The sequence below is a fragment of the Panthera tigris genome, chromosome D4, assembly GCF_018350195.1.
Source record: "Panthera tigris isolate Pti1 chromosome D4, P.tigris_Pti1_mat1.1, whole genome shotgun sequence".
Classification (NCBI taxonomy): domain Eukaryota; kingdom Metazoa; phylum Chordata; class Mammalia; order Carnivora; family Felidae; genus Panthera; species Panthera tigris.
The window spans coordinates 41,643,861-41,715,949 of NC_056672.1; the positions used below are offsets into that span (position 1 = coordinate 41,643,861).

General features: G+C 38.3%; 1 long non-coding RNA gene across 1 annotated transcript; it reads right to left on the reverse strand.

Moving 5' to 3' along the window:
• Positions 1-25,848: 25,848 nt before the first annotated feature.
• LOC122233295 lies at positions 25,849-40,791 on the reverse strand. Its single transcript, XR_006210858.1, has 3 exons — positions 40,741-40,791; positions 29,883-29,904; positions 25,849-25,923 (listed from the first exon to the last, which is right to left on the reverse strand). It is a non-coding gene; the product is annotated as an uncharacterized LOC122233295 (long non-coding RNA).
• Positions 40,792-72,089: the final 31,298 nt, after the last annotated feature.

Genomic DNA, 72,089 nt, shown 5'->3' on the forward strand with positions numbered 1-72,089 from the left:
CTGGAGAACTCAGACTAATACAGATTCACAGAACAATATTTCAAAATATTACCCAGCCATTATCATCGCAAAACTTTTTTCTCTCTGTTTATTTTTTAAAATTTTGCTTCATTTTCTTTTTTTTTTTTTCAGCTCAGTTTAGCTGACTAAAGCTCAGAGTAGTAATAAATAAAGGAAAGCCTATAAGGTGATTAGACTAAGTTGAAAGTTTTAGGTGACTCATGATACTGGTATCTGGATTTAGCCTGACAGGATCTTATCCTTGAAAAGTGCGGATGTCATGAGTTTGTAACAGGGTATAATAGGCTATGCCTGTTCAGGATTACCTCCACACCCAGCAAGCTGAGAATTGACTCTGCTAGGCATATCTTAATTTCTGATTTTCACATGACATCTTTTACTAGAAGATTTATTTTCATCAGAGACTTGAGATAAATTGTGTGACTTGTTTAAAATGAACATTTATTATTGGCAATATCAAAATTGCTCATGTTAGAAGCTTCAGGTTCATGAGATCCTATTTGTCAAAAAAAAAAATCTGTTATCATGTATTTTCTCTGGCTTCTGTGATTTATAGTGAGAACTGAAAATCAGAATCTTCTGTGTCCTAATCCTCTTTCTAATGCTTTGTCTTGTTGCGGTCTTTGGCATGTCATTTGATCTCTCCTTGACTCAGATCCTTGTTGGTAAAATGAAACCATTCATAATATTTGCCTCCTACAGAATTGTTGTGAAGATTAGTCAGTTAATGTTTGCAAAATTTCTTTAACCAGAGCAAGAGCTGTATCACTATGGACTATTAAAATGGATATTGCCTATATTTTCCTATTATAGAATGGCCAGTCTCTAACATGTCCTTCCAGTGAGCTCTGCAAATCAACATATTTAGTGTTTGTTCACCGTAAGTGACTACATTAAAATTTTTTAAAATCTATTTGAGAATTCAGGGAGTTCCAGTATATTATTAAGGTTATTCCCCCTTTTAAGAATTTTTTGCAATATATATACTCATCTACACACATATCCACACACATCTGTCCATGTATTAATAGGGTAGATGATTTTCTGATAATATTTGTAACATATAATGTGGCTTTGGGTATTTTAGCAATTTTAATTATCCATTTTCCATGTGTGGTACCAGATTTTTCCAGAATTTAATAAGGGATTGCGAATCTAAACTTTTTTTTGCCTTTTTTTTTTTCTTAACAAGGACACAGGGATCAAAAAAGAAAATATATGTTTATGTCTTTATTTAGGAAAAATAGCATGGCAACTATTCTGTTAAAACTGTAATCATTTAAGAGTAATAATATGGATGAAACACTCTAACACAAGTTTTGCACGTGGATTATGGAGTTCCATTTAAAGATGCTGCTAGATTTCAGTGGGCAGTGTACAAGAGTATCAGTTTTCTTATTCCATAGAGGTTTTCAAGTATGGAGAGGGAGATTGAAATGACAAATAGGCCCAATATTTTCTCTAATTCCATTATTTATTGCTTTTCTAGTCCACTCTATCAAAACATGCCATGTAGCATGCACCCATCTACTGATCACATCAAGTTAAATCAAGGAGGCAGCAGGGGTGTACCATGTTTTCCAAGTGATAAACGTCACTGTAATTGTCCAGTGTTCATTGGAAGGAAGATTTTCAATAAAATGGCAAATGATATGAGCAAGTTATCACAATATCTTAAATCTGGAAATAAGAAAGTCTGGATAGAAAAAATACTTAGCACCCACTTAACTGCTAAGGTCATGTTTCAAAGCAGATAGAAGGATCTGGAGTTTATAAATAAATACTAAAAAGACTAGAAGACATCAACTTCTGTAAACCACCTGGGTGAATGGGTGTGGAATGGGAAATAAGGAAAGGAAGAGTCAGTGGTTTGGAATATAGGTGTGGGGTGGGAGGGAGGTAGTGGTGACAATCTTTCCTAGATGCAGTAAAGTGAGAATTACTTATTTGAACATGGGAGTCTACAGGATTCCAACTTTTGTATGTTTCTAGGAAATGTTAAGACATAACTATATGAAATCTTTTCTTCATCCAGCTGTAAGCCCTGGAGATACTGGGAAAGGACGTGGAAAGAAAAATGAACAATATGTGGATTCTTTACTTTTTGGGAGATTTTGACATCCTCTGAATGCTCTGTGCCTTTCCTCTCTGATTTTCTATTTTCAGTTGGAAGAGACTTAAGCTATAGAGAACTATATGTGTTATTAGATGTTCCTTTTCCAGCTGCCTCTCCCACTTTCCCCACAAGTTAATTTCTCTTCCTTCCTTTTCTTTCTTTTCTTTCTCCTCCCTCCCTCCCTCCCCCTCTCTTTCCATTAGTTTGGACAGATACATGAAAATATCCTGGGATCTGCCAGGATAAAGGCAACTTAAATGTTATTTGCATCTCCCATCTTGAAAGAAACTTAGAGAACTAAAATAAAACTAGTTGTGGCGTGCCTGGGTGGTTCAGTCGGTTAAGCATCTGACCTGACTTCGGCTCAGGTCATGATTCTGCGTTTTGTGGGTTTGAGCCCTTCATTGGGCTGTGTGCTGATAGCTCGGGTCCTGGAGCCTGCTTTGGATCCTGTGTCTCCTTCTCTCTCTCTGCCCCTCCCCCAATCGTGCTCGGTCTCTCTCTCTGAAAAATAAATAAACATTTAAAAAATTTAAATAAATATATAAGTAATTGTTAGAGTAGTTTTTAAAGCTTGACCTTTGAAATTCTGATTGAACCCTGCTTGAAATAAGGACTTTATACTTGAAAACCCATCTCCAAATTTTTGAAACTCAAAACAGGTATGAGTATGATCCGATTCACCTCTTCTACAATATAATGAATTTTTAACTGAAAGAATATAATAAGGATGATGTTTCCGGATTGGACAGACTTTAAATAGGAATATATGTTTAGTGCATTGTTATACATACACTCATTTCAGATACATGCACATACAAGACTGGTAAATGCAATCTGTCGGAAGAACTCAGAGGAACAGGGTAGCCCTTCCCTTCAACGTGGTTTCTTTCAATTGTGATTTCCTATTTAGAGATTAGCCTCCTTTTCTTACCTGAAGTTTTGAAACCACAAAATAAACAGAAGACCACACTCCCTGAAAAGGATTACTTGACACTGATTGTTGTTGCTTTTCTGAAATGTCCATCTGTAGGGGGAAAAAATTATCTCCTCAGATCTCGATTCTGAAGAGAAGCCTCTGAGTTGGCTAGGAATTCTGTAAGCTCAGCATCCTCCAGGCCAGACTGAAACACGAGGCTTCAAATGTTTCTAGAGCTAGCTTGAGTCTTAACAGTCAAATAAGTCTCTCAGAAGTGGCATAATTAGAAGTACTTTGAGAGCTCATTCACATCTTTTATCACTTAGAGGTAACTGTGCCTTTACAGTCATCCTTTTTCTTCTCCCGAACATGTGTCTGACATTCATTAGGACGAGAAAGATTCAAATGTGTTCTTGAATGAATAGTGGTTCAGAACTCAGGAAAAGAGACAGGCTTTCACAGAAATATGCTGATTGTTTAGTTGTAAAATAACGAGGCAAGGGAACAGGGACATGGACTGTTCAGTCCAGCTCATAGCTTGTGGCTGCCAGCTCACCAAAAGAGATCACATAGTTTGGCCCAGCTAAGGACTAGACCACAGCCAGGAACTGTAGGGGTAGTGAGGAAGGCATGCTGCTGAAACATACCCAGCTGGATCTCTGCAGAGCCCAGCGGCAGGATCCGGTAGACTTTGCAGGACAAAGGGTGTCCATTACCTTCCAGCCAAACCACTCTGTGCTCCTCGGAGCCTGCCTGCTTCTGACCAAGGCTCTCAACACCCCTTCCTGCTGAGCTGCCTCTGTTCTCCCTGGAATCTCTTGGCTTAGCACCTCTTTGGCCCCTCCCAACTGGACCACTCCTGGGACGGCATGTGCTCTGCGTGGAATAATAAGGTTAACTGGACAAGGTTGACTAGCTCTGTGACGAGAGTGCCTTCAAACCACATGACAGAAATGAAATAGGAGTCATACTGGCCACACTGGAGGAGAGTCCGATTCATCTCAAGAGTTCCAGTCCTGGTCTGGTTCTCTGAGATGCCTTGAATCATCCTTTCTTTCTCTCCTCATAAAGTTAGAAATACAGACCAGCAACACTTAAATGTGGTAAAAGAGAAGGGGAGAATGAAGAGTGGGTGTAGTCCTTTTCTAGATGGTTTATCTGTAAATCTCTTCCTGGGCAACAGTTTTGGGAAAAGTGAAATTACTCAGCCCAAGGGAAGCCTGAGGAATTATAAAGAAGTCTTGGAAATCCCCTGGGAAAAAAGTATCAGGCAGAGTTTGATTTTTGTCTGTTGTCAAAATTTTTGGCTCGGTCAGTTGTAGCAACATAAGAAGTTCCAGGCAGAAAGCAGCAGCAGGTGATCAGGAAATGGATTTCTCTGTGTAGGGTAAAACCTCGTACTGAAGGGAGGAAAGGCAGAGCAGGCTGGACTTAGGAGGCACAGGATCTAAGGGAAGTCATGGCGGAGCCCCAGTGTGGGGCGATGATGCTGTGGTTGTTGGCAAGCCAGGGAATGAAACCTGGAGAGCGGTAGGCACACAAAGGCAGGTTGGGGAACCGGCTTCTAGGCAGGCAGCCTGGCTACTGGAAGGCAAAGTGAGGAAGTTGAGCAAGGCAGACTCTAGGGAGTTAAGATACTGTACGAAGAAAACAAAGCAGCAAGCCCAAGACCCTGCAAGCAGTGATGAGCCGGGCGATCTGCAAGAACTAAAAACCAGAACCAGGTGTCAGGTCCAGATGCCGGGAGTGCCTGGGGGCAAGACTTAAGGCAAACAATGTAAGCCTCAGACTTGGGAGTTTCCCCGACAATGAGGGCATCTTGATTCCGAGGTAACTTTCACCCCACCCAGGAAACCTCTTACAGTAGATAAGACTATTATTATTATTATTATTATTATTATTATTATTATTATTTTTAGTAACAACATGCCACACGAGTGAGTGTTGGGAAATGAGACATTATTCCCCATAACCTCTCACCTGGGCTGCTGCCCCAACTTCTTGTCTCCCTGTATTTGGTCTTCCTTTCTGACAACTCATTCCATATATAGCTGCCAAAACAATTCTCCTGAAACACATATCTAGTCATGTCTTCTGCGTAAATCCTTCCTCTGGCTACCTGTTGTTCCAACAAGATTCTCCACACTGTTTGATGAATACTAGTCTTATGAATATTGGTTCTGTGAGGTAATTAGCCAAAGAAGGGTGTATAGTTAAATAACATGTGAATTCTACAGACTGTAGTCCCTTCTATATGGAGAAATCTTTTGTAGAGATTTCCAATGAGGAGAAGCATTTTATTTTATTTTATTTTTTAATTTTTTTTTTCAACATTTTTAATTTATTTTTGGGATAGAGAGAGACAGAGCATGAACGGGGGAGGGGCAGAGAGAGAGGGACACACAGAATCGGAAACAGGCTCCAGGCTCCGAGCCATCAGCCCAGAGCCTGACGCGGGGCTCGAACTCACAGACCGCGAGATCATGACCTGGCTGAAGTCGGACGCTTAACCGACTGCGCCACCCAGGCGCCCCGAGGAGAAGCATTTTAAAGGCTCTGAGAAGTCCTGCAACAACTTGTTGAATGTTGATTGATCTAATACTTTCCATTTATTTATTTATTTATTTATTTATTTAGAGCATGCAGGTGGGGGATAGAGGCAGAGGGAGAGAGAGAATCGTAATCAGGCTCCATGCTCAGTGTAGAGCCCAATGCAGGGCTCAATCACATGACTCTGGGATCTTGACCCAAGCCAAAATCAACAGTCAGATGAACAACTGACTGAGCCCACCCAGGCACCGTTCCCTACCCCCCCAAATATTTTTAATCATGGAGTACCTTCTCTCTTTTTCTGCCATAAAATCTAGCAATATTGATTTGAAATGCTCCAAGACATACTGACCTATGGGGGGAAATCTTTCTTGCTTAGCCTGAAATTATTAAGGATCTTTTTGGTCTGGCTCCTCCCTGTGTGCTCTGGTTGTTCATCATCCATCAATTCTCCTTTTGGGTTTTATGCTCTGACAAAACAAAACAGACTGTTGTTCTTACATATCACTATGTTCTGGTCGTCTTTTCTTTTTAACAAAAATATTCTCTCTGCATTTTCCCTAACCCTCATCTGTAAATGTTACTTATTCAAAATCCTGCTCAGATATCAACTCCATAGAAAGGTGTCTCTTTACTTGAGAGCAAGGGTCAACAAACTTTTTCCATACAGGGCCAGATAGTAAATATCTTGAGCTTTGAGGCTCACACGATCTCTGTTACAACCCTTCAACTCTGCCATGGTAACATGAAAGTAGCCAAAGACCATCTGTGAATGAATTGGCATGGCTGTGTTCCAATCAATCTTCACTTGTAAACATAGGCAGCAAGCTGGATTTGGTCATGCGCTGTGAATTGCCAACCTCTGCTTTAGTGTCGTACTGTATGCAGTTCTTGTTGAGGCAGAAGTCTCTAGATGTGAAAAATCCAAGGCCTCCATGTGAGAAAAGTATATACATGTATTTAGTTTGAATAGACACAAGGGCAGAGATAAGGGCAAATTTAACTAATGAAGCATAAGACACCACTTAGAGTTGTTACTTTAGGCCCTTGTCATTGCAGTTAACCGCAAGAACTTTCTGTGAAGGTAACACAAAAGTAGAAACCCTTATACATAAAAAATAAAGCTCTCTTATAATGTTGGTTTAAGAATCAGCCTTTGGAAAATACTACCAAAGGCAAAAGTGTTTACTAAAACCTGTTTGAGGCACTATTATAAGGGAATACTTGATGTCTGAAATGCTAAGCACTCATCAACTGCTTTAAAAGGACCTCTACTTCCTGGACTGCTGTCTGAAAAAGTGAGTGAATACAATAGTAAAGGAGAAATATAATGGGCCTGACAAAGCTTATTGCCCTATCTGCAGGATTGGCTGCTGGGGAATATCAGTGTTTGGCAGCCCAGAAAACGGAGAGTCAGAAGGCTGGAAGGGAAGCAGAGAACTTGCCTGGAATGGGAGTGATTGGAAGGGCATCACCAGGGACTGTTCCTGAGAAAATGATAGGCAGGAGTCTCTGATGAAGGAGATGAAATTCATGGAGCCACTGATTTAAAAAATGATAGGAAAAAACAGGTCATGGTAAGGTTCAGGTAGAGGGGATTGTGAGTAATTTCACTGGACAATCTGAACCTTTTTGAATGGCAAGAGCTCCAGCTCCAAAAAATGCTCCTTCTGTCTTAAAGTCGTAGCTCCCTGTGTCCAGCTTGGTAACGATGAAAATTGTGAATGGCTGGCTGTCCATTAAATGTTCAGGCTCCCTGTCCATGAAATAGAATTATTATAGGGACATTTCCCAGTCCCACTTACTTGCTTGTAGGTGGAGGCATGGGACTGAGTTCAGGCGAATGGAATGTGGGTGGAAATGATTTACATCACTTCTGGGCCTGGCCCATAAAATCTCCCACTGGGTCCCCCACTCTTTCTTTACCCCATCGGCTGACTAGGTTTGGGCAATTTCAGACACCATGTGTTGAAGGCAGCAGAGCTTATGTTCAGCTTAAGTCTCTGATGGACTTGATGGAACAGAAAGTATCCCCTCGTCATTCAAACACACAAAACTATAGCATAGGTTTCTATTGAGTTTTCAGAGGTTAGCTACTGTGAGAGGCAGCATTTCCTTGATGAGTAGAAGCAGAAAATGTGTAATGCTTAATAATTAAAGGGGCTCCATTATGTAAGGCAATTCTAGGTAAGAATGTGGAATCCACTGAATCAGAAAACAGGGAAGACACTACAGTTTGCAAGGAAGCCATTATTTTCAACCTCAAGTAAATACTACTTCCTTTAACAAATCATATTTTTAGAAATAAATTTGTATGTGTGTCACCATCTATATTGTCCAGTTAACCAACTGAAAATTCTGCTTCTTTTAGAAGCTTTAAGGAACAAACACAAAAAACACCCAGGAGAGTAAAAGTAATAAAAATTAAAAATGAAACAAACATGGGCAATATAGAGCCCTCATTACTTAAAAATAAACTAAAAAGATGAAGTTAAGCCATTTTGAGAGGAAAAATACCAGAAATAAGCCAACTGAACAACATGAAGACGTAATTAACCAGATCAATTACATTGTTTAAGAAGACCGTTATCAGCAGTTTGATATGGCAAACTACTGAATTTGGTTACCTATTCCTTGCCAAGTCACAGTGGAACACATTTGAAAGTCATTTAAAATTCTTAATTTTTCATTTTTCTTTTCAGTTCTTTTTTTTAACAAAGAGGTCATTGAAACACTTTATTGGAATACAATTGACATAGAGCATTTTATTACTCCAAGGAGTACAACATGATTTGATATATGTGTATAGTATGAAATGATCATGACAGTTTGCTTAATATCCATCACCTCACATGGTTACATTTTTTTTCTTGTAATGAGAACTTTTAAGATCTACTTTCTTCATATATTGTCAACTATAGTCACCATGCTGTACATTACATCCTCAGGATTTGTTTTATAATAAAGAGTTTTTACCTTTTGACCACTTTCACCCATTTTCCTGTCTCTCATCACTGCCTCTGGCAACCACCAATCTATTTTCTGTATCAGTGTGATTTTTGAGGGCAGGTTTCTCTAGGTAGGATTATATTTGTATCTTTATAACCAAAAATTATATCTTTATGACCAATATTTGTTGATAGATATTCTAGGTGACATAAAGTCCAGTTAGATCATTACAGTCTAGTCAATTATATATAATCAATCAAGATTTATTAGGGTATACTGTAGAAACATAACTGTGGAAGTTTCCTAAGATATCAATTATTATTATCACACTAAACATTATTATAATAATGTTATCTTCTGTTTATCTTCTGTTCATCAATACATCTTTACAAGAATGAAAAGGCAAGATAGAGTGAGGGATAATTGCCAGACATATCATGACAAAGGATCATATTCAGAATGTATAAAGACTTCTAAAAATAAGTGAGAAAAAAGATGAACAAACTAAAAGAAAAATGGGCAGAACACTTGAACAGGTACTCAATAATGTGCTCAACTTTGTCAGTAATAAGAAAAATACAAATTAAAACCACAATAAGATATCATTACACATCCAGCAGAATGGCCAAAAACAAAAGAGTCAGAAAATACAAAATATTGACAAGGATGTGGAAAAACTGAAACTCTCATACACTGCTGGTGAAAGTATACAATTCTGGAAATTGTCTGAAGGATTCATTTAAAGTGAGCAAACATATGTCATATACCCAGAAATTACATCTCAAGATATATATAATATGACCAACATAAAAGTGTACATATTTGCACCAAAATACATGAATAAGAATCTTCACAGTATCATTGAATTGTGGTATAAGTCATATATTAGAATACCGTACAAAAAAATAAAATAACTACTTCTGTACACAACAACATAGGTGACCTTAAAATCATGTTGAGTGAAAGAAGCCCAAAGAGAAAATACTGTATGATTCTGTTTATGTAAAGTTCTTAAAGAAGCAAAACTATAGTGTTAGGGGTCAGGGTAGAGTGACCTCTGGAAAGGGAATAATAACTGGCAGGGGGCACAGGGAAGGACTTCTGGGGTGATGGTCATGCTTTATTTCTTAATCTAGGTGGTGTTGCCCAAGTGGATTTACTTTGCAAAAATTCATGGAGCTGCACACATAAGATTTGCACTTTTCCCCATGTTATACTTTAACACGAAGTTTGCTAGAAAAAAGGAAAGAGCGTAAACTCTGATGTCATATCGCCAGTTTCATGTGATAGCTTTGCTTCTCACTAGTCAAGATACTTGGAAAAGTTGCCTAAACCTTTCTGGGTCTCAGGTTACTCCTCTGACAAAGGAAGATTCCACAATTACCTTCTTCATAGACTGTTAGAAGGATAAATCTGACAACACGTACCCAGCTCATAGAACAGTACTTGGCACTATGTTTAGCATTCCCTAAATGTCGGCTGTTGTCATTCTTATCATTGATTCTCAGGAGAACAAATTGGTAAATATTATCTTAAAATGTCACTGGATCCAAGGTAAGAATAACACAGAAAACCATCTGATATTTTTATTTGGCTTTATTATTTTTTGACTCCTTGACCTTCAAACTAGGGAGTTTCTCAGAAAAACCAACATGGACAACTCCCAAAGCAAAAAAGAAAATTCATTTGAAAACCATGGTGTAGGCCCAACTAGTATAAATATTATTGCTACAAAGGACATCTGTAAGTAGGTAAAGTGCCTGAGAAGAAGAAGAAAAAAAAAGATCAGGTTACAATTATGTAAGGCATGAATTCTTATTTTAAAAGGGTTAGTAACACAGTTCTCACACCTCAAGATGGAAGGAATTAGTCAATTTATCCTTGTGTGCAATGGGGCACAGTTTTTTTTAATACTGTACATATTTTTTATTCATTAATAACATTTCAAAAATTTACCCTTCTGGTGTACTAGGTTTTCTACTGCATTGTATTATCCAATATTTACGATAGTTTCTACAATACTTTCCTGCTAACCCTTTATCTCATTTATACACAAATTCACCCAGTATTTGCTTTTACTTCTGAAATTAGGTCAGAAAATTCAAACTTCATCCACCAATATTAAGTTAGGAAATTCAAACCAGAACTTGGACCTTTATCAACATTAATACTTATTTTAGTACTTTTAATTAATGGCTCCAACCATAGAGCTCTTGAAATACTGATGTCCATATTCATAATTAGGAAATTTAGTATTGTGTTTTTCTACCACCATGAGAATCTTAGAGTCGAAAGAGCTGTAGGCTTCATGCAGTTCTGTCTTCCATCATTTGCAATGTGACAGCTGTGGCTGGCTTCAAGATAGCTTATTTTTATGTGTTATTTTCCTTTAGTGAATTCTTATTTTCTAAGCTGAAAACCTCAAGAGAGAGGCCAATGCCTGTCTTGTTAATTATTACACTACCAGTATTTTAGGACAGTGCCTGAGACATAGTAAGTATTGAAAAATATTGCTTATAGTGAATACAAGAAATACAAGTGTATGAGTGTAAGAATGGGAACCATTGGATGTAAATTCTCAGGTAATACATGATTCAAAAATAGTCAATTAAAAATATGAAACCAAATAATTAGAATTTTGAGTTATTGAAATTGATTTGTATGGTCTGGGGCTTTAACTGTAGGCAAAAATAAGCAAATTACTCCAAACAGGTCACAGATGTGGGATTTTCTTCATGCTCTGATCTCTTTAATGTGACCCAAATGAGAGACTGGATGTGAAACCATCCACCAAAGGCAGATGACTTCAGCTCACCATGGAGAAGAGCTGAGGGCATTGTTTTATCTTCTATCCCAAGTGTGGTGGTGTCAGTGTGGAGAGAGAGAGAGAAAAAAATGGCTTCACAAAGAACAATCCCCCATGGTGGGTCCTGAGAGCATGGGGCAGGAGTGGTCTCCTCTCTGGGGCTCCTTTGGAACTGTCTCTCACTATCCATAGCAGGAAAATGTAGGCATGTGTGTCAGGATTTTCTGAATAAGAACTATAATAAAAGAGTTTTGTCGTTAATTAGAATATCTTGACTATCCCAATTCTAGGCTGTTTTGTTTAATCAGATTCTCTTGTATTAGACTTTGAAAAATGATTTTGGAATAATGACATGGGTGCTTCTGATGCCCCAGGTATTCCCATCTTTTCCAATAACATAGCAAAAGTTACCTATGATAATCCAACTCCTCCATTTCTCTTTCCAAGTTCACTCCATTTTGGAGAGAGAATATGAAAAAGTTTGGGGCACCTGGGTAGCTTTGTCGGTTAAGCCTCTGACTTTGGCACAGGTTATGATCTCATGGTTTATGGGTTTGAGCCCTGCTTCGGGCGCTGTGCTGACAGCTCAGAGCCTGCAGCCTGTTTCAGACTCTGTGTCTCCCTCTCTTTCTGCCCCTTCCCTGCTCATGCTCTGTCTCTGTCTCAAAAATAAAACATTTAACAAATTAAAAAAAAAAAAAGAAATATGAAAAAGTTTAGTCCAAAGGGTTGGTGCCTCTTTAAATTTGTTGAATCTTCTTTATGGGACATAAGAACAAGAAAAACTGTGTAATCAGCAATTAATTTAAAAAATTACTTATAAATTTTCCAAAGTATAAACACAATACCTGCTAGTTTAAGTAAGCCAAATAATACAGAGGCATCTAAAGAAATGTTAATCATCACTCTTATTATCTCCCATTCACTCCCCCCCAACCCCCACTGGCCTGGATAAACACAGTTAACACTGGGACTACACCAAAATAAAATGCTTTTGCATAATGAAGGAAACCATCAACAAAACGAAAAGGCAACCTACTAATTGGGAGAAGATAGTTGCAAATGATGTATCTGATAAGGGGTTAATATCCAAAATATATGAAGAACTTATACAACTTAACACCAAAAAAAAAATCTGATTAAAAAATGGGTAGAGGAACTGAGTAGACGTTTTTCCAAGGAAGACATACAAATAGCCAACAGACACATGAAAAGATGCTCAACATTTCCACCAGGGAAGATGAGACACAACACTAAAGTACACTTGGGGTTTTTAAATATTGGTAATAAATGATTTTTGCTTTATTTATTTATTTATTTATTTATTTATTTATTTATTTATTTATTTAAAAAATTAAGGGGTGCTTGGGTGGCTTAATTGGTTAAGCAGCCGACTCTTGATTGAGCCCTGCATCAGGCTCTGCCCTGACAGCACAGAGTCTGCTCGGGATTCTCTCTCCCTGTCTCTCTGCCCCTCCTCCACTCGTGCACACACATTCTCTCTCTCAAAATAAATAAATAAACTCTTTAAGAAATTGAAAGATATTTATTGAAGTATAGTTGACACACAATGTTACATTTGTTTCAGGCGTACAACATGGTGATTCAGCAACTTTATGCATTATGCTATGCTCACCGTAAGTATAGCTACCATCTGAAATTATTTATTAAATGAAATACTGGTAACAAACAAGTTGGGTAGTGGGCACACAACTGTTTAAAATAGTAGTACTTTTAACAGCACGTATGTATTATAAATTTTCTTTTGCATGTATGGTATATTTCACTGTTAAATAATGATTTTTTATGTTGAGATGTGCATTTTTTAATTGAAGTATAGTTGACACATGTTACATTAATTTCAGTAACACACAGTGTTCAACAATGTTTCAGTTATGCTGTGCTCACGACAAGTGGTAGCTACTATCAGTCACCATACCATGCTAATACAATACTATTGACATATTCCCTGTGCTGTACTTTTCATCTGTGATTAATTCAACCCATAACTGGAAGGCTTCATCTCCCACTCCCTGGCACCCATTTTGCCCAAGCCCCTACTCCCTCCTCTCTGGCAACCATCAGTTTGTTCTCTGTATTTATGGGTCTATTTCTGCTTCTGCTTGCTTATTGTTTTATTTTTTTTAGATTCCACATATGAGTGGATACATCATTTGCAAATATCTTCTCTCAACTAGTAGGTTGCCATTTTGTTTTGTTGATGGTTTCCTTTGCTTTGCAAAAGCATTTTATTTTGGTGTAGTCCCAATAGTTTATTTTTGCTTTTGTTCTCTTTGCCTGAAGGGACGTATCCATAAATATGCTGCTATGGCCAATGCCAAAGAAATTACTCCCTATGTTCTCTTCTGGGATTTTTATGGTTTCAGGTCTCATACTTAGGTCTTTAATCCACATTGAGGTTTTTTGTGTGTGTGGTATAAAAAAGTGGTCTGGTTTCATTCTTTTGCACGTGGCTGTCCAGATTTCCCATCATAATTTATGGAAGAGACCACCTTTTTTCCATTGTATATTCTTGCCTCCTTTGTCAATGATTAACTGACCAAACAAGCATGGGTTTATTTCTGGGCTCTCTATTCTGTTCTATTGATCTATGTATCTGCTTCTGTGCCAATACTATATCGTTTTGATTATTACAGCTTTGTAGTATATCTTGGAATTTGGAATTGTGATTCCTCCAACTTTGTTCTTCTTTCTCAAGATTGTTTTGGATATCCAAAATCTGTCGTGGTTTCATACAAATTTTCGTATTATTTGTTATTGTTGTGCGAAAATGCTGTTATTGTGATAGGGACTGTAGATTGCTTTGGACAGTTTGGACATTTTACTGATATTAATTGTTCTAATCCTTGGGCATAGGATATCTTTCCCTTTGTGTCATCTTCAGTTTCTTTCATCAGTGTTATATGGTTTTTAGAGTACATGTCTTTTATCTCCTTCGTTATTTTCAGGTATTTTATTCATTTTGGTGCAATAGTAAATGGGTTTGTTTTTTTAATATCTCTTTTTGCTACTTTATTATTAGTGTATAGAAATGCAATTTGTTTCTGTATATTAATTTTGTATCTTGCATCTTTACTGAATTAATTTATTACTTCTAGTAGTTTCTTGGTGGAATCTTTAGGCTTTTCTGGGTATAGTATCATGTCATCTGCAAATAGTGACTGTTTAGCTTCTTCCTTACCAATATGGTTGCCTCTTATTCCTTTTTCATGTCTTGTTGCTGTGGCTAGGACTTCCAGTACTATGTTGAATAAAAGCAGCAAGAATGGACATCTTTATCTTTGTATCTTATACTTTAAATGAATATATTACCCATGAAAGATTTTGTGATATTATACAATTGTCAAACTATTGGTTAACTGAGGATTCATGGAATTCTTCTAAATGTTGACACATTTTACTATAGAATATTAAGAAATACATTTATTAATATTATTACCAATCTCATCTGCAGGCCTGAAACTAGGGTGAGGCAAGTGAGGCACCTAGTGTACAGATTTGAGGAGGAACTTACTCTCAGGGTCATGCAAATGCCAACTCTGTACTTGCCTGACCTGAAAGTGAATACCTGTTTAAGAGTAAGGTATCTCTGTACACCTCGGTGGCTCCATCAGTTAAGTGTCTGACTCTTGATTTCAGCTCAGGTCATGATCTTGCAGTTTGTGAGATTGAGCCCTGCATTGGGCTCTGCACTAACAGTGCTGAGCCTACTTGGGATTTTCTCCCTTTCTCTCTGCCTCTCTCTCTTTCTCTCTCTCTCTCAAAATAAATAAAAAATTAAGCTTTAAAAAAAGAGTGAGGTGTCTCACTGCAAGTGAGTGTCTCTTTATTTTTTTTTAAGTTTTTACTTAAATTCCAGGTAGTTCACATACAGTGTAATACTAGTCTCAGGTGTACAATACAGTGATTCAATACTTCCAAACATCAACCAGTGTTCATCACAAGTACACAAGTGAGTGTCTCTAAATTTTGTACCTTACAGGGGCACCTGGGTGGCTCAGTCAGTTAAGCTTTGGACTTCAGCTCAGGTCATGATGTCACGGTTCGTGAGTTCAAGCCCCGTGTCAGGCTCTGCACTGACAGCTCAGAGCCTGGAGCCTGCTTCGGATTCTGTGTCTTCCTCTCTCCCTGCCCCTCCCCTGCTTGTGCATTCTCTCTCTTTCTCTCTCTCTCTCTCTCTCTCAAATAATTTTTTTTTAAAGTTTTGTACCCTACACACCTCACTTGCCTCACCCTAGTCCTGTTCATCAGAAATACGTTTAAGCTGTCAGGTCACAGTGGTAGACATTTCCAAAATTATAAAATGTCTTAAAGGCTTGAATTTTATCATTGGTGACAAATACTGTCAGTTGTTTACCTTTAACTAACAGGTTCATTGTGTCATTGTTTGAGAAAATGTCTGCTAAATACCTTTCTGGATACCATAGTTTGTATGTCATATTGTCAAGTAAAAATTGTGCTTTATGAAAAAAGTAAAATAAAGTGGCTAGTTCAGCTTGCAACTGAAACAATTCCACAGATGTTTTTCCTTGAGACAGCCAGCATGCTTTGGTATGCTGAGGAAGTGCTTTCTGTGTATTTTCTATTTTGTCACATAGCCTATAAAAGGACACATACTAAAAGGCCAAATTTGGAGCACCTGGGTGGCTCAGTTGGTTGAGCATCTGACTGTTGATTTTGGCTCAGGTCATGATCTCTGGGTTGTGGGATCCAGCCCCAAGTCAGGCTCTGTGCTGAGTGTGGCAGCCTGCTTAAGGCTCCCGTTCTCTCTACCACTGCCCCTCTCTCCCACTTGTGCATTTTCTCTCTCTCTGTCTCTAAAATAAAAATTTTTTCAATTGAGTTTAATAACCTTAATAATTTTTTACTTCTGCATAAAGGGCTTTCTTTTTTAACTTTTTTAAAATCTTTTTAATGTTTAGTTTGAGAGAGAGAGAGCAAGCAGGGGAAAGGGAGAGAGAGAGGGAGACACAGAATCCGAAGCAGGCTCCAGGCTCTGAGCTGTTAGCACAGAGCCCAACGTGGGCTCAAACCGATGAACTGTGAGATCGTGACCTGAGCCGAATTCAGACTCTTAACTGACTGAGCCACCCACACACCCCATAATAAAGGTCATTCTTAAATAAAATTGCCTTTGTATTTAAAAACAATTTTTTTAATGTTTCTTTATTTTTGAGAGAGGAAGAGAGAGAGAGAGAGACCATGAGCAGGGGAGAGGCAGAGAGAGAGAGGCACAGAATCCAAAGTAGGCTCCAGGCTCTGAGCTGTCAGCACAGAGCCCAATGTGGGGCTTGAACCCACGAAATGCAAGATCATGACCTGAGCCGAAGTTGACACTTAACTGACTAGGCCACCCCAGGTTCCCCTCCTTTGTATTTTTAATCACAAGTGTAAGGTGGTGAAGAACACAATAACTACCTGTACAGTTTGGTGCCACTGCAAATGTCAACATAGCTGTTCTAGGCTAAAGTAAGAAATTACAGTTATTTGATACATAGTGTAATTCAACACAACTTGACTCTGCAACCTAGCATTCATATAAAATAAGATATTCAATGTTTAGTTTGTGTAGATACTGGACACATATAAACAAAATAGCCACATTTGTAGATGCATCCATTTGTAAGGCAAAAGTACAAGTTTCCAAAGAAGTAGCAACTCAATCTTCATATTTCTAGTTAAAGGTCTAATTCAAGGGGTGACTGTATTGTTAAGAAGTGGCAGTACCATGAATTCAGTTATTGACTTTCTATCCAGCAGGCATTCAGCAACTAGGCTATGCAAGGCTTTTTTGGCTCTCAGCTATTGTGTGCATTATGATGACTTAGCCTGTTAGACGCCTCAGAAGGAGTTTCATTTCTGGTTCAAAAAGCAGTGGCAAATAGTTTTCGGCTTTCAAAATGTTCAATTTCTTTAAATTCTTGAAGATTTGTCTCAAAATGAAGCTGCAGCATAATTTGCACCCAAATGTTATTGAAAAATGTTCTGTTTCCCCAAGACACAATAAAATAAACTATTATCATTTGTAAAGCTGAAAGAAAGGTAGCTTTCATCATGTTTTATTTTATTTTATTTTTTTACAGTTTCTCCTGATTTCTTTTTTTTTATAAGTTTATTTATTTTGAGGGAGAGAGAGAGAGCAGGAAAAGGGCAAAGAGAGAGAGGGAGAGAGAGAATCCCAAGCAGGCTCTGTGCTGTAAGGGCTAAGCCTGAAGTGGGGCTTGAACACACAAACTGTGAGATCATGACCTGAGTTGAAATCAAGAGTCTGTCCCTTAACCAAATGAGCCATCCAGGCGCCCCTCCCCATTTCTTTGAAGTAGATTCCTTCCTTTTCATGATTCAGGGAGCTCTCTCTGATATGTCAATATAGATAGTACAACTGTGGGTGGAATAAGCAAGTCCTTTAATTCCCCCCCCCCCTTTTTTTATTACGGTAAAATACATTTCATAAAATTCACTATTTTAACCATTTAAATGTACAGTTCAGTGACATTAGGTACATACACGTTGCTGTGCGATGACTACTACCATCCATCTTTAGAACTCTTTTCTTACAAAATGGAACCCCGTCTCTAACCCCTGGCAACCACCACCCTAGTTGCTATCTCAATGAACTTGACTACTCAAGTACCTCACATAAATGGTCTATCAAGTATTCATCCTTTTGTGACTGGTTTATTTCACTTAGCATAATGTCTTCAAGGCTCATCCAGGTTGTACCATGTGTCAGAATCTCCTTTCTTTTTAAAGCTGAATAATATTCTATTGTATGTATGTTTTGCCTCCATTCACCTGTTGATGGAAATTTGAGCTGCTTCTACCTTTTGGCTGTCATGCCCAGTCATTGGCTGGCAGCTGCATAGATCTGGAGTTGACAACTAGAGTCATTAGTCAGTTATGTTCCTCATAGATGGGGATCTGACCGTTTCATCATTTCCAAGCATTTTATTTACCCTTGGTTGGGTTGAAGATCTTATATTGTCTGTTTGCACTTCCTATTCTATAAATTTCCTAATCATTTTCTTCCCAAATTTCTATTAGATTGTCTTTTTCTTACAAATTCATAAGGGCTTTGTTTATGTATAAAATTATCTAACTCCCTGTTTTGTCATATATGTTACAAATATTTTCTCTCAGTTTACAATTTATCTTTAGATTTTGTATATGGTATACTTTTTCATATAAATACTTTTAATTTCAAAATAGACAAATCTATTTTTTTCTTTTATAGCTTCTTAGCCCTTTGTGTTCCTTACAAGGTTTCCCCAACTCTTGAGTCATATATCCTAACATCTTATAGTTTTGTTTGCATTTACGTGTGTGATTTATTTAGATTTTTTTGGTGTATAGGTACAATGAAGTAAGTTTAAACGTGCTTTCTTCTAGCTGGATAGTCAATTATACAAATATTATTTGTTAAAGTATCATTCTTCTTCTGTGGCATTGAAGTGCCATCTTTATGCTGCCTATGCTGAGACTCCTAGAAACATGTAATTTTGATATTTCTCGGCACAGAGGCAAAGCAATCAAACACATATCACTGAGAAAACAAGTGATACCAAGTCAATACTTGTATACGAGCAAGTGCCAATTCACAAAAGGTTACGATAGGATTACCAGAGACTTCATATGTACTGTATTATTTTTTATGGGGAAAAAAAATCTGCCTCGAGGCAGTGTCACAAACACTGATCATTTTCATGTTCAATTTAACGTCCAGCTTCTTTTTAAAAAAATTTTCTTTTAAGTTTATTTATTTTGAGAGAGACAGAGAGAGCACAGATAGGGGAGGGACAGTGAGAGAAATGGAGAGGGAGAATCCCAAGCAGGCTCTGGACTGCCAGCACAGAGCCCGACGCAGGGCCTGAACCCCCAAAACTGTGAGATCATGACCTGAGCGGAAACCAGGAGTCAGACACTTAACCAATTGCACCACCCAGGCACCCCACTTTCAGCTTCTTAAAAAGGAAGGAAAGAATTATAGTGAAAACATATGGAATGATATAAATTTTCAGCTAAGTAGAATTTTTAACTTATTTGCTATTTCGAAATAGAAATAGTCCAGTAATTGGTTTTGTGAAAAAAACAATTATATATATTTACATGTATATACACATATATATTTACACATATAAAGTTTCTTTCCTTCTAAAAATAATGACCTGGGTTCAAATTCTGTGTCCATTATTTACTAGTCAGGGAACTTTATGCAAATCACTTAACTTTTCTGAAACTGAAATTATAATAGTCAATTGTGATGAGAACCAATTGTAATGTCATCAGTAAAACCTCCCTGTGCTAAGTCTTGTTATCATAAATGTCAGGTGACATACTTAATCATGCTGTACTTTAGAAATTCTCACCATTAGGCCTTTTGGTCCAGAAATTGAGTTAACTGTGCTACTTCTTGCATCAATTTTCAGAAGCAAATAGGTGCTGACAGCCCTACCTACCCAATCCAAGGATGGGAAATTAGTCTCCAAAACATTTCCCAAATTCTTCAGCTACTGCTCAAGAAGCAGTTGTGTCACCAGGAGAGTGATCGTTCTTGGAAGCAACACTCACTTAATTGAACCTGTATGAAGGAGAAACCCTTTCAAGGAAATCCCTAGGGATGGATTATTTTCCTAACAAGTAGAGACCAAGGAGTGGTGGTTTCTCAATGACTGGGAGACATTTGGCAGAAGAGAAACTTGGAAGTTGTGGTTTGCAAGGGTGTGTGCAAATCTCAGCATGATAGGTCCTAGCCTAGGTATTTGAAGGTAGCATGACAGCAAGTATAATCGTTTTGTGGGTGAAAACACAAAGATATATATCTTAGCAACAAATAGGTGCTCTGGGAGGATAGTCAGGCTAAGCCCTAAAATGGCACAACCCTGAATGTTGATGTCATTCCTAAAAAACACTTTAGTACTCTCTAAAAATAAACACAAGCGCTTGAAGGACAGTTACATGAATGCAACTCTTCATTTGCTTCTGGAATGTTACTGAACTAATGCCACCCTTTAGGAGGAGTCTAAAGTATCTTTGAATGTCTGACGAAGAGATTTCCAAGTATTGGGAAGGGGAATTTAGCCCTTTGAGTGTGGCAATGACAATTGTTTCAAACTAATTATTTCCACGCTTTGTTCACTGTTAATACATTTTCGTACAAACTGCAATGGTAAATGGAGAATGGAATTCAAAATCAGACTCTTTTAAGGCTGTGTTTTACTGTGGTCTAACAAAAAAGGACATTTACATGTTATATTATGCCAGTGTCCTATATACTGCCTCACAGGGATCACTTTTCATGGCAATTCTTTTCATTTTTGGTGTTACTTTCAAAATTGGGGAGGGGAAAGATCATTTGTGTATGGAAACTTGACTTTGTTTACATAGTCTCCTCAATTTTAGGTAGAGTAAATGTATATTCCTTCCAATCATAACATTCTCTTCCCATCACTTAAATACTCTGCAGTTTTCTATAAGCGGCTTCATATGTACCCTTACTTTGTGATTTAGCAAATTTTGCACATAGCAATTAGACCTGGCAGGCCATATTTATATAATAAAGTGTTACTTAGCACTTACAATAATATCAGAGGGTAGGGAAGAGGAGTGTTAAACTAACCTCTGGAAAAAAATGGGGTTGGCAAAATATTTGAGAATTTTATTGTTAATATGTTTGGCTTTTCCAATATTTGTAATAGAGGTTCTGTTTGAGCTCCTATTTTTCCTACAATTTAAGAAAAGCACAAAGAACTCCAGGCATTCTCACCTCTGCTGGAATTTTATTGAGAGGCGTCACTGAAGTCAGAGAAGGGTCGCCGCCTCAAGTCCTGTACTGTTGCGATGGTGGTACAGAGATTATTTAATATGTTTCCTCCCTTCCTCCATATTTCCTTCCACTCACCACCTCTGTCTTTAACGTGGAAGATGTGTCGTCTAGGCATAGAAAGGAAGACAGTCTTAGGCGTGGGCAGTCCCTCCCCAGAACAGGAAGTAACAGTGCTGGGCTCATGAGGTTTTATGTTATAGCTCACATAAATAAGGGTCTTCAATCTCTTGTTCTAAGTCTTTTTTTCTGGTAAAATGTTATTGAGCTAAGGCCACCCTTCAGGAGGAGCCTAAGTATCTTTGAGTGTCTGAGGAAGAAAATATAAATCTTCTTCCAAAGAAAATTCTTCTTCCAAAGAAAATATAAACCTGAATCCTCCAAAGTCTTGAAAAATAATGTGTGTCTACTAAAGCATTTTTTAAAGATTCTGCAAAGGGAAGGAATTACATCTCACAGTACTGAGTAAAGTAAAATTTTCTAAAAGTACTTACCACACTGTTCTTTCCTTAAAGTTCCTTGTCTTAGTAGTAGCTTGTTAGTGCTTTTCTGTGTTTTTCTCAAAGCTCAAACTGGTGCATAATCTCTTTTTCTGTCTCTTTGCAGATGTTTCCTTCCTAGGCCAGCTTGATGTCCTTTCCTATGTACATTAATCTACTCCCTGCATCTAGTGGTTTCAATTCTGCAATTCTAGCCATTACTACAGTTGTGAAAACAGATACCCAAGTGCGATAGCAGGTCAAGCAACAAAGAATAAATACATCCTTCTCGGCTGCAGGGTGGAAACAAACGCTTCTATTTTAATAGTTTCATCTTTGGGGGCACCTGGGTTGCTCAGTGGGTTAGGCATCCGACTCTTGATCTCAGCCCAGGTCTTGATCTCAGGGTCGGGAGTTCAAGCCCTGCATTGGAGAGGGCCTCCAATGCCCAGTGTGGAGTCTACTTAAAAAAAAAAAAAAAAAAAAGTTTTTCATGTTTATCACATGTGTTGCTGGGTATATATAGAAAACCCACAGTAGATGCCTCCTGGAAGATAGCCTCTTATGTATTATAGGCTGAAGATGGATCAGGAAGCAACCAGCACGAGGAAAGCTAATATTTAAAGTTTGCCAACCATGATCAAACATTACGCAGAAGTATAGCAAGTTAGTAGTAACCCCTGATGTTATTTGGAAATACTTAAATCTATACCAGATTTTCAGATGTATAATGAAAGTATTACAATTAGAGGGAAACCAGAGAAAAATGTAGAGTTTAGGTTAAAATGAGGCAATAATTGGAATTTTGCACTTGGTTTCATTAGCTGCCAACAATCTGAATGGTGCACAATGAAATCCATAAAACATGTTGCCAAATCTCTGGTCAGTTGAAACTGCTGTGTTTCATTCTTCTCTGGTAAAAATGTCTTAATTTTGGCCATGTGATGTTATTTGTCTCATCTGGTTTCTTGGAGACTGATGGTCTCTCATTAACTGTACTAATAAATAGAGGAGGCAGCAGAGAGCTTTGGGGAAACGATACAGCAACAACACCCGCTGAGGTCACTGCGGTAGTGATGGCTGATGACTGGACGCCCCACTAAAGGTATAAGAATAGGGGACTGGGGAGCTAATGTAGGCTAAAAGCTAACCTACAGGCTGGCTAGGATTCTGAGGTGAGGCAGTGTCATGGTCTAGAAGGTGCGTTGGAATCATTTGGGATGATGTGGCCTTAGGGAAATAACCTATTCTCTCTGAACCAGTTTTCTCCTCCTTAAACATGGAATCTTAAGGCAAAAACTCCTCTGGCTGTGATCTTGCATTTTAGTATATTTTATGGGTTCTAACATGTCCTCTCCCGGGGTGTCTGGGTGGCTCAGTCGGCTAAGCATGTGACTTCGGCTCAGGTCATGATCTCACAGTTCACGAGTTTGAGCCCCACATCAGGCTCTGTGCTGACAACTCAGAGCCTAGAGCCTACTTCGGATTCTGTGTCCCTCTCTTTGTCCCTCCCCCGCTCGCACTCTGCCTCTCTCTCTCTCTTAAAAATAAATAAACATTAAAAAAAAATTTAAGGTGTCCTCTCCCCTGATTCACCACTCCTGCATTTTAACATTTCTGAAATGGGTTGTGCTTTCTAATGAATAGTGACTTACCATAACTGTTATCTCAATATACTTACTTTGCCTGTGCATAAAAAATGCCAGCATCAAAACTGCAAAAAGGGCATAGGAGGCTTGGAAGACAAATCTCAGATGTAGAAAATAGTAGAACTTTTTTCAACTATTAGGAATTAAATGATGACAGGGAGAATGAGGAGGTAATGAATTAGATGTATATAGCGGTATCTCCAGAGCTGAAGTCAAAAGTCAGCTAACTCTATGTAATTGCAGGGCCAAGACCAATGGTTTCATTCTTCAATACATTCTTTAAAGAAATGCTGTATCATCAGTGCTGTCGAAAGTATTATACTGAAAAACACAGACAGCAACAATTCCAAGTAGTTCAGCAGGCTCAGTCTCTGAATATGTAGCAGGTTTAGGAAAAATTGAACCATTTTATTTTACCTACATTTCCTATGTGCATAGAGACCGATATGTGGTTTAAAAAAAAAAGTGGTCTGAGACTGAAAAAGTTTTTTCAGTAAGCATAATATGAACGTTGTAAGTGGCAAGAAAGTACAGTGTTACTTTTAAATTGGAAATAACTTGTACTTTATTATTCATAAAATGCTTGTGTGCCTTAACAGCAAGTTGTCTTTGATTCAACCAGTTGCAATGTATCAATACACATCTACCAGTTAAAGCAAAAGCTCGTTAATGCCACCAGCACCAAAAGATGGTGTTAGTGGACACTTGCAGAATGACTCTTTTGGATTTATAACCAAAATCAGACTGAAAAATACAATTGTGGGAGCTGTACATAATTAGAAGAGCTTTGAGCTTTTCATAGGGTTCATGTAAATTCTGATATGTAACCCATCCTAGGGTTAATTATTGTGTTGAATTATAAGCAGTTTATTAAAAGATCCTAGTTTAGTCTAGTACTAAATAGTTTCTATAATCAGAGCTGTTATTAATAATAAAAGCTATGTATTATAAGCATACAAGCAGGACAAAGTGACTTGTGGCAAATAAATCAATTATATACTTTTAAGAATAAAAAAATTTAGTCATGGGATGGTAAATTGACTTGCCCTAACCACCAGTTTGCTATTTGAGGACCAGGACTAGAACTGAGTTCTCTTCCTTCCTTCCTTCTTTCCTTCCTTCCTTCCTTCCTTCCTTCCTTCCTTCCTTTTTTTTTAAGTATTTTTTTCATGTTTACTTATTTTTGAGAGAGAGAGAGAGAGAGAGCATGAGCAGGGGAGGGGCAGAGAGAGAGGGAGATATAGAATCTGAAGCAGGCTCCAGGCTATGAGCTATCAGCACAGACCCCGATGCAGGGCCCGAACTCACCAACTGCAAGATCATGACCTGAACTGAAGTCAGCCACTCAACCGACTGACCCACCCAGGTGCCCCTAGAACTGAATTTTCTTGATTTAATTTATTGTCATGCATATCCAGTCACTGAATGCCTACTACATGCAGTAATATATAGTGTAGTCATACCACATGTGTATTTACTTTGTCTGTATTAACTAAAGCTCTTGGAAGTGTGTGTGTGTGTGTGTGTGTGTGTGTGTGTGTGAGAGAGAGAGAGAGAGAGAGAGAGAGAGAGAGAGAGAGAGAGAGGCGGTGTGGGGGGGAAATAATGTAGAGAGAGCAGCCAGCTCTGCCTACCTTTCCATTCGGTCAGTACATTTCCAGAGAGTGATACAGGAGCTGTCTATGTTTCTTTTCTTAGTTATCTCTGTTCTGAAGTGCTTCTTATGATGTGAGCATCTCACCTCACTGAGAGTGACCACTGTTTTTAAAGAAATGCATGTTTCATACACCATAGCCCTTAAACACAAGTCAAAACTTCATTAGGTGTTTAACTTGAAGACAACAATCTGTCCTTTTTAAATTTTTTTTAATGTTTATTTATTTTTGAGAAAGGGTGCAAGCGGGAGAGGGGCAGAGAGAGAGGGAGACACAGAATCTGAAGCAGGCTCCAGGCTCTGAGCTACTAGCACAGAGCCTGACACAGGCCTCGAACTCACTAACTGTGAGATCATAACCTGAACCAAAGTTGGACACTTAACCAACTGAGCCACCCAGGGGCCCCAACAACAATCTGTTCTAATGCAAGAACAGCCAGCTGTGTTTGGTACTTACCAGGAGATAAAATTAAAGGCACTTATGTTTGCTTGCTAGTATGTTTGCAAAAATACTTCATATTGTGTTTCATGGGCCAAAATATTTAAGGAATTTTCAAGGGCAACTGTGACTGTATTCTCAAAATCTTGGAGCTTGTGATGCCTGAAGAAGAATACAGCAATGTGTTTGTGGGTGGGGAGATTGACAAGACAGACCAGGAGGAGAAAGGACGAAGAGGGAAAACCAGTTAGGAGACTCTTGCAATACAAGAAAATGATGACAGAATCTTCAACCAGTACAGTGGCAGCAAGGACATCTCCTCCAGTGGAGGAGAAACAGTGGAGGCAGAAATAAGGAAGGAATGACTGGCCGTCCTAGAGGAGAAATTAAAGAGCATCCTAGAGGAGAAGTTAAAGCTTACCTGAGTTTTCTAGACTTGTAGATTAGGATGATGATTGGGATGAGCATGACAGTTAATACAGGGAGCTCCATATTTTGATCTAGTGAAGAAGACACGACTTCAATTATCCGTATTCACTGGACAGAGTTTAAAATGAGATAGTTTTAAATTTTAATGTCCCAGATTACATTTGTCCCAGCCCCGCTGATTTATTGCCCAACCACAGATCCACCCTACCTTATGATTGTTTCCCCAGAAGGCAGAGCCTGAGGCAAAAGCTTGTGCACTACTTCTTGGTTAGGGACTACAATCCCAGGGAACAGAAATGAGGGAAAAGGTGAGTGAGGCAACAAAGGAGGAGCTGACAGAAGAGTATGTTAGGGACATTGCCTCGCCTTGGACTGATTACTTAATCTTCCAAGAATCCATAGAAATGACTAGTTGTCAGGAAAACTCAGGGGCCCTATTTCACACAAAGTTTTCACTGTGAAGTGATAACTCCCCTCCACTCCTAGGTGGCTCTTACATGGGTACTGTGGAGATCCTATTGCTTCTAAAGCCACAGTGTCACTAAGGAAGCCCTGTGCCAAGAGATGGTAAGTGGAATGTAGGACATGAGGTGAGGACTCCTGGGTTTTACCCCATGGACTCATGGCTGGTCACCACAGCAGTATCTGGGTGGGAACCAATCCTTAAAAGTTCTGAAGACAAGGAAGGCCAAGGGGACCTGAGGGGTGAATTTCCAACCTGAGTATGCCCCAGTAAATTCTGACAGTTCCCAAAAGGATGCTTCATATGTGCCCACAGACCAGTCTGCCCACTTATTCTACATGTTTGCTCCAGCTTCTCTCCCTCAACTGATGCCACTTCCCAAGAAAGTGGTGCTGCCTCTGTTGGTAGTGACCTTCAGGATACAGTGGTGTGTGAGTCAAGTCTGTAGTTCTCAGATGCTACCAAAGCCACTAGTTCTGGGGTGTCAGAATTGTTCTGGGTAAGTGTGGAGGTTGGGAATGAAGGAGGGGGCAAGAACCTAATCTTTAACCTCTTGCCACATTTTGTCACCAGCTCCTGAAAAACTTTGCTCTTCCTGGTCCCAGAAAGTCCCACAGGAAAGCTGCTGCTTCAGTTTCTCTCTTCCATTTTTCATCTTCAAACCGTCCCTGTCATGATGCCATACACCAAAACATTTCTCTCCTCAATTCCTCATTAATTAAAAGCAAACAAAACCCTCCTCTCAACAAATAACAAATCTATCTCCCCAAAACAAAACAAAGGCAAGAAGCAGCTCAGAGAAACTGTCATAAGCAAACATAAGAACTTATGTGGAATTCAGCACCCTGAATTCCAGTGCTCAGATAAGGAAACTTTTCAGAACTGTGGGTGTCTACTTACTTTTCATTTACGTAACCAGAGGGGCCTCTTCCAGTGGCCCCCTTAAAGAATAGTAATATGCCAAAAATTACTTGAAGTCTCTACTTTAGAGAAGAAACTGCACAGAGAAATTATTTTTTAAGTTAAGTATTACTCGACTTAATAGATGAGCATCTAAAACAACTGAGGCAAAGACTTGCAGCAGGAATTTGTCTGGGAATTTGATCCCAGGGAGCACGAGTTAAAAAGGAGTGAAAACAGGGAAGCAAGGAAAACCAATAAAGAACCCAATAGCAAACAGTTTACTACTACTAAGTTTACTGGTGCTTTTGTCCTGAGACCTTCTGAGCAGCTGTGAATGAGGTTCAGAACAATTTGCCTAAGGACTGAGAGGGAGAAGGGAGCATTGATACATTGCTTCTTGTCGCCATTTGTCAAAAATGGCCTCAGAAGCATGGGTTTACCTGCATGTTGGCATTGCAAATTTCCTGTAGGTGGCTCACGCCAGGAAGTAAGAGCTACCTGTTAGGGACCCACAGTGAGGTGCTCTGGGTTGTGTCTGTAAGAAGGTGATTGAGCTATAGCACTGGCTGGAGGGGGAATTGGGGTTGAGAGGATCTGAGTGCTACATCGGAGGATCTGACTGAGTAGCACTTCCCTCCCAGAACAGAAAAAAGAGAAGAGGCCCAAGAACACACATATACTCAGGAATCTGGAGGAGAGACAGAAGAGGCTGGGAAGAGACCAATGAAAGGGCATCAAAAAGGTAGGAGAAAAATAAGGTAATAATAACAGTTGCAGCCATAACAACAACAACCACAGCACTAGCAATGATAGTAATAGCAGCAAACACTCTATGAAGGTAGACTATGTGGCAGACACTATTCTATGCTCTTTTCATAAAACAAGTCATTTAATACTCCCAACCGTATGAAATGAGCACAGTTATCTGCCCCATCTTACACATGGGGATACCACATTACTGGAGTAACAGTTGGTTACTCCAGAGCCTGTGCTCTTAACCACTTCACTGTGCCAACCCGAGGAATAAAAGCATCCATGAGACAACAGCGGATGGAATTCCACAAAGGAGGGAATGAGCAAGGGTCACTTTTACTTACCAGGGAGGGAAGGATAAAGACTAAAGAAAGGCCATCTGATTTGTGACCAAGAGGTACCTGGTCACTTTTGAAGATGCAGTTTGAGCCAAGTGATGAGTCAGAACACAGAGTGCAAAGAGATGAGGACAGAATGGAGCCCATATCCACCTCTGGAGACATTTGTTAGTGAAAGGAGTCAGTGTATTATTTTAGCGTAATAACCACCCGTCCTCGAGAGCCTGGGTGGCTCAGTTGGTTAAGCATCTGACTCTTGATCTCAGCTCAGGTCTTGATCTCAGGGTCTTGAGTTTAAGCCCTGTGTTGGGCTTTACACAGGGCATGAAGCCTACTTAAAAAAATTAAACAAACATGGGACACCTTGGTGGCTCAGTCAATTGAGCGTCCTTCTCTTGATTTTGGCTCAGGTCATGATTTCATGGTTTATGAGTTCGAGCCCCGTGTTGGGCCCTTTGCTGACAGTGCAGAGCCTGCTTGGGATTTTCTCTCACCCTCTCTCTCTCTCTCTGTCCTTTCTGTGTGTGTGCTATCTCTCTCAAAATAAATAAATAAACTTTAAAAATCCCAACCAGCCAACCAAACAAAACCCCACCTGTCCTAATTTGCTAATAGAAGAGAGGGATCCAGTGTCGAGGGAAGGAGAAGAAGATCAGCAGGACTCTAAACATTATTAAGTTTTAATTGGCACAATTCTTTCAGGTATAGGAAATGTCCCTCAGGTGGTGTCCTTCGGCTAAATGCCAAGAGAGAAAGGTTAAGAAGCAACATAGGACCCATCAGAGACTGAGGAAGCCTTTGGAGAGAAGAATAATGAGCAGATTTTCATTCTGGTTTTTTGCCATTTCTGAGTTCCCACAAAATGGCAGAAAGGGACACACTCTGTTGCCAACCTTCTCTTTCCCTCCTCCTGCCTCATTAGCTGAGCCCAATCATTATACTACATTTTCTGTGCCTTGGATAGAAGAGCCAGCTCTTCAAACCATAACATTGGCAGCCGTTTTCTTCCTACAGTTTGTAAAAATTAAATCACAAATCAAAAGAGTGTGAGCCAAACATGCCACAGCCATTTGGATTTACATGAAAGGGAAACCATCAACACCTCCCTATCTTGGCTGATGAATGTATCTGATATTTCAGACTTCTTTCTTGGTTCTTTCATGACCACAAGACCAAAACTAATCAGTCCAATTAGACAAACTTCCAGATTATAGCTCTGAAGTCAACTCAACAAGTAACATATCCAACAATATAATTTGCCAACTTTAATTCGGAGGTTGAAGGAGGGTGGAGGGGGGAGGGTTCCTGATTTATCACAGCAGCTAAAGCAGTATCCCAGTCTGAATACAAAACAAACAATAAGAAATAAAGCTAGATTGGGGGAACTATAACTACAATCATCATGTTTTCCCAATATTAAAAAACAAAACAAAACAAAACAAAAAACTGGAGTTAAGATGTCATCTGATGAAAGCTCTCAGGATAGTTGTAAATATCTTCAAATGAATTAGTTAAATGTAAAGAAAAAATCAAATCCAAAGAGAACTGGAAGACTATATAGTTAAATATTTACCTGATTATGATGGTAGGATGGTCTTAGCATGCAAAAGACAAAAAATAAAAAGATTAAGAGATTTCTCCACATGAATACATAATTTTTCTGAACTCAACATAAGTCACCATAAGCAAAAAGCTTGACAAATGGAAAAATATATTTGTAACACATATAATATTCAAAAGGTTTATATCCTTAACTTTACTTTTAACAGATTTTTGAGATATAATTAACCTACCATATAGTTCACCCAGTTAAAGTGTATAATTCATGGGGTTTTTTTTTGTATGTTAACAGGATTTGTATATTTGTATTTTTTTGTATATTAACAGGATTTGTATATTAACAGTATAATCATCATTATAATTGATTTTAGATTATTTTTATCACCTCAAATAGGAACCTTTGCACCCATTAAAAATCACTCCGCATTTCCTCCCATCTCCTCAAGTGTAGAGGTTTCCACTTTCTTTACCTACATATTTGACTACTGAGGACATTTTATAGAAATGGAATCAGATAAAAATGTTTTTGTTCGTTTGTTTGTTTGATGTTGTTTTTTTGTGACTGGCTTTTTTCACATAGCATAATGTTTTCAAAGTTCAACCATGCTGTACCATCCATCAGTACTTGGCGTCTTTTTTTCAATTGCGATATACTTCTCATGCCATAAAATTTACCCTTTTGAAGTATTCAATTCAGTGGGGTTTTTTTGTATATTCACAGAGTTATGCAACCATCACTGTCTGTTTTCAGACATTTTCATTACCGCAAAAAGAATCACCACACCCATTAGCAGTCACTCCTCAACTCCCCTTCCCTCTTGCCCCTGGTAACCACAAGTCTAGTTTCTATCTCTGTGGATATGCCTATTCTGGATGCTTCATATCAATGGAATCATACAATATGTAGCCTTTTGCATCTGGCTTCTTTCATTTAAAATACTGTTTTCAAGCTTCATCCATGTTGCAGCATGAATCAGTACTTCATTTCTTTTTATGGCTGGATAACATTCTCTTATATGGATACACCACATTTTATTTATCCATTCTCCAGTTGATGGACACTTGGGTTTTTTCCACTGTTTAACTATTAAGAATAATATTGATATGAGCATTCATATGCAAGTTTTGTGGAGTTTTTTGTGGGTGTGTTTTGATATCTCTTGTGTGTATATATACCTAAGAGCAGAATTGCTGGATCATATCTTTAACCTTTGAGAAACTGTCAACCTATTCTCTAAAGTAGCTGCATCATTTTACATTCCCACCAGCAATGTATGAAGGTTCCAATTTCTCTACGCCCTCCCCACACTTGTTATGATCTTGTAGTTTATGGCCATCTTAGTGGATGGAAGTCATGTATCTTCGTGGTTTGGATTTGCATTTCCCTAATAGCATCTAATGATGTTGAGAATATTTTCATGTGCTTATTGGACATTTGTATGTTTTCTTTGAAGAAATGTCTGTTTAAATCCTTTGCCCATTTCTTTTTTTTTTTTTTTTTTTAATTTACATCCAAATTAGTTAGCATATAGTGCAACAATGGTTTCAGGAGTAGATTCCTTAGTGCCCCTTACCCATTTAGCCCATCTCCCCTCCCACAATCCCTCCAGTAACCCTCAGTTTGTTCTCCATATTTATGAGTCTCTTCTGTTTTGTCCCCCTCCTTGTTTTCATATTATTTTTGTTTCCCTTCCCTTATGTTCATCTGTTTTGTCTCTTAAAGCCCTCATATGAGTGAAGTCATATGATTTTTGTCTTTCTCTGATTGACTAAGTTCACTTAGCATAATACCCTCCAGTTCCATCCATGTAGTTGCAAATGGCAAGATTTCATTCTTTTTGATTGCCAAGTAATACTCCATTGTATTTATATATACCACCTCTTCTTTATCCATTCATCCACCGATGGACATTTGGGCTCTTTCCATACTTTGGCTATTGTTGATAGTGCTGCCATAAACACGGGGGTGCATGTGTCCCTTTGAAACAGCACACCTGTATCCCTTGGATAAATACCTAAGTCATAAGGTCATAAGGTAGTTCTATTTTTAGTTTTTTGAGGAATCTCAGTGTCCTTTGCCCATTTCTTAATTGGGTTATTTGTGTTTTTATTGTTAAGTTGTAATATTTCATTATGTATTCTGGACACAAGTCCCTTATTTGATAGCTAATTTATAAATATTTTTTCCCTTCTGTGAGTTATCCTTTCATTTTCTTGATGGTGTTCTTTAAAGCAGTAACGTTTTTGGGGTAGCTGGCTGGCTCAGTCAGTAGAACATGTGACTCTTGATCTTAGGGTTGTGAGTTCAAGTCCCACACTGGGTGTGAGGCTACTCTAAAAAGGTTTTAAGTTTGATAAAGTCTAATTTATCTATTATTTTGTTGTTTGCATTTTTAGGTGCTATACCTAGGAAATCATTGCCTAACCCAAGGTCATGAAGATTTACTCATGTGTTCTAAGAGTTTTATCATTTTTAGATCTTATGGTTAACACCTTGATCTATTTTGAGTTAATTTTTGTATATGGTATGAATTTTTGCATGCAGATATCCAGTCATAGCACCATTTGTTGAAGTGACTATTCTTTACTCATTGAATCATCTTAGCATTTTGTCAAAACACAACTGACTGTAAATGTAAGGATTTATTTCTGGACTCTTAATTCTCTTTTTAAAATATAATTTATTGCCAAATTGGCTAACATACAGTGTGTAAAGTGTGCTCTTGGTTTTTGGGGTAGATTGCCGTGGTTCATTGCTTACGTATAACACCCAGTGCTCATCCCAACAAGTGCCCTCCTCAATGCCCATCACCCATTTTCCCCTCTCTCCCGCCCCCCCATCCACCCTCAATTTGTTCTCTGAATTTAAGAGTTTCTTATGGTTTTCCTCCCTCCCTCTCTGTTTGTAACTATTTTTTCCCCTTCCCTTCCCCCATGGTCTTCTGTTAAGTTTCTCAAGATCCACACATGAGTGAAAACATATGATATCTGTCCTTCTCTGAGTGACTTATTTCACTCAGCATAATACCTTCCAGTTCCATCCATGTTGCTGTAAGTGGCATGATTTCATTCTTTCTCATTGCCAAGTAGTATTCCATTGTATATATAAACCACATCTTCTTTATCCATTCGTCAGTTGATAGGCATTTAGGCTCTTTCCATAATTTGGCTATTGTTGAAAGTGCTGCTATAAACATTGGGGTACAAGTGCCCCTATGAATCAGCACTCCTGTATTCCTTGGATAAATTCCTAGTAGTGCTATTCCTGCATTGTAGGATAGTTCTATTTTTAATTTTCTGAGGAACCTCCACACTGCTTTCCAGAGCGGCTGCACCAATTTGCATTCCCACCAACAGTGCAAGAGGGTTCCTGTTTCTCCACATCCTTGCCAGCATTTGTAGTTTCCTGAGTTGTTCATTTTAGCCACTCTGACAGGTGTGAAGTGGTATCTCAGTGTGGTTTTGATTTGTATTTCCCTGATGATGAGTGACATTGAGCATCTTTTCATGTGTCTGTTGGCCATCTGGATGTCTTCTTTAGAAAAGTGTCTATTCATGTCTTCTGCCCATTTCCTCACTGGATTATTTGTTTTTTGGATGTTGAGTTTGGTAAGTTCTTTATAGATTTTGGATACTAACCATTTATTCTAAGGAAATCTTCACAATGTGATGTGCACAATGATATATGTACACAGAGGTTCACAAAGCATTATTTGTAATAGAGAAAAATGGAAAGATCTCACATGCTTGATAATAGCAAACATAAATCCATATTCATACAATGGAATACTACACTACCATGGAAAACTAATTGCTAGAGATATGCAAGGTCATAGGAACAGGCTCAATACATATTATCTAGTAAAATAAACATATATAATAGGATATCAGTTTTGTGCAAAATTACTGTGTATGTGTGTATGTGTTGTGTGTGTGTACATGTGTGTGCGTATACACAGTGGTTTATTGCTGTATGAAGAAATGTGAATTCAGGTGATGTATTTCCTCCTTTACACTACTTTGCATTTTCTAATTTTTAAATTTATACACAAGTATTACTTTTATGAAAACAAAAAACAAAACAATTTGTTAGAAAAACTTATTGAGTCTGATGTTCTGTTCCATAGAACGTCTAGACCTAGGATGATTGAAGCAGTGTCAGAAACCAGATTCTTGCAAGTGTGAGAAAGGCTGGGCTTTGGGTTGTTAGTAGCTGACATTACTAGTAGCCAAGTACTAGTAGCAAAACTGAGAGTGTTCTGAACTCTGTTGCTAGCCTAGAACATACAGCAGAACTGTTTCTAAAAAACTGGGACCTACTGAGAGAACAATGCTGTTAGCATTAGAGGCTGAGAGGTCACACTATAGAGAAATGTGGAAGAACAATAATTTGGGCTACCAGATAGGCTTAAATTATGAGCAAGCCACATGAGTAGAATGCGAGCAAGTCTGTTGTTAGTGGGTAGGGAGGCGATGGGCACAGAAGGGTGCGGAAAGGTGTTACTGGTGGAGTATTTGAGTCAAATTTCGTGTACTCTTGATGAGACTCCCAGATTTGCCCCAGATGCAAAGCCTAACTCCAAATTCCACGTTTTCTGAAACTGCTTCCCACCCCTGGATTCCTACTGCCTTGTTTATGAACACTAAAGTCCTTATTTCTGGAGGTGACAGGTGTGAGCTTCTGTTTCCTGTAAGTAAGAGTCTTTCTGAAAGTTTCACTGGGTTACAAGGAGAAAGATGAAATCAAACACTCTAAGCTGTTTGGCTAGCGCATAGGGCAGAATGGGAGAGTGATGGAAAATGAAGCTGGAGGTAGACAGCCTCAGAGGGCCTTGAACCCTGGTGACTTAGTTTTAACCCGTGGTTTGAGCAGCTTTGTGCTCTAGTCTAAAATCTGTCATCAACTACTACATGACCCTGGACAATTTACCTTCTTTGATGTTTAGTTGTCTCATTTGTAAAATTAGGATATTGGTTTAGGTAACTCTTAAAATTATCTCCAGCTTTTCAAGTATTAATCTGCTGTCTACCTTATACTAAGTAGGCAGCTACTTACTTTGCTACCTCATCCAGTGATTACTGGTGTCAAGAGCCTGAGGCACTACTGACTGATAACAGAACGGATCCAGAATATATCTATCCACCTTACGTGACCTTTTCTAAACTTTTCCCAGGCTCCTGGAGAGCATGGTTTCAGTTCTAAATCAGGAAGACTAAGGGACTCAGGAGATTTTGAGATTTCAAATTAAGATGTCACACTCAGTTATATATTTCATGAGGACAGAGGCCATATCTCTCTTGTGTGTCACTTTGTTCATCCTTGGAACCTGGCCATTATGTGGGACTCAATAAATATTTGTTAAGTAAAAGAATAAACAAAAGTACATGTGACAGATGTTAACTATACTTATTGTGGTGATTACTTCACAATGTATACAAATATTGAATCATTAAGTTGTATACCCGAGACTAATGTAATATGTCAATTATAACTCAAAAAAAGCACAAATGAGGAAATACATGGGAAAACACTGTGGAAATTGTAAAACTCAGCACAACTTAAAGCTGTTACAGCTCATTCCAGTATCGAGGGTTATTTGCAAATTGTTATTTTTTGCCCAAATAATAAGCAAACTGATAGTTTTTCCAGAAGAGATACTGATGGATGAATAACAGTGATGAATTAGGATTTCAAAGTGGCTCAAGAAACCTGAACATTAATCTTCCTCCCTCCCAAATCTTACTGAGATGACTAAAGAAATATAAAAGTAAAATTGGAAAGCTCACATGCTACATATCCCCTAGACCTGAGCTAGGTTCATCTGATGGTTCTGAAGAAGACAGAAACAAAGATCATAGGAAAAGAAGATACAGGCAGGACACAAGGAATCTCCCAATTTGTGAAACTTTATTGTGGACGTTATTGTAGGAGAAACTATCAACTTTCCAAGATTTCTCACTGAATCTTAGAATCACCCCATCCATCCCATTGTCTTGGTTATTATGTACTCTTGGTTATTATGGACAAACCATTCAAACTGGCTTAAGCAACTATAGGGAATTGATTGTATTATCTGAAAAATACAGTGGCAGTGGTGCTCTTAGGCATAGCTGGATCTAGAGGCTAAAAAAATGCCATCAGGAATCAATCTCACTTTGTTTTGTTTTCCTCTGTTTTGACTTTATTCTCACGTGGGCCCTTTTCATGTGTAAACTCCTGGTAGCTTAGAAACTATCTAAGAGGGGGAAAATTTTTTTCCCCTAAGAATTTCAGCAAAAGTCATCGGATTTAATCTGATGGGACCAACTTGAGTCATGTACTCAACCTGGACGCATTGCTATGGCCAGATGGATGAGATGCCCTGAATAGCTCCACCTGAATAATCTGTTAATTCCTGTAGCGAGGGGACAGTCCTACCTTAACTTTATGAACAGAGAGTAAGGGAAGGACGGTTCCCCAAAAGAAAATCAAAATCAATTCTTAGCTGTTACCAGAAAAGAGAGTGAATACTTTGCTGACAAAAACAACTGTCTATAACTCCTCCAGGATTACTTTAGTACCTGTCTTCCTCCCTGCATTTGTACATTTCCAGCATCTGAGGCAGTTGGCTCAACTGGGCTTATTAGAGTTCTTCCTAATATCAATCCCATAGCTACCTCCTGCTAGATCCATTCTTTGCTACTCTCAGCAATTTCTTTGGTCCGTATGAGTAAAAAAATATAAATTAGGTGAATCCTAATTCATAATTCACCAACTCTTCCTGGAAATTAATACACTGACATTGGGTTTTGGTTGCTTTATGTCCACCCTCAGGATCTGATTACCACTCCTACTGAAGCCAACCCATCTCTTCTAGTCCTCAAAACGGAGGCTTTTGTTCTGAAATGGCCTGAGGCCCTGACCCTGCTCCTGATTAGTGGTGGTTGAGAGTGGGAGCCCAGCACAGGATGTAGTATGGGAGTGAGGTGATGGTTTTGCATCTTGGGAAAGCAGGGAGTCAGTGATCTGAGCTGCGGCAGAGGAGGAGCCTGGCTGTCCTGCCCAGTACCTGGAGGAAATATCCAGCCAACATCCCTAGCTGGTGAAGGGGAAACTGCAGAAGAGGGAGACAAGCAGCCTATATGGTCCTCTCCCCTGCCAGCTCATTTTTCTCAAACTATCGTCCTCAACCCAACCATGATCTCATCATGGACCTCAAATTGAAAAAGAAAAAAAAAAGTGATTTCTCTAAATTCTTATACACAATAGCACATGTTTCCATCAACTTTTACTTATATATACGAATAAGAACGACTTATTGACAAATTCTAATTAATTAATACCACAGGTTTTTTTTTTTTTTTTTTTTTTTTTTTTTGTTTTTTTTTTTTTTGGTGAGTTTGGGTTTTTTTCTTATTAGACTTTTTGGGTTTTCTTCTGAAGATTAACCCAAGAAGAGTATAGTGTGTGCTTACCAGACCGTCTGCCCCATGAAAAACAGTCTTCCAATATGATTCTAAAGTTTCTAGCACTCTCTATGCTACCTCACTCCTCAAGTAACTGGATTTTGCACTTCAGAACCATTCAAGGGATTGATGTGGGCTGATGGGAGACGGAAATGGCAGAATTGACTGGAAAGTCAGAAGCTAAGAAAAGGACAGCCTTAGAGGCTTAGGAGTCCAGCAAAGCTCAGGCTGGTTTTGCTCTCTGGTGAGATGGCTGCTTTGGTGCACCTGGTGAGTCTGAACAATGGGCTTGACTGCCTGGAAACACAATGAGATTTGGCGGGCTAGTTTTGGGCTGCAGGACTGGAGACACCTGCTTTGGTAAAAAATGGACTAAGGCTGCCTTAATGTAAAACTCAGTGGACAATGATAGACCAAAGACCTCAAGGCCATTCCGAAATTCCAGACTATATGATATATGAGTCCAGCCTGTATGAGTCCAGCCAACAAATGCCATTGCACCCTAGGAATAGAATGAGCCCTCCCCTCCTATAATGATACTGAGCCTCTCAACAACCTGGCAAGTAGGGATTTAGAGCCAGAATTTAAAAGTAGAACTTCCTGCATCTGAGTATCATGGATCAGATTCCTAACTTCACATTTGGCAGTCATCACTAAAATTAGCAAATTTTTAGTGCTTGTTGAAGGCTAGTTTAGCATTTTACTAATAAGTCTGGCAGAGGCACAATAATTTGGCTTCTACTCGTGAGGTATTAGGAGTTCCTACAAGCTTCAGAAAGGGTGCATAATATGTGTGTTATTAGTGTTCATTGGAGTTTTCCATGGCTTTCACCTGCCAGCATGCTAGCTTTTTCATTATTTCATTAATTTTTATTTTTATTGTTAGTTTTGCTGCATCCTTATTATGGTTTGCTGTGGTTCATTCAGATACGCCTATGGTGTGTGTGATGATATATATTTCTATCAATAGTTTTACCCTATAATTTCCCCACATATAAATAAATTTTTAGACATCTGTTGGTGGCTCAAATACCAAACATCCATTACTTATTGCTAACATAGATGTTTACATCATCATCTCTCCTTTGGCTTGAAGAGAGGTTTTTTGTGATTGTCAAGTTTTCTTGTTTTTTTTTTTCTGCTAAAATTTGGAATGGGTAAGGTCGGTAGAGTAAGGGTCCTCTACTCAGATAAATGCTCTTTGATTATGAAGTCTGGGGATTGATCAAAGGTCATAACCTCCTGCAGTTCCTGAGGACTGTGGCTTTTCCCCCACTTGTTCTTTCCCTTGAGTCTTATCCCTAGGGGTTCCAGGAAAAAGTGATGAAGTTCCAGTTTATAATTTTCTGTGTGGGAACTGTATATTTTGTGTCTGTTACTTAAAGATATGAAGATTTTTTAAAGTTTATTCATTCATTTTGAGAGAGACAGAGCAAGTGGGAGAAGGTCAGAGAAGGGGGAGAGAGAGATCCCCAAGCAGGCTCCACACTGTGAGCAGAGTCCCACGTGGGGCTCAAACTCATGAAACACGATATCATGACTTGAGCCAAAATGGAGAGTGTGACACTTAACCTACTGAGACACCCAGGCACCCCCAGAAACATTTTCTGATGTGTCAACAGCAAAAATACTGTAAACTAAATTACTTCTGATAATAATTTATATGAGACTTAATTTCTCCCTTGCAAGTAAGCTGTTTCCTAGCACTGATGCTGCATTTGATTTCTGGGGTAATGTTTTAAAATTAGGGGGAAAATTACTTTTTAATACTTAAAAATTCAGGAAATTAATGTAACAAATGTCATTCTATCCATTCACCCACAATGGGTAAATGTTAACATTTTTTATGATATTCCCTTCATTTATTTTTTTAAATTGAAATATTAGATACAACTAGAGCCTCTTTTTATCTGGTCCTATTCTCCTCTTTCCCGATAGGCAAGCATGCTCATGATTTTGATATGTATCTAAGTTCTAATGTATGTTTCTATACTTTTACTGCATAAGTATGCACCTCTAATGTGCTCTAGTATGTTTTTTCATTTACTTAACCAGCACCACAATGTACATATCACTCAGCAGCTTTGCTTTCTCATATAGTATTGTTTTTGAGATTTATTTACACATATCGATCTAGTTTATTTCATCTTGTTCATTTATTATATGACTCATTTAAGTCTTTATACAGGCATGCCACATTTTAATTGTCCATTCCCCTCCTGATAGACCAATTTAAAAATATGGTATTCTGTAAGTTATCAGCTTAGCTATCATTTCTTACAGAAAGCTTTATCTATTCCCTTCTTCCTCCCACCATTAAGTTCTATTAAATGCTCTTCCTCTTCCTCCCTTGACCACCCATATCATTGACTCCATCACATATTGTTGAAAAATGTCTCCCTTTGTTTCGGACTCTAGACTCCTTAAGGTCAGGGACCTGTAACCTGTTCATAGTGTTCATGGTGTAGCCCCTATACTGTGCATGGCACGTAGTTGACGCTTTCTGATAAGTGGATGAATGAATAATTCTCTTCTGTGCAATAACCTATGTCAATAACTTGCTGATGTAACTTAAAACCAAGGCCCCAAACCAAAAAACTTTGAGGGCACTGTGTTCTGCCTGCTAGACCCACTTGTTCCCTCCTGTTGAGTAATGGAAGTCTTTTACCATTTGAGGTAATAACAAATTAAGGCAATTGATATAACATTCTCAATTTTAAGTTTGTTAGATCTTTGCCACCTGGTACCACTGGCTTATGTTAAAATCTAATGTTAAATAGTGTCTGCTTTAGTTCTAAATTATACATTTTTTAAAATTAAATAAATCACAATTTTCTGGTGTTTCATAATAAGCTCCTGTACCTCCAGGTGTCCTGTCACTTGAATAAGCATGAGAACCACTGTGTTCATGACATTCAAATGTAGGCACTCAAGTAGACTACTATTGTCATGAATCATGCTTTTTTTTTTAATTTGAGAGAGAGAGAGAGAAAGTGTGTGTGTGTGTGTGTGTGTGTGTGCACCCGTGTGTGTGTGTGTGTGTGTGTGTGTGTGTGTGTGTGTGTGTGAGTGTGAGCAGGGGAGAGGGAGAGGGAGAGAGAGAGAGAGAGAGAGAGAGAGAGAGAGAGAGAGAGAGAATCCTAAGCAAGCTCCATGCTCAGTGCAGAACCCATGTGAAGCTCAATCCCACAACCTTGGGATCATGACCTGAGCTGAAATCAAGAGTCAGATGCTCAACTGACTGAACTACCCAGATGCCTATAAATAATGCTTTTTAAAAATATTTTGTTTCAGATAGGACATTTCTTAAAGTTGAAAAACTAGTCTCGCATATTATAAAGGGGCAATTCCTTCTCAGTCAGTAAATCCTTATGAAATTTGAAATAATTATTGTTGCACCTTGTGACTCCCTCAGCCCTGCTAACCTGCTAGTGAAGAGAGTTCCTTCAGAGGCTTAGTGGGAAGGAGGCAGCTACAGTCACCGTCCACCAGTTATCCCCCTGTTGCCATGGTGACTGGTGACATCAGGACTTTCTTAATGACTACCACCCTATCCCTCATTCCTCCCCAGATGCTTGGAAGACCCAAACTTTAAACTTCGTATACAAACAGGAATAGAAAAAAGTAAGCTCCCTGGGATTGTTCAATATCCTCGTGAAAGGCATTGGACTTTCCAATGTGGTTGAACAGGGATTCAGGCCAATCTTCTTTAATCTCATGGGACAAGGTAACCCCAACTGGCATATGGATTGTACATACATCAGCTTCTTTATACCTCAATAACCCTGACATGTAGGCATTATTATTATCTGTGCTTTACAGATAAAGAAACTGAATTAAGTGTGGAGAAATTATGTAAATATCCCCAAAACACAAAGCTAATTAGGGGTGGAGTTTGGATTCTTACCATTACATAATGTACCCTCTCTATAAACACATTTTAATTTATTAGGAAGATGTCATTTGCCTACAAAGTATCCGTATAGAAGTCTAAAGCAAACTGATAAGAGGGTATGAACCCATGGGGAAGAGTTGCAGGGAGAGTTGTCATTTTTCTTTTTATGGCTCATCTATTAATTCATTCAACCAACAGTTATTGAACATGTATTTTGTTGTAAATATTGGATAACAACAGTCACTACAACGAAAGACATTTCTACCACTGAGTTGTTCATAGTCCTGTACCCAAATAATTATGATTCAGTCTTATAGGTGTCCCAGTAAAGGGATATGCAAAGTATACGGGAGTCGGGAAAGTGGATGACATTTTTGGAGGGTTATACAAGTCTTCACAAAACAGATGGCATTTAAACTTAATCTATGAAATTTTGCAGAGTGGAGGAGTTGTGGTGGAAGAGCCTGGTTCAAAAATCTTCATATGATATCTGATGTTACATTTGGCAACTAGCTTAATATATCTGAGTCTTAGTTTATTAACCGCAGACACCAAAAATTATATTCCTCATAGAGTTGATGGAAAGATTACATAAAATAAAGCATTTGGAGTATACATATTATCATCATCATTACACGTGGTAGAGAAGGCTTCACAAGCAAAGAAGTTTCCTTCCCTGGGAGGAAACCAGTGAAAACCTTAGTGATGCTACAAGTCTGTAATCGGTTACTGCTTCTGTCATACTGGTCCTAGACCATATAAATAGGATATATTTATGTATGTGTTTTTACTTATGCAGTAAAACCTTGTTTTGCATGCATAATTCATTCCAGAAACATGCTTATAATCCAAGCACTTGTATATCAAAATGAATTTCTCCTTAAGAAATAATGTAAACTCAGATGATTCATTGCACAACCTAAAATTATTCATATAAAAATGATTACAATACTGTAATATAATACAAAATATAAAGAAAAATAAACAAATTAACCTGCACTTACCTTTGAAAACCTTCGTGGTGGTTTGGGGGAGACCAAAGGAGAATTATTGTGTAGGACAACTTTCACTATCTCTAACAGAATCACTGCTATCTATTGGCTTAATGGAATCTTTTTTTTTTTGCATGGGGACATTGTATACGCTCTCATGTATGTTGACTACAGTACAGTATTAATCAACTCTTGTCATATACTGCATTTAATGTAAATGGCAATAAGGCAGCTGAGAAAAGGGTCTATAGCTGCAGGCAGCCTGACCTAGAATGAAGCAAAACATTCCTAAGCTTACTCTTATATGGGAAGGCAAAGAACTGTCCACAGGTGCTTTGAAGTGACAAAAAATACACTAGAGCCGGTTGTGGACACCTTCCAACATTCTGAAAACTTACTGATTTCTGCCAAACACCATGGCCTGAGACTGAGCATCAGAGCATGGGAGACAATCACCCATACAATCCCGGAGAGAGAGAGAGAGAGAGAGAGAGAGAGAGAAGAACCATTAGCTCAGTTGTGATCATGTGATGTTCAGTGTCACATACTACTCATATTGCAAGACGTCGCTCATTTGTCAAGTTAAAATTTATTAGAAATGTTTGTTCATCTTGCAGAACACTCGCAGAACAAGTTACTCACAACCAAGGTTTTACTGTATATGCAAATGACTGATCTCCAGATTCCTGTCTCAAGTTCTCCCCGGATGCAAAGCTGAAGAGATGGACTCATGTCTCTAGTCTGGAGGAGGTCTATGCTGTTTGGGGGACTAGACAACTGGCAGTGACGTGACAGGAGGCAGCAAGGGGGGAAGGAGGTAGTGGTGTAAAGACCTTCCACGCCAGGCATGCCATCTCTGTTCATCCTCTCCCTCCCCATTGGAAAGCTTTATATAGACCTCCCAGTTTTGCTCCTTTGGGTCCTTCTCAAGCCAGACCAGTTTTCTAGTTTTTTTCCTTAACGTTCCCTCTAGCAGTTCCCCCAACAATAAAAACTATTACTAATGCAGTTTCTTCAGGTTGCCTAACTTTACTGAGTATGGATATGCCTATACTTGATTTAGCCAAACGTACACAAAATATTTCCCCAAGCCATCTGTGACTTGGAGCCCAGGGTCTCCTCTGTGCTTGCTGCCGCTCTGAGTGGCCTATTCACTCATGTAATAATGCTGATGGGATAGGCATAGTCATCACCCCACTTTTACTAACAGGAAAACCAGAGCAGAAGAATACAAAGTAATGCGTTCAAAGTCCCGCTACTGGCAGTGACAGAGCTGAGATTTGAACCCCAACAATTTACTAGGTACTCATAACCACCATATTATGCTGCACCTACAGAGAATATTCAGCTAATATCTTTATACACAGTGTTTTAAGGACAGGAAGTAAATTTTCTGCTTCTCAAAAATCAATCTTCTGGGCTATGTATGTTATGATATCAGTGGTTTTAGCTTTACTAACATTTTTTTTTTATCTGAATCTTTCAGTTGGTGCCTAGAGAGTGAAAGGGAAAGATCATAAATAGGTCAATATGTGATTGGCTTGTTTTGATTGCTCTGTTGCTCTCAGTTTTCTAAGATGACACCTTGGCTTCAGCAGTTTCCTGGCACAATTTAAGGTCATTTACTCACCTGAGTAATTTGAGAGAGAGAGAGAGAGAGAGATGAAAACAGAGAGGAGAAGATAAACATTAAGTGGAGTGAAAGTTGCAGGAGAAAAAAAAGTGACTGGGGCCAAGAAGCATGGGGTAGGTACAGGATTCATATGTCTTTTGACATCATTTATTTTTTCTAATTTAGCAACAATAAAAGAAAAAATGTCAAAAAAAGATTAAAAAGTGGGTATTAAGCAGATTAGAGGAGGTTGCCAATGACTACCACTTTATCAGTGTTCCTTGGAATCCCCCATGACTTACTTGATCATTTGACTAATGTCTTCTAATTTCTTTTCCGAATAGCCACCCTGAACACATTAACACTGTTATTGGTGAGCTCTAGCTGATTCAAACACTATATGTTATAGAGCAGGATGTTTTGTTAAGGTAACCAATAAGAAAAGAGATTTTTTTTAAAAACGTTTTAATTACCTGCAAAAAGAAGTGATTTTAGGTTTCAGGTATCATAGTTACTCAACATACACATTATCTTCTGAAATGGAGTTTTGTCTTGGGGAGCTGTTAAAATGAAATCTGTAAGGCTGGAATTATCCAATAGCAAGAGAATCCATTAAAGCAAAGAAAGGGAAAAGCAAATCATGTTCTCTCAATATCTAGCCCAGTTAGGTTGCCAGTTATTGATTTAGTCTGGGACATAGTAGCATTAAATCTTCCTCATTATACAAGTCCTGTATATCTTTTTAGCTTCTCTATCTATGCCTTAATCTCTGGGTCCGACATTAAGCACAACAGGCACAAACCATTTTAATGTGTTCTTGCATCCCTAGGAACACGTTTGTTCTTAAGGATCTCCACTAGCATTATGATTTTGTTTGGATTTGCAGGGAATCCTTCTGATAATTAAAACATCCCACCACCCGACATGGCCTCCTGACTTGAAATCCTTTCTAGATCACAACACTTGTGTCGGTGATTTCTTTAGTAAACTATCTTGCACTTCTGAGATCCTGCCTGTGAATTATGTGTAATAACTAGATCAGAGTGATCTAGGGACACGGGATTCTAAGGACAGGGAATATCACTCTTTCTTCAACTTGCTCATATAAACATAAAAGCATTTTTCTTAGGCAATGCTTGTAGAACTCAGTAGTTACCCAAAAATTGTCTTCTTGAACCGCAGTTATGTTTATTTCTACAGAGGGTAGCGTGAGTAAGTATTAAAGAGGATGGAAAGATACGGCAGTGGGTTAATTTGACTGGAAAAAGTTCAACCTGACCAGGTGTGAGGAGACCATCAAGTCTTATCTTTAGCACACTGATCCACTGGCTTTGGCCTTCATCTGTCACTTTTATTCATCATTTTCTTAACTCCCATTGACAACTCACAGATTACCAGACATGATTAGCTGTTAATTGTTTTGGCAAGATGCTTGATATTACCACTTTAACTGTTTGTAGCTTTGATCCAGGAACATTTTTTTATTTCTTCTTAACACATTTCATTGTCATTTTGTAGGCTTTCTTTGTATAGATCATCATAATATAGAATGTGGTAAGAGGAAAAAATATGTGAATAATTCAATTTATAAAAACAAACATGGGGGATTGATTTGAAAATATTCCAGAAAAATAGTTTAAATTGCTAGATTTATGATCATTAATATTCATAATAGTGTCCACTGGGACTATGAGGACTCCAATTTAGAACATTTATGACCAAGAACAAAATATTTGAAATTAAAATTATCTTGGGAAATCTAATAAGTTGGTTAATTATTGTTCATAAATAGAATGACGATTCTACACAAATTTACCAATGATATATTCATGGTGGAATTAAATGAAAACTCTTCATTGGGGTTACATCCCTAATCCTTTGGAGGATTCAATATGTATGTTAACACTTACAGTTTTGATTGGAGTATAGTATACATAGAAAAAAGCACATATTATCTGAGTATTTCACTTAGATACATTTTTTTCAGAAGGAACACACTCATCAAGAAATAGAACCAGCACCACAGAAGCTCTTTTGTGCCCTCTTATATGTCTTTATCATGCCTCCCCCCAATATTATGCCTTTAAAATTTTTTTTTAATTGATAACTTATTTATTTTTAAATTTATATCCAAGTTAGTTACCATATAGTGCAACAGTGATTTCAGGAGTAGATTCCTTAATGTCCCTTACCCATTAAGCCCATTCCTCTTCCCACAACCCCTCCAGCAACCCTCTGTTTGTTCTCTATATTTAAGAGTTTCTTATGTTTTGTCCCCCTCCCTGTTTTTATATTATTTTTGTTTCCCTTCTCTTATGTTCATCTGTTTTGTATCTTAAAGTCCTCATATAACTGAAGTCATATGATATTTGTCTTTCTCTGACTAATTTCACTTAGCATAATACCCTCTAGTTCTATCTGTAGTTGCGAATGGCAAGAATTCATTCTTTTTGATTGCTGATTAATACTCCATTGTATATATATACCGCAACTTTTTTATCCATTCACCCATCGATGAACATCTGGGCTCTTTCCATACTTTGGCTATTGTTGATAGCGCTGCAATAAACATTGGGGTGCATATGTCCCTTCAAAACAACATACCTGTATCATTGGATAAATACCTAGCAGTACAATTGCTGGGTTATAGGGTAGTTCTATTTTTAATTTTTTGAGGAACCTCCATACTGTGTTTCCAGAGTGGCTGCACCAGTTTGTATTCCCACCAGCAGTGCAAAAGAGATCCACTTTTTCCACATCCTCACCAGCGTCTGTTGTTGCCTGAGTTGTTAATGTTAGCCATTCTGACAGGTGTGAGGTGGTATCTCATTGTGGTTTTGAGTTGTATCTCCCTGATAATAACTGATGTTGAGCATTTTTTCATGTGGAGGTTGGCCATCTGGATGTCTTCTTTGGAGAAGTGGCTATTCATGTCTTCTGCCCATTGATTCACTGGATTATTAGTTTTTTGGGTCTTGAGTTTGATAAGTTCTCTATAGATTTTGGTACTAACCCTTTATCTGATAGGTCATTTGCAAATATCTTCTCCCATTCTGTCAGTTGCTTTTTAGTTTTGCTGCTTGTTTCCTTCACTGTGAAGAAGCTTTTCATTTTGATGAGGTCTCAGTAGTTCATTTTTGCTTTGGTTTCCCTTGCCTCTGGGGACGTGTTGAGTAAGAAGTGCTGCAGCTGAGGTCAAAGTGGTTTTTGCCTGATTTCTCCTCTAGGATTTTGATGGTTTCCTGTCTTACATTTAGGTCTTTCATCCATTTTGAGTGTCTATTTTTGTTTATGGTGTAAGAAAGTGGTCCAGGTTCATTTTTCTACATGTTGCTGTCCAGTTTCCCCAGCACCACTTGATGAAGAAACTGTCTTTATTCCATTGGATAGTCTTTCCTGCTTTGTCAAAGATTCGTTGGCCATACATTTGTAGGTCCACTTCTGGGTTCTCTATTCTGTTCAATTGATCTGAGTGTCTGTTTTTGTGCCAGTACCACACTGTATTGATGACTTACAGCTTTGTACTACAGCTTGAAGTCCAGGATTGTGATGCCTCCAGTTTTGGTTTTCTTTTCCAAGATTGCTTTGGCTATTCCGGGTCTTTTCTGGCTGCATACAAATTTTAGGGTTATTTGTTCTAGCTCTGTGAAGAATACCTATTTTGATAGGTATTACATTGAATATGTAGATTGCTTGGGTAGTATTGACATTTTAACAATATTTGTTCTTCCTATCCTGGAGCATGGAATATTTTTCCATTTTTTTGTGTCTTCTTCAATTTCTTTCATAAGCTCTCTATAGTTTTCAGTGTATAGATTTTTCACCTCATTGGTTAGATTTATTCCTAGGTATTTTATGGTTTTTGGTGTGATTGTAAATGGGATCGATTCCTTGATTTCTCTTTCTGTTGCTTCAATATTGGTGTATAGGAATGCAACCGATTTCTGTGCATTGATTTTATATCCTGCCACTTTGCTGAATTCATGGATCAGTTATAGCAGGTTTTTGGTGGAATATTTTGGGTTTTCCATATGGAGTATCATGTCATCTGCGAAAACTGAAGGTTTGATCTTCTCCTGGCCAGTTTGGATGCCTTTTACTTCTTAGTGTTGTATGATTGCTGCAGCTAAGGCTTCCAATACTATGTTGAATAACTGGTGAGAGTGGACATCACTGTCTTGTTCCTGACCTTAGGGGGAAAGCTCTCAGTTTTTCCCCATTGAGGATGTTATTACCATTGGGTCTTTCGTATATGGCTTTTATGATCTTGAGGTATGATGCTTCTATCCCTATTTTCTTGAGGTGAAAGGGTGCTGTATTTTGTCAAATGCTTTCTCTGCATCTATTGAGAGGATCATGTAGTTCTTGTCCTTTCTTTTATTAATGTGATTACATTGGTTGTTTTGTACCACATTGGTTTTTTTGTGGATATCAAACCAGCCCTGCATCCCAGGTATAAATCCCACTTGGTCGTGGTGAATAATTTTTTTAATGTATTGTTGGATCTGGTTGCTAGTATCTTTTTGATGATTTTTGCATCCATGTTCATCAGGGAAATTGGTCTGTATTTCTCCTTTTTAGTGGGGTCTTTGTCTGGTTTTAGAATCAAGGTAATGCTGGCCTTATAGAAAAAGTTTGGAAGTTTTCGTCCCATGTCTATATTTTGGAACATCTTCAAGATAATAGGTATTAACCCTTCTTTAAATGTTTGGTAGTATTCCCCTGGAAAGCCATGTGGCCCTGGACTCTTGTTTTCTAGGAGATTTTTTATTACTAATTCAATTTCTTTACTGGTAATGGGTCTGTTCAAATTTTCTATTTCCTCCTGTTTCAATTTTGGTAGTTTATATGTTTCTAGGACTTTGTCCATTTCTTCCACATTGCCCATTTTATTGGCGTATAATTGCTTGTAATATTCTCTTACTATTGTTTTTATTTCTGCTGTGTTGGCTGTGATCTCTCCTCTTTCATTCTTTATTTTGTTTATTTGGGTCCTTTCCTTTTTCTTTTTGATCAGACTGGTGAGGGGTTTATCAATTTTGTTAATTCTTTCAAAGAATTAGCTTCTGGTTTCATTGACCTGTTTTACTGTTGTTTAGAGAATTAATTTCTGCTCTAATCTTTATTATGTCCTGTCTTCTGCTGGTTTTGGGTTTTATTCTTTTTCCAGCTCTTTAAGGTGTAAGGTTAGGTTGTGTATCTGAGACTTTTCTTCCTTCTTTAGGAAGCCCTGGATTGCTATATACTTCCTTCTTATGACCACCTTTGCTGTGTCCCAGATGTTTTAGGTTGTGGTGTTATCATTTTCATTGGCTGCCATGTACTTTTTAATTTCCTTTTCTGAATATATCTGTTAAGTCCATCTGGTCCAGTGTGTCGTTCAAAGCTATTGTTTCCTTGTTGATTTTCTGTTTAGATGATCTGTCCATTGTTGTAAGTCCCCTACTATTTTGGTATTATTATCAATGAATTTCTTTATGTTTGTGATTAATTCATCTGTGTATTTGGGTGCTTTCACATTTGGAGCATAAACGTTTCCAATTGTTAGCTCTTCTTGGTGGATAGACCCCTTAATTATGATATAATGCCATTCTTCATTTCTTGTTACAGTCTTTATTTTAAAGTCTAGATTGTCTGATATAAGTATGGCTATTCTGGCTTTCTTTTGTCAACTGTTAGCGTGATAGATGGTTCTCCATCCCCTTACTTTCAATCTGAAGGTGTCTTTAGATCTAAAGTGGATCTCTTGTAAGGAGCATATAGATGGATCTTGTTTTCTTACCCATTCTGTTACCTTATGTCTTTTGATTGGAGCATTTAGTCCAATGACATTTAGAGGGAGTACTGAAAGATATGAATTAATTGCCATTGTGTTGCTTGTAGAATTGGAGTTTCTGGTGGTGTTCTCTGGTCCTTTCTAGTGTTTGTTTCTTTTGGTCTCTTTTTTTTGTCTTTTCTCCCCTCAGAGAGCCCCCCCCTTAACATTTCTTGCAGAATGGTCACAAACTTAATTAATTGTCATTTGTCTGTGAAATTTTTAATCTCTCCTATTTTGAATGACATTCTTGCTGGGTAAAGAATTTTTGGCTGCATATTTTTCTGATTTAGCACATTGAATCTATCCTGCCACTCCTTAACGGCCTGCCAAGTTTCTGTGGATAGGTGTGCTGCAAGTCTGATCTGTCTTCCCTTGTAGGTTAAGGGCTTTTTTCCCTTGCTGCTTTTATGATACTTTTTTTGCCTTAGTATTTTGTGAATTTGACTATGATATGCCTTGTTGATGGTCGGTTTTTGCTGAATCTAATGGGAGTCCACTGTGCTTCCTGGATTTTGATGTCTGTGTCTTTACCCAGGTTAGGAATGTTTTCCTCTATGATTTTCTCACATAACCCTTCTACCCCTTTTTCTCTCTCTTAATCTTCTGGGACCCCTATGATTCTGATGTTGTTCCTTTTTAATGAGTCACTCATTTCTCTAATTCTTAAATTGTGCTCTTTGCCTTAGTCTCCCTCTTTTTTTTTTCTTTGTGCTTCATTGTTCTCCATAAGTTTGTCTTCTATATCGCTGATTCACTGCTCTGCTTCATCCATCCTTGCTGCCATGGCATTCATTCAAGATTGCACCTAAATTATAGCATTTTTTATTTCATCCTGACTAGCTTTTATCTCCACAGAAAGGGATTCTAATCTGTTTTCAACCCCAGCTAGTATTGCCATGATTCCAAATTCTGGTTCAGACATCTTGCTTGTATCTGTGCTGATTAATCCCTGGCTGTCATTTCTTCCTGTTCTTTCTTTTGGGGTGAATTCCTTCATTTCATCATTTTGAAGGAAGCAAAGGAATTAATAAGGTAAAAAAATTAAAATTAAAAAATTAAAAACAACACAAAAAATCAAATAAAGGATGCTAGGTGTGTTTTGGTCTGGTTGTTGAAAGGTGCTTGATAGATTAGAGAAAAAAGGAAAAGATAAGAAAAGAAAAAAAGAAAAATGTTTGAAAATTTGAAGAAATGAATACAATGCAATAGAATAAAATGAAATGATGGAAGCAAAATAGAATTTGAAAATTTTACCAAAAAAGTAAAAAAAAAAATAGTGGAAAAAACTTAAAAATACTTTTTAATAAAAATGGAAAGTAAAAATAAATTTTTCTCTTTTTGTATTCAAGAATAAGAAAACAAAAGAAAAAAATGAATAGGTGGACCAACAAACAGACTGAAATATGATTGAAATTACATTGGTTTCCCCTAGAAATCAAATATGAGACACTTTATAGTACATAAACTGAGCAGGTGGAGAGACTTGTGGTGTTCCTAAAGAGTGAGGTTGGCCTGGTTGGGTGGGGCTTAGTGTAATGTCTCTGTTCTCCACTAGATAACACTGCTTAGGTTACTGGGGTGGATTGTAGTGGCCCATGAGGTTGTGTATGTGCACCACCAGGAGGGGGGAAAATGGTGTCACCCAGCTGCCCAGTCTCTAGTATCAGAACTCTGTACTCTCCCCGACCAGCAATTGTGCACCCCTCTTTCGTCTTTAGCTTCCATCCACTCCCTGCTTTTACACTGTCTGTGACCAAGCCATCAGGTTGCTAGGCGGCACCTGCCTCCTGAGTTTTATCTCAGATGCGGCTATGTTTCCCAACTCCTCACTTCTGAGGGACTGTGGCCTTGACCCATTCAGACTTTCTGGGGGAGGGTCTCACCAAGCAATGGCCTGGTACCAGACGCACCCAGGAACATTCACGGGACCATGCTGCTGTTGCTGCCCAGAGGCTATGGTTGGGTGCCTGCCTGCCCCAGAAAAAGTTCACATGATCATGTAGCAGCAGTGTTTCAGGGATTATCAAAAATCACAGCACACATCTAGCATCAGGCTTTCCTCTTAACATCCTTGTTCCAACACCAGAAAATGTAGTTGTTCTCCAGGGTCCACTGGGACTTTTGGCTGTAGGGTGGCCACACAACCTCTACCAAATGTCCTCCCAGCAAAGGAACTGCCTTTCCCCATGTGGCCTGAGGACCCTGAGGACCTCGCTCTGTGCTCCTGGGGATTTGCCCTTCCCACCAGAGCACTGCCAGGTATCGAGGTGCAGAGTTTGTGACTCTGCACTTCTCCTTTTATAGAGTCTTAATGGAATTTAAACTCTCTCCTTTCTTGTTTTTCCCTTTTTTTTCAGTCCCTTGAGTACGCTTTCTTTTCTCTCCAATTGCTTTTGTACTCTCCCCCCATCTCTGTCCTCTCTCCACAAGCAAAAACGGCTCCCTGCCCTCCACAGCTTCTCTCTACCCCAGTTCACCTCTCAGTGCGGTGTACCTGCTGAGTTTTCTGGTTCAGGTTGTGGATATTGTTGTGTTAATCCTCAAGTCAGTTTTCTAGGTGTACGGGACAGTTTGGTGTTGATCTGGCTGTATTTCAAGGATGAGAGATGCAAAAAAACCTTCCATGCTCTTCCACCATCTTGACCCTTCCACCACTATCGTGTCTTTTAACAGCATAATTTAGTTTTACCTGTTTTTGTGCCTCTGCGTACATAGAATCATATCATGTATCTCCTCATTTTCTTCTTACATTGTGTTTGAGATGCACCCAAATTACTATGTGTAGTTCAAGTTCTTTCTTTCTAATTGCTGTTGTAGATATGCACTGTATGTACATATAGTGCTTTATCCCTTCTACTGTTAATTGGCATGTAGTCAGTTTCAGTTTGGGGATATTACAATTAGTGTTGCTCTAAACATTCTGGAATGTAGCTATGTGTGAACATAGATAAGTATTTGTTTTAGGTTACCTACCTGGGAGTAGAACTACTGGGTGCACAGTGTTTTGCTTTAGTAGGATTCTGCCAACGAAAATGGTGGTACTATTTTATGCTCCAGTATATGTGATCAAGTTTCACATCCTCTCCAGCAGTTGTCATGATCTGACTTATACAAATTTTAACCATTCTGCATGTATAGCAATGCCACATTTAGATTTTGGTTTGTATTTTGATATGGCTTGCATTTAACCATGGCTGAAGGAGAATCTTTTGTTGAATTTCTGTTATAAGTGGTCACAGGTTTCTGCCATAGTTAAGTGGGGGTAAAACTAGGGATAACTTAAAAGGTACAAAATGCGTTTTTGCTGAAAAGTATCTATGCCATGGGGTTTTACTTGAAATTTCCATTTTTACCATTTGCCCTCTCAGGGTCTTGTGCAGCCACGGACCTCTTGCCTGAGCTAGAAAACTATGCGACCTGCAGAAATTACTTAAATAATAACAATATATTTAATTTGATTAACTCGTCCCCTTTATTTATCACTGGGTAGTGAGAGGGTTCTTGACAATTGGAATACGTAATTTGATGGAAGTGTGTTAGTGAGTGGAACAGGGAATGTAAGGAGAGGGAAGTGAAGACAGGTCAAGCACAAAACACTCCATAAACATGTGGGGCCCGTCCCCCATCCAGAGGCCTGGCTGGCCAGGGGCCTCTTATGATGGGGAGCAAAGAGTAACCCAGAAGTCTAGATGATAAACAAATTAGTGTGGTGTTTTACCCATGATTGGCCCTGACTGCAATAGACAGGTGCAGATTCTTTGTATAAAGAGAAAATAGCCATATAGTCCTAGACAGCAAATGTTCATCAATTTCAAATTACACCTCAAATACTGCTGGTGTCTGGACCACTGATGGATGAGCTAGGTCTTTCCAGGTCTAATGCTGAGTAATGCAAATTAGATTCTCCTGAGTTATGCCTAGTGCAGCTGGAGGGCACAAAATAGTTGCCAGGGACATATCTCCATGCCAAATTCTTGCCAATGTTGTTAATAGTATTGTACCCTGTACATGTGCAAGCACTCTTAGTTTTATTAATGCCAATACTATGCTTTTGCCCTTTCTTTCACCTTTTAATTTTTGAATAGGGAATAGCTTTGGTTTCATCCTGACTCTTCAGAAAGCAAATGCTCGATTTAAAGGCATGCATTCGGTCCTATCTCCTACCATGCAATTGGTGAGTAGGATCAGTGCAGATAAATCTCAGCTGTGTTATCTCTTGCAGATTTGTGAGCCAGGAGGGATAGATGATGTGAAGAAGGGAGAGGAAATGCGTATGTCTCCTGACAAAAGACAAGAGTGGCCTGATGGCAGGAATTACATTTCTACACTTTTCTGGGGTGTATGGTTAGCCATGTCCTCGGTTCAACCCTCGTCCTCTGATGCCAGAAACACTCTGTAACTCCTTTATGGGAGCTGTGTGGAGAGGTGATCACATGAGAGCCATGCTAATAACTAGTTGTGAGTGAAGCTGCTGTGGAAGAGGGAGGTTCTTCTCTCTTCTACACTAAGAACAAAGAGAAAGAAAGTGAAGATGGCTCTAGACTGAGCTGCACTCATCCTGTGACAATGTTAATTTGCAAGCTATATAAGTAAAGTCACTGTTAACATATATAAAGATTTGGGTAACTCCAAAGGGTTTTTTAAAAAAACTATTAAGGTTTATTTATTTTTCAGAGACAGAGAGAGACAGAGTGTGAGGAGAGGAGGGGCAGAGAGAGAGAGGGAGACACAGAATCTGAAGCAGGCTCCAGGCTCTGAGCTTACCACACAGATCCCGATGTAGGGCTCAAAATCACTGACTGTGATATCATGACCTGAGCTGATCTCAGGTGCCCCTCCAACAGATTTTTTTAAAGCACCCTTACCAAATGCCTCAAAAACTCTTTTGAACCACATCAATTCAATCTGATTAGAGTCTTTGCACAAAATATGGGATTACTGTCAAAGGGCATATTAAAGCATGATACTAATCACAAAGGTTTATGTAACCAATTCTCTCCCCTCAAATCATGTCATTATGTACTTTATTTAGGTTTCTGTTACAATATTCGAAGGATATTGTCTTGACAAAAAAATTCTCAGCATCCTATCACATACAATTCATAGGAAAGAATGTTCTAGTAGGAACCTCAGGTGGAACCCATAGGAACAAGACTCACCTAAGCATGCTAACCACTAGAGGGCAATATTGGCCATGCACTATAGTCTCTAACTCTCCTGTAGAGAGCAGTGTAACTGTAGAATGGATTGCTAGACATGCAGTCAAATTTTTACTGATACTCAGTGTATGCTGGAATGTGGGCTCTGTGATATCCATGAACTTGAATGATACTTTATTCTTAATCTTGAGGAGCATATATTTAAAAATAAGAGATTATAATCACATATCAGTTATAATTGAACCATGAACTGTATTTTATTTTAGTTTTTTAAGGTTATTTATTTATTTATTTATTTGCAAGAGAGAGAGAGAGTGTGGGGGGGGGGCGGGGCGATGGGCAGGGAGGGAGGGAGAGAGAATCCCAAGCAGAGTCTGCTCCACCAGCACAGAACCCAATGCAGGGCTTACTGCAAGATCATGACTGGAGTAAGACACTCAACTGACTGAGCCACCCAGGTGCCCCATACCAGGAACTGTATTTTAAACTATATTTAGATATCAATTAATAGATGTTGTGCCAATTGATATTGATAGTCTCAAATAGAGATGTAAATACTGCCACTTAACTATCCAAAGCAATTAATTTGGAAGCCTGTTTGGCATAAATGAGTATTGCAGGACATAGTAAGATCTCTTTATTTTGTCTATACTATAGAATAATCTAACCTAAAGGCAGCTTGCTAATTTTTAAATAACTCAGTGATTTTTCTTCCAGTGTATAGGCTACCTATTTTCCCTTAATAGGACTCCTAATATTCACCACTAATATTTACCTCCTAATATTTACCGCTGAAAAGATGAGAATACTTTTGTACTGAATTATTTGTCTCTAGGATTAAAATTATTTTTAATCCAAATGCAATAATAGCTCAACTGATTGTTTTATAAATTAAGTGAGTGCTGAAGTCACTTTGCATAAATCCATAATTTTTTTAATTTATCAGCTTTACCATTAGCATAAAAAGGTATCTCAGGAATATCAGCTAATGTTTATCAGTTACCTTCTAGGTACTTTGAACAATCCCATCAAGTACAAGTTCTTAATTTTTAACAATATCAGACATGATCTTGGGGTATTAAGGCACTGTCAGGAAATCCAACTATTTTAGATTGAGACAATGTTCGGTTTGCATTTTTCTTAAACATCAATGATTTAAAAAAATATAGCACCATTAAAACTGACAGCTTTTCAGTCAATGTTGATTAAAGTAAGCCCAGTTTAGAGATTAGGAAATGAAGAAACTAGACTAGAGCAAATAAAAAAATTCTCAATTAACGACATTACAGTTGTGACATGTGGACAAGAGCCAGATTAAGCAGATGCTATCATCAATTCATTTGTTGTCATGTTTGCAATGTGGCAACTGGCTCCAGAGACAGAAGATCTTCTGGAAGTGGTGCATCCTGGGACACTGTTTTTTGTTTATTCCACAAACGATCATCAGTCATAATGATGCAGTGATATTGATACTCACATCAGCAACTGTCAAAACAGAAAATAAGGGAGACCAAAGCACTTGCACATGCTATTCCTTTTTTAAAAACTCACAAATATCACTAAAAGCCTTTTCCTTAAACTTCCTAGATTTTCCCAATGGAAAATAAACTCTTCCCCTCCCACAAAAATCTACAAGTGTTTTAAATGTATTGGCAATTTATTTATGGCATACATACCTTCAGTTGCTCAAGAGACCAGAATTCCATCAAGTGAAGAGATAAGTGTGCATTACGTGCTCCTTTATTTAATTACAAAATACAAAAGCCCATTAGCAGAATGGCCTGTCGGCCTGTAGAGAGGATCCTGGCCTGCCATGTGGTAGACCTGCAGTTTTCTCTCCTGCTCTGGCTTGCCAAGCTGGCGGGGACTTGTAGAGCAGGCACTGTGGACACGGTCAACCTCGAGAAGGAAATGTATAATGATGCCGAACTCTGACCACTTCATTGTCTCCACATTAGGGAAATATATATATGGAATTCTTGCAAAATATGGCTATAAAAGGCATTTTGTAGATGTTTTATTTACATGAGTTTGAGTTAAATATCTTTAGGGAAAAGGGCATGAAATTATAATATAAATCTCTAATCTAGTTTAGGTTCTACTCCCAGCTGCGTGGTGGAGGAAGATCATTTTAAATCACTTAAAATGCCTGGTTTCTGCATTTGTAAAGGTGATAACTGGCCTGACCTAACCATAGGAACCATAGGAAATTTACATGGATCAAGTAAGATTATGTATGTGAACAATACCGTTTAATTGGAAAGCAGAGGTGCCCATTCTAGCATTCATGGCTATTTTCAGGGCTTTCTCTGAAATTATATTCAGAATTGAGTGTGAATGTCCTTATATACATTTTTCTGGAGAGCTTATATCTACTTCTCAAGTGTTTTTGACCCCAGAATAGATTCAAAAGAAAGCTGCTGCTGTAAAGTGGGAAATATATGTTACCTTATTTTCATTATTATTCCATTAAATGATTCATTTTGATTATTTTTAATCTGTTACTTCAGAGTTGTACGGTGATTTTAATTTCACCATTGATAATTTATATTCCAGCTTATACGAATGTACCCTTCTCATATGCAAGCAGAAGACATACATCAAATGCTTTGATGCATTATCATACTTCTCAGGGTGAATAATTTTTATTTATTTTAATTTATTTTAATATTTATTTTAATATTTATTTATTTATTTATTTATTTATTTTTGAGAAAGAGAGACAGAGACAGAGAGAGAGACAGGCAGAAAAAGAGAGAGAGAGAGAAGCGAGAAAAGCGGGGCTCATCTTCACCTGATGTGGGACTCGAACTGGCGAAACATGAGAGCATGACCTGAGCCAAAGTCAGATGCTTGACTGAGCCACCCAGGCATACAGGATAAAGAATTTTTAAATGTCATTTTAAAACCATGGGGCTCCTGGGTGGCTCACTTGGTTAAGCATCTGACTCTTGATTTCTGCTCAGGTTATGAAATCACGGTTTGTGAACTCAAGCCTGGAGTTTGGGCTCTGTGCTAACTGCACAGAGCCTTCTTGGATTTTTTCTTCCTCTCTCTGTCTGCCCCACCCCCACTTGCATGCATGCATGCATGCATGCATGCTGTCTCCCTCTCAAAATAAATAAACTTAACAAAATAATAAATAAAAGTATATAATACCAAACATCCACTGGAAAGAGGAAGAAACACTTGGAGTAGGGAGAAGTGCCTGAAACACTTTAGAGGGTAGTCCCTCTCCAAAAAGAGCCTCCCAGCAGGGGAGAGGGAAGGAACTCTCCATTGGTGGATTTCTATCAGGCTTTCTTTTATTCTCCCATCCAAAAGTTTTGCAACAAAAAACTATTACTGTTTTTAAATTGCAAAATATTACCTGCTTGTTGGGGCCTCGGTGGCTCAGTTGGTTAAACGCCTGACTCTTGATATCATTCAGGTCATGATCTCCTGGTCATGACAATGATCTCCCCACTGTTTGGGATTCTCTCTCTGCCTTTCTCTCTGCTCTTCCCCTGCTTGCGTTTGTGTGCATGTGCACAAGCTCTCTCTCTCTCTGTCTCTCTCTCTCTCTGTCTCTCTCAAAATAAATAAACATTAAAAAATATATTACTGCTTGTAGAAAATTTTCAGATAATGCAGACTGGCAAAGAGTGAAAAATCCTTCATCACCCAACTCCCAGTTCCCCAAGGGTATTACTATTAAATGCAAAACAATTAGTAACATTCAGGGAAAAAATAGCCTGCAGTCACTTTGTATATTATTTGTTGAATCAGTATTTATGGAGTGCTAACTCTGTGTCTGGTCCTCTGCTAGACTCAGGGATAGAAAAAGCTAACAAGATGGGTTTAACATCTGTAATTGTGAAGTCAACAATGAAGTAGGTGCATAGAAAAGCACATGGGATGACCATGTTGTGTGCTAAGCATGGCATCAGAAAATGGATACTATGGGAAATTGCGGTGGGGGGAGGGGTGGGGGATCTAGTAAAGGAAGTAGATCTAAACTGAGATTTAATGCAAAAGTGAGTTGGCCAACTGGTGAGGGGCGGGATGGTCAAGTTTTATTACAGTACATGCATAAAAGTCACTTCCTCGTATAATCAGTTTTAGCAAATCTTGTTTGGGAGTCTTTCTGTAAATGTCTTATCTGCTCCATTAAATCACTGGTGACCTGATGGTTGTTTTATAAAATTTACTCCCACTACACAGGATCCAAATTTTGCTCATCTTCAGTAGCACCAAGCATGGAACCCACTCACCTATCAAAACTCCCTAATCATTCCAATCCACATCCGCCTCTAATACCTGTAAAATAGGATTGAATTATATATGGTCATAATTGTCCTCTGTCTCTTCCCCACAAGCTTTAGTCTTCTCAAGCAGATTTCAAACATATTAGAAGTCAGAAACGTGCACTTCTTGTTCCTTGTGACATAGTATTATTCAATATTTTTTACTGCCACTCTCAGGAAAAATACATTTTACTTTGGGATCCAGTATGTATATATATAATGCACTCTGGTGTTTTCTATTTTATTCTATTCTACTGCATTTTCTTTTAAAAAATGCTACTTGTGACCCACAAAATGGATTTTATGACCCTAAATTGATTTCCTTATGGGTCTCAACCCACAATTTGAAAAATACTTCCCTAGCATTTATAATACTGTGTTTGGCTCAGACTTAGGGGTCATTTAAAAAATAAACTCACTTGCTAATTGATCTGTTTAATCAGAATGTTACTTTTAGCAGCTGCACAAGGAGGGAGGGCCTTTGAACTCAATTTACACTACACAATTTACACTACTTATATAGGAAGATAGGAGATTAAATGGGTCAGAGCCATTCATCCCAAGATTGTGATTGCTATTGGTGTAAGATGTAAATCTTTTTTTAAAAATTTTGTTAATGTTTATTTATTTTTAAGAGAGAGACAGAGTGCAAGCAGGAGAGGAGCAGAGAGAGAGAGAGACAGATAGACAGGCAGACAGACAGAATCCGAAGTAGGCCGCAGGCTCTGAGCTCTCAGCACAGAGCCCGACGTGAGGCTTGAACTCACAAACCGTGAAATCACGACCTGAGCCGAAGTTGGATGTTTAACTGACTGAGCCACCCAGGTGCCCCAAGATGTAACTCTTTTTATCCCAAGCATGAAATGAGAAACAAGGAACAGAATAGAGAGTGAGACAGTTGTCTTGTGGTCCTGAGTCTAGCCTTTACAGCCTCATTTCTTTTGTGTTGCTTGAAGTGTTTTGATGGAGAACGAAGTAAAATGTAGATGATCTGGTCTTCATCTGTCATTCTGAATTCTGCACAGTTATCCCGTTTTGTTATATGAGTTTACACAATAATATCCAGCCTGGGGAATACACAGAGTAAGTGTGATTCTTTCTACAGGAACCAGAGATAGGTGACGAAGCAGCAGCTTAAGAATGGAGGGTGACTTGGGAAGGTTTCACAGGGTAAATAAGTCAGGAATCTTGAGGAATGATTCAGATATTCCCGGTGTGGAAGGGGAGGCAGGGCATTGCAACATTAGCAAAGTCTCAGTATGGGGTAGTGGCACGAGGGTAAGATGTGGTGACATTTGGACAGGAGCCAAAGAAGCAGATAATCAGAGATAACATTTTACACGATTAGGTGACTGATGATGACAAAAAAGGGAATTCAGAATGAGGAGGGCTCAGAGGTTTGGAGAGGCCGATGTCAGGGTTCATTTAAAGTAAACCATTTGGGGGAAAATTACCAAAACAATGGAAAATGGAATACAGTAAAAAGTATATAAAACTGTGCTACTGCAAATTCTTTTATATACTATCTCATGGGACCACTTATGAAATTAAATCAGGTTGGCTGGAATAAGACAACTGTCACAGGTATTAAAAATTGGCTCCAGAAATGTAAATATCAGCAATGACAAATGACAATGTGCTAGATGCAGGGAGTTGTCTGAAGGTGTGTTTGGTGCAAAGGCTAGCCTTGTTTAGTGACATTATTAATGAGTCAGAAGAGGAATTTAGCACATGACACATAAGAGAGATTAGAAGAATAACAAAAATAGATGGATGAGGATAAATCTAAATTATATTTGGAAGATGTCTATATTTGTAGTTTATTAATTAAAAACCCAAATATTCAATGGCTAGGGGAAACATCTGGAAATCTACAAGGACAAAAGAGTGCAGGGTGTAAGTGGGCATTATCTTAAACTTTCTTTTATAATAGGACGTAACAAAGATTAATATATTACAAAGAGGTAATTTTTCTAAAACAGTGCAGGAATAGTTTTCTGCCACACAGTCTATTGGTGAGGGATATAGAGTAACAGGTGACAAAACACCTGATCAGCCTGATTTTCATGTCTTTAAAAACTCGTGTCAAAGACAGCATTTTATATCATAACTCTGTATCTCTGAAATGAAAAATAAAATACAATTGGATTTTGAGAACTCTGACTTTTTCTTCCTATGTTTTAGATAACTATGCACCCAGTAAAATGGTGCTAACACCATGGACCCTTGTGAAAGTAAAATTTTCTCTCTGAACATGTACAAGAAGAATGATTTCTAGAGGTACTTTAAGGAAAGCTGTTTCACTTAAAATTAGTCTTGAGGTATAAACTAAATGGATAGTCTTTTTTTTTTTCATCTTTGTTCTAGTGTTCTTTTTATATGTATTTTTTTCTGATTACAAAGTAACATTTATTGTAAAAAATGATAAAATAAAAAAGCACAAATAAGTAATTTAAATTACTCATAATATCATCGTTTAGAGCTACCTAGAGTTAACCTTTTAGTCTTTATTCTTCCAATCTATTTTCTGTGCCCACAGAAACCAAATAAAATTGGAAACACATTTCAAGTATTGTTTTGTAAGCTTTTTCATTTAATAATAAATGGTGAAAAATTCCCTTAAATTGTCTCCTCTAACATGATTTTAATGGCTACATACTATTCCATCACATGAATGTGCCATATTTTATTTAATAGCATTGTTTGCATATAAGTTGCTTATAATTTTTTTAGCTGTTACCAATAACATCCTTGCACACAAACCTTTTTTCATGTGATTTATTATAATCCAGAGGATATAAATAATTCCAAGGAGTGGAACTGCTGGATCATGGAGTATTAATGTTTTTTTAGAGCATCAAATATATATTAACAATATTCCTTCCATAAATGTTGCACCAGGGCATGAAGTGCATATTTAACCTCCTCCTTTGCCTGGAGGGCTACAAAGTGAGAATATGTTTACACACACATGACATATAATATTGTCTTATATGTGTTTAGTGTTCACCTTTTTCCAAAGTATTTTCTAATTTGGCACTAACAAGAACTCACACAAAGTAGATCGTACATCAAGGCTAATCCCTGAAGGCTAGTTAATGTTTTCGCAAGGAAGAACAATGTGTAAGTAAAAGAAATTTCCATATTTGACATAGCTAAAAACAATCTATGTATCTGAGCTAGAGCCATGTAGTCACAGAGTTGCAAATTTGAGCTAAAGGTGAAGCCCTGGAATATCAAGTCCCATCAGCAAAATCAAGGGTCTGGTCTAGAAAGTGATGGACCAGTCATACCATCAGCACATGCCTGGCAAAGGTCCAGGTGATGAGGGATACATAACTCAGTGTTCAAGCAGAAATCAGACTATACCTGGGGTCCGGCGTGCGGGCACAGTGACCTTGGATTTCTGTGAGCCTAATTTGTCTCATCTGTAAAATGGACATCGTCATAACAATAATAACAGAAGCCCCAAGTATTGCTTTGAGGATGAAATGAGAGAATATTTTTGACAGTACTTTGTACATTTTAAATCACTCTAGAAAGGGTAGATATTGTTGGGCTGAAGGGAAATGCAATGAGGTGATGACCTCTAAGTAATCTGAGATGGCAGAGAGAAGTTAGTAGATATGTAGAAGGGGTAAGAAAGAGTGACAATTTCTACATCTTGATTCTTTCATTTTTTATATAATATCTGTAAAATATATTATTTTCCGATTACAGTAGCACTCTATGTCTCCTATACAGCACAAAGAAGAAAATAAAAACTACCTTCACTTTCACTACCCAGCGATCCTCCTGTTAGTGTAGTATCTCCCTGTTAACTGCTTGGTTCAAATTCCAGTTACTAGAGTGTGACCTTCAATAAATTACTTAGCCTGATTTTCATCATGTGTAAAAGAGAGATAATAACTATGTATAATAATAACAGTTAAAATTTATTATACACTTAACATGGCCATTCCTGCAATCAGTGATTTACATGGATTAATTCATTTAATTCTTCCGTCAATCCTATGAAGTAGACTTTATAATTACGCCCATTTTACAGATGAGGAAGCTAAGCTTAGAAGGTTCAATAACTTGCCTGAAGTTATAAACCAGTGGGATCACTAATAAAGTGGGAGCGTAACTATGTGAACATTAACATGTGCAGCCAACAACAGGACACAGTGTGGAAATACAAGGTAACCATTTGGTGACCATAGCTAAGAACAGTTTTAGGAAGTATGTGGCAAGTAGACTTAAGAAAATGTAGTCTGTAAATAATGCCTGATGACCTAATGTGTGATTAGCAAATGCATAGTATGTGTGTGTGGAGTACCCCTCCTACACACATGGTAACAATCACTAATCAAAAGCAGCAAAGTTTTCCAGGGATTTATAGTCCCGGAAACTTCCTCAACAATGAGCTACTTCTCAAATGAGAAGATAATACTTTTCAAAAGCATGAGATAAGACTGATTTGCCTTTCTGTCAAAAATACTCTGCATTTTAACATTTCAACTTTTTAGGATGAGGGTTGGCCAACATTTTCTGTAAGAGGTAAGATCATGGGTGTTAAGAGGATTGTATTCGGGTCTCTACTTCTTCACGTTATGAATCAACTCTTCTCTCAAGCTGATCTGTTCTTCTGTTTGTTATAGACACTACCCATATACATATTTTTATATCTCATGTTTTCTGTCATGTAGATGGTGTCCTTCCCATGGAGGTTTCTCGGTTTTCATATTCCTTCCACGGCTTCTATGTGATGCGGGTGATGAGGGAGGGCTTGAGTGCAATTTAACAACTATGCTCAATCTACCAAATTTCTCTGCAATCTGAAGAGAGTTTTCCAGTTTGAGGCTGGGTGTGTGTCCAGGTCATCCATAGGTCCTCTTCTTCCTAGTCCTCCTCTAGCACCTGGTCACAGTGGGTCGTTTGATTAGATCCAGGCTACTTTAGAAAAAGCACAGGATTAGGACTTGAAATACAGTTTCCCAAGTCTGTCACCAATTATTTGTGTGACCTCAGGCAAGTTACAACTTCTCCAGGCCAGTTTCCTCGTCTGTATAGTAAAGGGTTCGGTTTAGACTGATAGTTTTCAAACGAAGATCCTATGGAACATGGGCCCTTTACCTGCGTCACTGGAGCTTTGGGACATTGAAATGGGGGGATGGCCTGATTGCTTGAACTCTCCCGGAAAAAAGAGATACCGAATAAACATTTTCTTCTCAGTTTAGGACTCTTTACCCATGGATTTTCTTTTCTTTTCTTTTCTTTTCTTTTCTTTTCTTTTCTTTTCTTTTCTTTTCTCTTTTTTCTTTTTTCTTTTTCTTTTCTTTTCTTCTTTTCTTCTATGGCTACTTGGACTAGCAGATGAAGAACACATATGAACAAGCAGTAAATTATTTTCATTTGAAACATTTGGAAACGACTGATTATTTCAATTTTGAAGATGTGAGCCCAAGTGATTTTATATTGTATGTGTATAGTCATATTATCTTAAGAAAAACTGTCCTCTGTTACCATGGTATTAACAATCTATCAATAGTTATCTTATTCTGAGAATACCATGACTTCCAGGTGCTTTCCTTCTGAGCAGTTTGAGAACCACTGTTCATATGTGCCTGTGGTTGGGACTTCATATTGCATGTGCACAGTATAACTGTACTTTTCTTCCAGCAAAATTGTTTTCAATTCCTATGAAATTAAATTCATCATCCTTTCATAATATATTGCAAAGATTGCCATAGATTTTCAGGTGCTTTCCATCTGGACAAGTCTGAGGAGGATGAGATAGTCTATAATGTTTCTCCCAGATCTTTTTGAAATTCTTCATTTTTATTTAATTTTTTTTTTTAATTTGTATTTATTTTTGAGAGAGAGAGAGAGAGCACAAGCTGGGGAGGGACAGAGAGAGACAGAGACAGTACCTGAAGCAGGCTCCAGGCTCTGAACTGTCAGCACTGAGCCTGACACGGAACTCGAACTCACGAACCACAAGATCATGACCTGAGCCGAAGTCGGGTGTTTAACCGACTGAGCCACCCAGGCGCCCCCATGAAATTCTTTTGTTTTAAAAGTGTCCCTTTAAACTGTTCCTTCTCTTATTCCCCTCTTACCATTTTTTTTTCACCAAATGTCAGCTCCTTTATCCTGCCATCATCTGTTCTCTCCACGTCCAACCCAGGAGGGTTGTTTTGCTGTGTGACAATGGGAAGGGCTGACTATTATCTAATACTTCAGTACTGCTCTACTATTCCTCCACTTTGCTCTGGGGTCAGTCCTGGAAGTTTGATTGAAGATCTTAAACAATGTCTCAGTCTAGCTTTTAGGCATAAATGTTGAAAGTCAATCCATAATAGGATTTTCCCCCCTGGTCTCAGTGGGAAATAAGGCTAGGTAAAGACCAGATGTCCTGGAGACCCCTTCTGGGCTTATCTCTGCTCTGTGACCTTTGACGGCAGTTGGATCTCACCTTACTGCGGTGGTTTTGTACCGTGTCAGTGTAGCAAGGTTGGAACTCTTTCCTGGAATCTCCTTGCCTGCGTGGGACCAGATTAGGCAAGGCGACAAGAGAAATTTGCACAAGATGTGGAGTGCGGAGGTGAAGTCGTGGTCGTTATGTTCCGAGGGCTGGGGCAGGACACCAGGGATCGCTGCAGCTTGTGCACGTCGTCACTCGTCTGCTAGCTCCAATTTGTTTCCTCTGCTTCTAGTTCATCTTCTCACTCCCCGGCATCACCTCCAGCGTATCTTCCCAGCTGCTGACCCTATTGAGCATGCTGACTTCCAACGGACAGTCATCCTTCTACAGATTCTTCAGCTCCCACAGGTGTGTAAGCTCTCATCCCTATAATAAATTCCTCAATCCACAGCACCTGTAGCGATTCTGCTTCCCTGGTGAGCTCTATAGGATACACCTGCCAATAGCGCTGCCTGCTTTCTTGACTTTACCATTAAAGGTGTATAAAGAAGGTGGGAGCAGATTTTTGCCTTTTCTCTCCTCCGAACAGGCCAGTAAGGGTGTTCGGTTGACGCTGCTGCTATGGAGAGCACTGTGGCTGATCATGACTCAGAGCACCACTACTGGAAGGAGATACGGCTTGGAGGAAATGGGTAAAAAGATGAAAAGAAAACGCATTCACTAAAACAGGTAATCACCCTGGCTTCAAACTTACGGCTTACATCCACACATTTTCAAAATTCTGCTTCAGTTTGGTTTTACCATTTCTGTGGTGCCTAAATCTCAGAAACTAACAGTCAGTGTATGCTCTAGATAAGTCCATGGCTATTGAGGCAGCTCCCTCTGTTCTAAACGTAACCCCACTTCTTACCTATAATATAAGGCAGGAGCTGAAGTTTTGATTCAAAGCTTATGGGGGGGGGGGTCATGATTACTTTTCAAAGCAAATCACAGAATACAGGAGCCTCTCTTCAAATCCCCATCACCACTCTGAAAATAGGTAGAGGCAGTGATTCTGTATTCAGGAATGGGAGACCAGATCTGAGAGGTGTCTTTACTTTCAAAGAAACCTATAGCCCAGAGTTACTTTCCTTTTAGCTTTAGGATTAATGCTTATGTGTTACTCTGACACCTTTAGCAATCACAGTGGGAACTCAACCCCCCTTGTGCCAGACCAGTATTTTACAAACCTCACTCACTTATGTAGCACCTTTATAATTTTTTACCCCTATAAGATCTGTTCACTTAATAATTTATACTTAAACTTAAATATATTTACCATGTTTCATTGAATCTATATCCATTGTAAGATACACCCTTATTTTTTCTGCCACTGAAAAAGCAAAAATATTGCTGACTAAATTATACAAGACCTTCTTATCTTAGAAGTTTTATTTTCCACTTAGAGAAAAAGCTCATTTAGATGTCCTCTCACCCCTGAATAAGTTTCCTGTTTCCTACCCAACTTAGGAAAAAGAGGTTATATTTCTGTGTTCAGAGCTGATGAATATTAATATTGGGTCACAGCCCAGATAAATCCACCTTGCCTTGCAAGAGGCTTGTCCAGTGTAAAATCTCTGAGTTTTCAGTCCAGGGACTCCCAGGCTTGGGTTTAGGAAAAGGAGACTGGATGAACAGGGCTGGAAGGGGAAGGGTTTGTAGCTTATATCTGCTAAGAATATACCATATATCTGCTTCACTCTGTTCTGTGGGACAGAAGGGTGGCTAGAGACAGCAAAAGCCAAAAGATTGTGAAACACATTCTGATTTCAGAGATACCAAAATATGGGGGGTGGGGGCAGTGCAACTTAGATTCAACAGAATAGTTTCCTAAAAAAGAAACTTTATATTGCCACCAAAACCTGACAGCCAGAAGTTGGCCAGAAATTTAAAAAAAAAAAGTAATAAAACAAGATATATGATATTAACTTCTAAGTAGATATTGTGACTATGGAGGGCTCTCCACTCGAGGTATGCTCAAAAAAGGGAAATTTGTCAGTATTAGATGTTAAATAATATTAGTACCAAATGGAGACTTTCTCCTTTATTGAATCAGAAGGATTGCAAGAGAGTTGAAAAGTGAATAACCTTTTCACGTGAGACCCAGTGTTAATTAAAGCCGGGCTTGGGAACCATGTAAAACCATATTAGTTGATACCACCAGTGGTTTTCAGCTTACGTTTTGGAAAACACAATGTAAATACTGTCCTTGATCTTTTCTGTTCTGATCTACTAGCAAGAGCACTAACAAGTGGACCAGGAAAGACCAAACAAGAGGTACAAGTCAGGTACAAGCAAGGATGAATGGATAACAGGGATAGGTCAGATTTGGAAAGATGAGTCTTTTTAATTATGTCAGAACAGGCATAATAATCTACTGATCTGAATATTTTAAAGCACTGTTGAATCAGTTTTTATTGCTTCATAGCAAATTACCACCAATTTAGCAGTTTAAAATAATATCCCATCTATTAGCTCTGTAAGTCAGAAGTCCTACAATGCTCAGTAAGGCTTTCTTTTTAGGGTCTCAGAAGGTGTCAATCATGCTAAGCTCTTATCTGGAATATCAGGGGAAGAATTTACTTCCAAGCTCATTAAGGTTGTTGGCCAAATTTAGTTCCTTATAATTGTAGGTCTGATGTCTCCAGCATTTTCTGGTTGATTGTTGGCTGGGGGTCATATCCAGTTTTTGGAGGCCCCTCTTTGCTATGATTCTTGCCCCATGATCCCTCCATCTTCAAAGCCAGCAATGGCATGTCAAATCCTTAACTTGACTTTTCTCTGATTTTTCTTTCTGCTACTAGTCAGAAAAAATGCTCTGCTTTTGAAAGATTCCATGATTATATCAGGGCTTTATAGCCACAAAAATCCCTCCACAGTAGTATCTACTTTAGCATTGGGTTGAATATCTAAAAAAACAGGAATCTAGGTGAGCCATCTTTAGAATTCTGCCTACTCTGGTTGTCCTCTGAGATCAAGCTTGATGTATAGAAATGAAATGAAGACCCTTGTAATTCTGGGTAAGAATTAAAGGTATACCTTAAACTAAAGTCTATCTTTGAATGGGTGATTCTATAGCTAGGTTCCAGAATAATCACTGCCAGTAACAAATACGAAGGAGTTAACATGTTTATTTTTATGTGAACACAAGCTCCCTCACAGTAATGCGTAAGTGAACTTCACACAGAAATAACAATTTGACTAAAGCATAAAAGGTCTAAACCTCTCCCCTTCTGTCTTCTGAGATACTCCTAAACACTAATACAGAATTTTTTTCTTTGTTGTTAAATTTTAAACTGCGGACAATTTTCATAATCAAGTCAATTCTCTTACCTTCTTAAAATTTGTGGGCTGAAAATGTTGATATTTAAATATGTGAAGTGTATACACACAAATATATACACTTTGATCTGATTCTGTTAACAGTTAAAATCATCAACATCTGACTCACACTTTATTACTCAGAGCTCAGTCACTGTAGGAAAGCAGAGAAGTTCAAAGGTACAGCGTGATTCCGAAGCCAAAATACACTAACTTCACCCTACTGAAAGGAGACAGTTGTGTCCCACTGAGATGATGGAGTTCGGGCTACAGCAAGAGTTCAGACCGGCCCCTGTAGCACTGCCCTGCCCTGCAGTGTGCAGCTTCTATCCGGCACTCCCTGGAGCTGGGAATTTACCACCAATACCGCCTTGGGGAACAGTGTTAGCAGCTGAGAAACTGCACAAACAAGCTGCTTCTCAGTGACTCCCAGATACTATCAGAATGCGAGAAAATAATTAAAATCCTAATTAAGTGGTTTCTCATCTGGCTCATTTGAAGGCGCTCCAAAACGGTCAGATTTAAAGCATGGTAAACAGCTGAAGTGTTAAATTTGCTTGGTAGTTAAAACCTTTGTCAGAGGTCAGGTCTGCATAAGGAATGTGAAATGGAGAATGGAGGCAATATCTGTGTAATTCACACCCCAAACAGTTTTTGCTCAGGTTATTTGTGTCTGTCAAGTGAATCTATTTCTCTTAAAAATTTTTTGTGTAAATACTGATTCATTATTGTTTTTAGTGTAGCATTGTATAAGGAATAATTTTCATACCCATAAATGATATGGAGAATATGGGATAGGCTGAAAAACATACTAAGAAGGTACTAAGGTTTTAAACACTAATTAAATTTGTCAAAAATGTTCTTATTTTGGCATATTTTACTTATAAAATTATAAAGTTATACATATTGTACGACCTTGTATTAATTTTATGCTAATGACTTGAATACAAAATATATTAACATCAGGCATGCCTGGGTGGCTCAGCTGGTCGAGCATCTGACTTCAGCTTGGGTCACATCTCATGGTTTGTGAGTTCAAGCCCTGCATTAGGCTCACTGCTATCAGCACAGAGCCCATTTTGCAGAGCCCGCTTTGAATCCTTTGTCCTTCATTCTCTCTGCCCCTCCCTTGCTCTGTCTCAAAAATAAACATATTATATATATATAATGTGTATATATATATATGTATACATATATGTGTATATATATGTATATATGTATAATGTATATATGTATATATATATTATCTATTTACATTAATAAGTGAAATTTAATTATGGCTTTATATTTTGGAGGCCGATTTTCTTCTATCTTCTCTCAGTTTTACTTTATTTCTCCTCTTGTAGGGATCCAGTAAGAACCAAACATCACTGTGTTTTCCAGAGACGTCATTTCTCAGGAGACATTTGTTAAAATTATATTATAAAAATGCATCCAATAAGTGTAAGCATTCTAAATCACAACCTATGATGTGTGTGTGTGTGTGTGTGTGTGTGTGTGTGTGTGTGTCTGTGTCTATGTGTCTGTGTCTGTGTATGGTCTACTATACAGATTTCTTGGAAGTCATTTGTTAGGTTGTTATTTTGAATTTGCTATTTAGAGATAAATACACACTTATATTTAGGATTTTAAGTATGAGTAATGTCATAATCAATGTTACATCCAGGCAATTTTTAAATAGGAACATGAATCTCCTGTGATTCCCACCCTTTTCAGACTGTTCCTGAACTTGTTGGTTTTGCCAAACCTTGCCTCTGGGACTCTATCACTTTGTTGCTTCCTCTTCTCTTAGTCTTCTTTGCACTCTCTCTTTTTTTTATTTTAGAGAAAGAGTAGGCAGGAGAAAGGGGCAGAGGGAGAGGGAGAGAGAAAGAGAATCTCAAGCAGGCTCCATGCTCAGTGCAGAGCCAGACATGGGCCTCAATCCCATGACCCTGTGATCATGACCTGAGCTGAAATCAAGTCAGGCGCTTAACCAACTGAGCCACCCAGATGCCTCTCTTTTTTTAAACAAATAAACTTGGCATGTAACCTTGTATAATTGTAAATAACCCAATTTAAAAAATGGGCAGAAGAAAAAAATGGGCAGAAGAACAAAATAGATATTTTTCCAAAGAGGACATCAAAATATCTAACTGGCACATGAAAAGATGCTCATCCTGACTAGTTAACAGGCAAATGCAAATAAAAATCACAGAGAGGTATCACCTCACACCTTTTAGAATGGCTATCATCAAGAAAACAAGATAACAGGTGTGGTGAGGATGTGGGGGGAAAGGGATTGTTGGTGGGAATATGAGTTGATCTAGTCACTATGGAAAATAATATGGAGGTTTCTAAAAAAAAATAGATCCAGCATATGATCCAGCAATTCTACTTTTGGGTATATACCTAAAGGAAATGGAAACAGGATATTGAAGAGCTATCTATACTCCCATGTTTATCACAACATTATTCACAAAAGCCAGATGTGGAAACAACCCAAATGCCCATCAACAGATGAATGGATAGATACGATGAGGTACATATGCACAATGGAATATTATTCAGACATGAGAAAGGAAGATATCTTTTTCCCACTCCAACTCTCTTTTCCAAACCTTTTGGTTGGAGAAGAAAGTAGTGCTTCCAAGTGGGGACTTTGGAACTGGACTGTCTGATTTGGATCCCAGCTATGCCAACATACCAGCCATATGATTTTGGGCAAGTCACTTAATCTCTCATGGCTGTGTCCTCAACTGGAAAATGGGGATAATATTAGCACTTACCTTGGGTTATTGTGAAGAGTGAGTGAGTCAGTCACATAGCATGCACTTTTAAATTGTTAGTTAAAATCTTTTCCATTCTATTAATATTTCTGAAACATTTTTCTATAATAAAAAACCCCTACTTCCTTAGCCTTATCATATTCTTTATCTCTTGGCCTCAGTAGAAACTTATGTGCTTTTCGAGAAAAACTTAAACAACTCAGGTGAAGGTGGCTCTCTCTTCCAAGCTTAGTTTAGTCCACTTCTATGAAGAGGAATCAACATCCTGGTCATTTCCAACCTAGTACTTTGCACTATGGGCAAAAACTTCTCCTTTTTTAAAGTTTCTCTCTCTCTTCTTGCTATTCATGCTTCTACATCTATTGAGATTTTGACACCTGGGTCATGGTTTTCCTCTCTTCCCCATAGCATTATAGTGGCTAATTTCTCTGTCCATGCAGAAGACCCATCCAATGCTCCAATTACTGGGAATAGT